Here is a 72,089-nt window from a genome sequence, read left to right as displayed (position 1 = left end):
TTGGATGTATATATCTTCCTTTAATTTGTCATTGTATAAAAGCTTTATGCAGGGTGCTATTCCAAGAGACATACTTAGGAGAATTGTTGGATCCTTTGTTTGAACATAGGGTTTGGAATTATACGGATGTCATCATGATCGAGTTTTATGATACATATTTTAATGGGAAATGATAGATACAGCGAGCGAACAACTGTATCAAGAAAATTTTAAGATAGTGTATTTGCTAACACATTTCCTTAATTACATACCATTACCTTCCTTGATTTCCGGCAAATAACAAATTTAATTGGCTGAGACATAAACTTTCTTGATAAATAAATTCTATTTTAATATTGGTTTTAAAATTTTGATCGGTCGTCGATGTCCCAAATGCATGAATGCGGGAGTCTGACGCAACTTAGTTTCCAATGGAAAGAGAGAGAAAACTAACATTTTTTTATGATAGAAAAAGAGTGTTATATAGTTGTAGGTTCTTGATTATGTGTAATGAATGGTTATTTAAGCCATGTCATATTATGTGTAATAACTGCTTAAAAAATAATACTTGTAACTAATGAACTTTGTTACTTGGGCCAAGCAGATCACCATAAGCTGAAGAAACTGTGTTTCATGGCTCCTCCCAAAAAGCAAAGGAACTGATCATATTCATACAGAGAGGTCCTTTTCCTTGTTTAGATCAAGCAATGATCCTTTTCATTTTTATTTTTATTTTTATTTTTTTTGCATGGATATTATATGATGTTTAAGGCATTTTACATTAAACATTTGCTTGGTACATGTTTCCTTCTTTACTATAAGTGTTGTTTATTGGAATCAAATTTTATTTTGATTTGGATATATTTACGTTGCTTTCTGATTCATTTTGTACACAAGTTGATGGCTCTTGCATTGCATTGTGCCAAACTAAAGTTGGTGCGAGTCGAATTTATGCAAGGTCTCGAGTTCAAAGGGAAGCAAAAATACATTGAAATAATTCCCTTGTGAAACCATTTTAAGTCCAAATGAGTTTTCAGTTACGTCAATCATATTGCTACACAAATCCAACCTTGTAGTTAATGAAGTCTCAATATTTACAATTCCAAGTGTTCAAGTAGCACTGAACTTTTCTATTTATAAGGTATGTTCAGTAAGCACACAAAAGTCGGTTAATTTAGTAAGTCTTAACCGTTGAGTTCACTTATTAGAATGGACTCCACTAATTTATCATTGTGTCAATCTCTTTCATAAATGGACAACAAATAAAGAAGATATTAAAAAAAAAACTTAAATTATTTTTCATGTTTGAATTAGAAGATATTTGAGAAGTTCATGTAGTGATCTTTGAAGGATAAATTGGCATGCCATATCACACTTTATATATGGAAATTGATTATCTATTAAGGCAATACATTTAGTGTGACTTTCTCCCATTCTTTGCGCATCTTTCTCTAATAAAATACACTAAAGTATGAAGAAGTGGAGAACGGTGGTTCAAACACACTTCCAATGCATCAAACATTTCTTAATTATCAACTTAAATGTACTTAAGAGAGTGTGATTTTGTAATTTCATACATATAGAAACGAGTATTTGAAATTATAATTATGTTTTATTGCACACCATATAGTTATGTTTTATTGCACACCATAAATCGGTGAGAAGATGGAATTCACAAGGTTTTCTACCATGTACTTTCTCTCTAGGATAGTCTTGTATGGTCAGGAAATCAAATCTACACTGCTTATACACATAAAGATACACTTTTCTTCCAGACATTAAATTAATTTTTTAAAATTATTATAAAAAAAAAGCCGTAATGTGTATGTGTTAAACACTATAAATTTGGTCTTTCGACCATATAAAAATGGGTTAAATATGTTTTTACTCCCAATAAACATATCAAATTTTTGTTTTAGTCCCTTTAAATTTTTTCTTCAACTTTTAGTCCATATATAATTTTCAATTACTACTTTTGATCCCTATTTTTAATTTATTTTTTGTATCTTTTAATGAAATTTGTGCAGAAGTGTGTAACATTTTCTAAAAAATTCAATTTTTTAACAAAACACAAATTAAATATGGATTTTTAACCGTAAAAAAAATACAAAAATTCATATAAAATTCTTGTTTTGTTAAAAAATTCTATTTTTTTTTGAGAGATTTTTATAATATTATGATGAATTTTCTGAAAATTTTATTTTAAAATATGAATTCTACATACGAGTTTACTTTAAATGAGGATCAAATGTAAAAATGAAAATTTTTTAGGGACTAAAAGTTGAAGAAATTTTTTAGAGGGACTAAAACGAAAAGTTGACATATTTATAGGGACAAAAAACATATTTAACCATATAAAAATAACTCCTTTACTTCATATCTAAATATAAAAATAAATTATTCAAAAACAAAATATACAATTAAGTTGAAGCCAGTAACTTAACTCCTCTCCTTATTTACTCTATAAACACCACACCTCTCCACATCATCTCCACAACCCAAAATCACACTGCACTCGACAACATCCTTCATGGCGACGATTCCGGTAACTTCACAACCCAAAATCACACCGCACTCCACAACATATCCTTCATGGCGACGATTCTCAATAACTTTTAGATCCACGCGAAAAATACATCAGAACCGACAAAGAGCGTAACGACCATCTGACGAAGCTTATGAAGATCTGTTTAATCAACCTGTTTCTCGTTGGGACGGTAATTAAACGCAGGAATGAGAGTGAGTCTCACACCTACTTTGAAAATCAAGATGTCCAACACTCTACTTCTTCTTAGTTCTTGGGTTCTTTACAGATTTGTTACAACTTAATCTTTACATTCATTTGCAACTATGGAGGTCCGAGAGGGGTTATAGGAATCAAAACCTTAACTATATGTGGGTTATTTTTAAGTTTCCAAACAAGAATAGTGGATGGTTTCCAATGTTTACAATGACACATTCTGTTGATGAAGAAGATGATACTCACACATACGCAACTGACGAGACGAGGCATCTTCAACATCTTGAAATAAACGATCTCACTGGTCAACTGTTAGTGGGTTTGTAATGATTCTTTGTTCATCAATTTGTCATGATTCTTTAGCTTTACTATGGAATATGTCAATTGCCGAAATTATTTATTTTACGGTATTCATTGAATTCATCTATTCATCATTGAATTTTACTATGGGATTTTACAGTATTAGTTGAATTCATTTATTCATCATTCAAATGTTGATAAATATTAAATTGAATTAATTTAGGTCCACTCAAATTATTTAAAATCAATTTGATGATTTTTTTTATATAAATTTTGATCATATAATCTGTAGAAGATTTAACTTGGTATATAGAAGATCAATACATCAATACATAAAGGGCAGAAATTCATCACAAACTATTGCAAAGCCTACCTCAGCACTGATTCCTTCCTTTGCTAGTGTCTCGGCAGCCTAAACAAAGTAAAAAAAAAAAAAAAGTTATTGCAAATGTGTGTTTGCTTGGTAGGACAGGAACATTGTTATCAAAATCGCAACTTAAATCCTAAAATCTTGGTTTTTGCAATTTTGTGTAGTTTCAACGACTCAAATTCATAGCAAAGTCTTAATAAGAGGCAAAATCCTATCAAAATCGTGAAATCCATTCAAAATCGCAGGATTTTGTTCATTTTTTTTATAAGGGTCAATTTTTGATCCGGTTCATAAATTGACCCGATTTGAATCCATGACCGGTTCAATAAATACCCAAAAGGCCAAAATTTTTTATTCTTTCACTTCCCCCACACTTCCTCAATAGTTACACGAGATTGTTCATTTTTCATCTAGTTCAAAAAGAGCTAAACTTAACCAGATTGCCTCCTTCCTTCAATCCATCATCCGTTTGCTTCAATCCATTATCGTCTGCATTTAGGATTTGCCTTTAAGTATTTTGTCTAGGTTATTTAGCATCATTATGACTACTAAAGAATATTTGCATCTAGGCTTTGAGTCATTTATGTATATGTATTTTGTGGACTTTGAACTTTAGTCATTTATGACTATATGCAATTTATAACATATATTTAGCATTATTTTTGTTTTGATAGAATCCTCGATTTTGATTGCAATTTTACGAGTCCCGACTTTGCTATCCTATATCGATTCTACTAAAGACCTTGAGTAATCCTTCGATTTTGATTACGATTTTACGAGTTCCAATTTTTCTAATCCCTTTCGACTTGAAGTAAAGTCCCGATTTTGATAACCTTGGACACAAAGAGGTTAGAGATTCTGACTTTACTTCAAATATATAAAACACAACGATCCAAAAAATTATAGTCCTCTTTTCTTCTTTTATTGTTTATTTAACATTTAAATGCAAGACAAACCAATATCCATCTTACATACTACTAGGTAAATGATAATAGTTTTGAACAAACAACAAATATCTAGAATACAAAACGATTTTAGGGTAAACAACCCTTTAGAGCAAAGCCAACCATTTTTGAGAAGGCTGTAATAGTCGCATCTTTCCCTTCTTTCTCAATCTGTTAAGCGAAAAGCATGAACTTGATGATAAGAATACTAAATTTCATAATGCGTGACACTAAAAAATACAAGAAAGGGGGGATCTCAAACACTACAGATAATAAAGTACCTTTGCTTTTCCGATGGGAAGGCAAAAACTGGAATCAAGAACTTCAGCAGAAACAAGGAATGACTCGCCATATCTACAGCACAGAAGTCATCAAACAAAATATCGTTTAAAACTAGAAATAATGTTAGAAATCTTCAAGCTTCAACAACTCATTTAGAATTACTAATTAAGCAGCACAACTTACAACAACTCATTTTCAAGGAAAACTACAGGATCAGGGTCCCTTATAGCAGCTTTAAGTAAACCACGAGCATCTTCTGAGAATTTATTGCATCTTGTCTGAATTAATCATCATTTGGAAACTCAGTAAAACAGAATTCCTAAGATGCCATCTAATAATCTTTGAGGGAAACCAACTTTTCACGACAAAACTTTATTCATCAAGAGCATGGCTTGCAAATTCCAAACAGAAAACCAAACACGTGGAAATCATGCGGTGCGAAAAGATGTAAAATTAAAATACTTAATTGCACACTGAATTTAAGAAAGAAAGGATGTAATCGAGATAAACGCTAACCTGCATGGAGAAGTTAAATGTCATAAACTCCAGAACAGGCTTTAGACCATAGTAAGCAGCACCAACTCCAATCCTAGTAAACCCAGCCTGCATTATATTTTGAACAAATTACACCATGCAAACAGCTGCAATATAAATCCTTTTTTTTTTATCAGGAATTATCAGTGAAACTTTTTTCATACAATGTCCACTCGTTGGTTGTAACTTCTAAGATGGAAATAAACCAACCACTCATGGTACCGAAAAATGTAACTAAAAAAGGAATATTAAAGTATCAATTTCAAACCGTTACTAGAGTTCAGAAGCAGGAAAAATTCTTTTCATGCTCAATAAGCATTTTTTTACAAAACAGAAGTTCGCATGAGGAAAACAACCCACCATGACACCTGACGCCATTGCATCTCATTACATTACAAAAATTTGAATTTGTTCATTTTATTAGATGGATGCACTGATGGTAGGAACAATAAAATTTGTACCAATCCACAAGCACTGGTATATAAACCTCAAATCAATGACAAGATTAATGTTTATAAAATGTAAACATGAAAGGAGGGGCAGCGAGGCCTTGTTTAAACCTCGCAAATAAGTGGCTGCAAAAGTAAAAATAATCGAGTAAGCGTAACGCAGTCAAAGCCACACGCGCGTATAACGTTTTTCCAAGAGCGTGTGCAACACACGAGCCAAACACATGGAGAACAAAACTGAACAATTTTCGCATCTTCGAACGTTCCGCATGAAGCATTAAATGCCAACTATTGCCACTAACTCAAAGTCGGGCGCCATCACTAGTGGACGGAATCAAAGCTTCCCAACGAAATACTTCAAGGGGCCACGACTAAACGTGTACAATAATATGCTTCCCTAAGGCTACACACTCAAAGGAGCACGCCAACCTGCGTGCGTCGTGCGACACTGGACCACACCTCCTTGCCGGGATCATGCTACATGTGTCCTTTCCCACTCCTAAATCACACGCCGCATAACCCGCAGACGGTTATGCCACGAGCGTGCCTATATAAAGGTGAACTTGCTTCACTCCCAATATACACAACACTCTTCACAACACTTCTTAGACTTTCTCTCTCAGTTCCATTACTGACTTGAGCGTCAGAGTACTAACGTGCTTGCAGGCACCTTTCGTTTCACCAAAGAGGACGCGTCGCCACCACACCGGAAGCCGTTACCCATCAGCAGAGCATTCTCTACAACCGCTGCGACTCAATTGTTTCCACCGTACATATCATTTTCCTTTTGATAATAGTTTGCACATGGAAGAAGGAATTGTTTCTATCTCCAAATTTGACTCAATTCTCTCTGGATTTTGATACCAAAGCATTTCTTCCTAGAAGAGGATATGATTGTATTCCCAATGCAATTCTTTTTCGAGCATAACATGAGCAAGAGACTTTTGCAATTCAATCCAAAGTAGGGACTATTACATTCTCTCCAATTTTAAAAGTAATTGAAAGACTAACTTGATGAACTTAATTAAAATAGTTCATAGATAACAAGCATTTCCCGAACACAACACAAGACTTACAGGTCCACACTCATATTCATTTTAAAAAATGAATTAATTGACAATAATGGTGTTAGCCAATATTTGTGAAAAGGGTATCATTTAATACTGTCAAGGGTTTGACCTAAAAAGATGACTTTATAAAAATCTATCGAAGATATATTTGCGGCGAGAATCGAAGACACTAATTCCTGTTCGATGGATAGAGAAGTCATCGAAGCATTATCATCTTTGTGGATAAGGTCAAGAAGATAGTAACGGCTATATTCGATATTCAAATCGAATGACTATGATTAGGTAGTTATAAGTCTATTTGTATAAATAGTAGTTTTTCTTAGGGAAAACGGGTCACAATTCAATCATACTCAAAATTTACACTCAATATTGTCCGTATGAAAGCGACAAACGAGTCACAAGTTGCAAAGTATGAACATGTGTACCAAATTTCGTTAAGTCTTTACAATTCCAATACATTTCTTTAAACATCTTTGCAATTTACTTAAGCATTTATAAGTATTTTCCTTTACTGTCATTTTCACTTAAATTCGATTGGATTCAACTGGGTTGGATTCGATTACTTGTTTTTATCAAAGTTCTTTAAGAACAAGTATCACGTTCGAAACGTATAATAAAAAGCACAATATGCTCTTAAGATTTACTGGTTGATCTTGCAAGTAAACATCTTTGAAACTAGCGATTGTTTACCAAATTTTAGTGTAAACAAATGGCACATTTCGATGCCGTGTTAGACACTACACATGTCTTACATAAGGTTGGTAAAATCAAGATTTTGCTTCAGGTCGAAAGAGAAGAGAAAAATCGACAATCGTAAAATCGCAATCAAAATCGAAGGATTTTACTCAATTATTTTTTAGAATCGATATAAGAAATCCTAAAATCGCAATCAAAATCGACGAATTTTGCATATTTTAGGATTCTACTATGGATTTGAGTCGTTGAAGGTGGAAAAAATCGCAAAAATAGCAATTTTAACCCCCTGATAACATATTTCACTTGATGGCTTGACGCTTTTTCCTTCTTCACCTTAATTTTTTATAATATTTATTGAATTAATCATTTTATTCAATAAATAAATAATGATGATTTTATCCAATTACTCATATTAACTATTGATGTATTTTTAACTCACATGGATTGTTCTGCAATGTAAAGTTCGAATAATGTAGTGTGTTGATATCAAGGTTTACTTACGGATTTTTTTTATGTCAATTTTGATGGTTACTTTATATTATAGCTTTAAATGAGGTCTCTACATATGGATGGTCGGAATGATATCTCGTATTATCCAATCTTTTAGTTGGATATTGGGTTTTAAAAAAATATTATTGATGTATTTTCATTATCATAAATGTAAAGTGTAAAAAAGTGTACATATATAATTCTAAATAGAGAATATAATTATAAAATAAATTGTTAAAGTTGTATAGGAAATTAAGTACTTTTTTTTAAAAAATTATTGGAAATTAAAAGTAATAATCATGGTGGGTGCTTCTCACATGCTCCTTCCTATTTTTTTTTAATTTATAAAATACCACATGTGGATTTCAAAAAAAAAACATTTATTCAAAAAATACATAGCTGTCAATTCTTTAAGTTATGTAGTGTGTCACGTAGGATTGACCAGATTAAAATTGAGATTTTGCAAAAGGGGCTAAACATAGATGGGGTCTTTGGCCATTTTTTTAATAGGGGGTGAAAATCGCTACTTTCGCAAATTTAGGGGGTCAAAAGTGTATTCGAGCCAATTATTTTTCATGTGTGAATTAGAAGATATTTGAGAAGTTCATGAAGTGATCTTTGAAAAATAAATTGGCATGCCATATTACACTTTATATATGGAAATGGATTATCTACTATTAAGGCAATGAATTTAATGTGACTTTCTCCCATTTTTTGCGCATCTCTCTCTCATAAAATACACTAAAGTATGAAGAAGTGGAAAACGGTGGTTCAAACATGCTTCCAATGCATCAAACATTTTCAAACTACCAACTTAGATGTACTTACAAGAGTGTGACTTTGTAATTTCTTACATATCGAAATAAGTATTTGAAATTATAGTTATGTTTTATCGCACACCATAAATCGGTGAGAGGATGGAATTCTCAAGGTTTTCTACCATGTACTTTCTCTCTAGGATATTCTTGTATGGTTGCCAAATCAAATCTATAGTGCTTATACGCACACAAAGATACACTTTTCTTCAAAACATTAAATCAATTTTTAATATTATTAAAAAAATGCCTTAATGTGTATGTGCTTAAACACTATAAATTTGGTCTTTTGACCATATAAAAATGGGTTAAATATGTTTTTGGTCTCTATAAATATACCAACTTTTCTTTTTAGTACCTCTAAAAATTTTCTTCAACTTTTAGTCCCTATAAAATTTTCAATCACTACTTTTGATCCCTATTTTTAACTTAATTGCTGTATTTTTTTAATGAAATTGTGCAGAAATGTGTAAAATATTCCAAAAAGAAATACAATTTTTTAACAAAACACATATTAAATATGAAATTTTAACCGGAAAATATACAAAAATTCATATTTTGTTAAAAAAATTTAATTTTGTTTGGAGAGATTCTTATAATATTATGAATTTTTCTAAAAAATTTATTAAAAAATATGAATTCTACATATGAGTTTACTTTAAATGAGGAACCAAAAGTAAAGATGGAAATTTTTTGAGGGACTAAAAGTTGAAGAAATTTTTTAGAGGGACTAAAATAAAAAATTAACATATTTATAGGGATCAAAAACATATTTAAACCCATAAAAATATGTCCTTACTTCATATCTAAATATGTCCCATTAAAATTTAGAATTAAAGTGTAACTAGCAAGTTAGTTACTCCTCTTTTTATTTACTCTATAAAAACCACACCTCTCCACATCACAACCCAAAATCACACCTCTCCGCAACCCAAATTCACACTACACTCCACAACATTCTTCAACCATTCCCTAAAAAAAAATTCTTCAATCATGGCGGTGATTCCAGTGACTTCAGTTCCACGCGAAGAACGTATCATAACCGGTTTTAAACAGTGTGACGACCATCTAACAAAGCTTATGAAAATTTGTTTAATCAACATGTTTCTCGTTGGGAAAGAAATCAAATGCAAGAATGAAAGTGAGTCTGAGAAAAAGAGGACTAAAATTCCACGTGAAGAACGTATCAGAAGCAGTGATAAACTACGTGACGATCATCTAGTGAGGCTTATGAAGATTTGTATAATATTATAATAAATTTTCTGAAATATGAATTCTACATACGAGTTTACTTTAAATGAGGACCAAAAGTAAAGATGAAAATTTTTTAGGGACTAAAAGTTGAATAAATTTTTTAGAGTGACTAAAACGAAAAGTTGACATATTTATAGGGACCAAAAATATATTTAACTCTATAAAAATAACTCCTTACTTCATATCTAAATATACAATTAAATTATTCAAAAACAAAATATACAATTAAATTGAAGCTAGCAACTTAACTTCTCTCCTTATTTACTCTATAAACACCACACCTCTCAACATCAGCTCCACAACCCAAAATCACACTGCACTCCACAACATCCTTCATGGCGACGATTCCAGTAACTTCACAATCCAAAATCACACTGCACGCCACAACATATCCTTCATGGTGACGATTCCCAGTAACTTTAGATCCACGAGAAGAATACATCAGAACCGACAAAGAGCGTAACGACCATCTACTTTGAAAATCAAGATGTCCAACTTTACTTCTTCTTGTTCTTGGGTTCTTTACAGATTTGTTACAACTTAATCTTTACATTCATTTACAACTATGGAGGTCCGAGAGGGGTTATAGGAATCAAAACCTTAACTATATGTGGGTTATTTTATTTAAGTTTCCAAACAAGAATAGTGGATGGTTTCCAATGTTTCCAATGGCACATTCCGTTTATGAAAAAGATATACTCACACATGACGAGACGAGGTGTCTTCAGCATCTTGAAAGAAACAGTCTCATTGGCCAATTGTTAGTGGGTTTGTAATGATTCTTTGTTCATCAATTTGTCATGATTCTTTAGCTTTACTATGGAATTTGCCAATCGCTGAATTTATTTATTTTACGGAATTCATTGAATTGATTTATTCATCATTCAATTTTACTATGTGATTTTACGGTATTAGTTGAATTCATTTATTTATCATTCAAATGTTTTTTTTTTAGGGAACATCATTCAAATGTTGATAAATATTAAATTGAATTAATTTAGGTCCACTCAAATTATTTAAAATAAATTTGATGATTTTTTTAATATAAATTTTGATCATATAATCTGTAGAAGATTTAACTTGGTATATAGAAGATCAATACATCAATACATGAAGGGCAGAAATTCATCACAAACTATTGCAAAGACTACGTCAGAACTGATTCCTTCCTTTGTTTTTGAAAATAACCCCTACTCACTATTGTGATGATTTGCATACGTGACAAATTATAACTGAACCAATTTTTTAGTTTTTGGTCCCTGCAAAATATTTTGTTTTTAAAAAAGGGACTATTTTCAAAAATAAAAATTTTGCAGGGACCAAAAACAAATTTTTTTACAGGGACTAAAACCAAAACGAAACATATTTGCAGGGACTAAAACCATATTTTAGCCATAACTTCTATGGTCATCTTCTTCCCTCTTCATCTTCACCTTCACCAATTAAACTTCCAACTTCACCTTCACCTTCTTCTGCTTTTCAACCCAAACTCGATCGTTTCTTCCAAACCCCACACAAACCATTCAAGCATAACAACAAGACCAAACAGAAGAACCAAACAAACGCATTAAGCTATCACAAACACAGCAAAACAAAACCTCTTTCTTCTTCAAAACAAGTTCCAAAAAACAACAACCTCGAACACATGAACCATTGCTCGAACGACTCCGACCCAGAACACTCGACAAGGTTGTCAGACAAGATCATCTCTTATCATCAAACTCAATTCTTCGTTAATCAATTCAACGCAAACGTCTACCTTCAATCCTCTAGTGGGGTCCACCGGGTACAAGTAAAACCACCATTGCAAAAGCCATTGTTAATTCATCTAGCTAGGAAAGTTAGAGTTAAAACAAATCAAACTACTGTTTTGTTTGTTGATGAAGTTCATAGGTTTAATAAATCTCAATAAGATTTATTTTTACCTGTTATTGAAGATGGTAGTATTGTTTTTTATGGTAATACTGTTTTGTTTGTTGATGAAGTTCATTGGTTTTGGTTCTTGTAATGCGTGTGTTGCTTGGAATGTAATGGAGATTGTTGATGTGAGTTATTACTAGATCATCCACCCGTGCTACCGCACGGGTCATGTATATTTAACAGCGTTATTTTAAGAGATTAATAATTCACAGATAATGTAAGACAACGCGATATAAACTTAATATTGTTAAAGGTACGATAAATGGACCTCATAAGGATCAATAATGCATAAAATGAGAAGTGGCTTTCTTAAAAGGGAATGACATGTAACTGATTTTATTTTTTTTTGAATCAGCAAATATTATTCTCGACAGGCTTGTGTAAGACACACTAACCCGCGGTAAAACCAAGAAAAACGAATACAAACTCGGCACCGTATATATACGGATCACCTTAACAACAACAAAAAAAAAAAACACCAAAGACCTTTAAATAACCAAAAAGAGGTGCCCCCTAAAGAACTACATCTTTCCACACAAAAAAATGAGGCTAAGGTATACATTAAATAGGACACCAGTGAGCTAAAAAAACATCATCTAGACCTATAAAACACAACACAAACGCATACCCCTGCCTCATGATTCACGAAAAGAAAAACAAAGGACAAAGGCTAGACATAAAACAAAAGTGCAGCACCCAAAAGCACAAACAACACTACGGTTCCTAATGACAGTAACCATAAACCTGCTACCTAAAAACCAGCAACCTCACGCAGCCAACCTTGAGGCACCAAAACAAACCTGCTGCCCCTCGAGGGCACACCGCAAAGGACAGAAACCACTTCGAAAAAGTCCACCAAAACTACCACTATTTTCTCAACAGACAATCGTTCGGGTTCCAACACCATTCGTAGTACAAACAATGGTAGATGCACTATATGCACACAAAGCAGACATAGAAACTGCAGCAGCGAAAACTCTTGCCCAAACCACAACAATGCAATGAAAGGCGTAGAAATAGTCATGAAAATCTTTGTCGATGCAATATTCCTCTACTAACCACCAAGAGGCTTACATATGAAAGATGAATAGAACAACATAAAGCAAAGGAAATTTTTAAAATGGGAATTCAAAATAGAACGATAGAGATGTAACCACAAACCTATTCATTATTGTATATCTTAGAATAGCAATATGAAAGTTGAAGTCACAATAAAATCTTTGTTGTATCATATAGTGTAGATGGATTCCAATCAAAGCTTCAAATCAACCACCAATGTGAAATGGGAAAATTACATTCTCAAGAACAATGAAACAAAACAACAATTAGAATTTCAATCAAATATTTTAAAATAACCAAATCAAATTCCAGCAAGCTTTGAAAACTAATTGTCATATTTAAATTCTGAACAGTCAAATTTTTATTATGTAATGATTTTTTCAAAAACTCAAAAGGCATAAATAGTAATAAAAAGAAATTGATTCCTACCATTACACCAAAGAGATAACATATCAGGTTGGTGTTGCATTCAAATATTGAAACAACCTCAAAACAGACTTGAATGAATCTCATTCACCCATACAATTTTTTAAAAAAGCCCTAGCAATCAAATGCCCCTAATTTGCTTGAACCACTTTCTTAATCAACTGGTTGTGTATGTTGTGTTGTAGTAGCTTGATTACAAAAAAAAGATTAAATATAAAATAAGAACTAAGAGTTATTACCTCTTTCAAAAAAAAAATTAAAAATAAACAAAACTCACCGCGATAAACAAAGCTCCAACAGACCCAAAAGCTTCCTTCATAACACCAAAGTACGTGTGGTTACACCGGCATGCGTAAAACGCATGAGAAAATCAACAGAAACTTCAGCGAGCACATCGATGATAAGAATCAAGGCGAAAGAAGGAAGCACGCCGAGAACTTTGAGAATCGCCGGAATTTAAATGATTCCGGAGCCGATTATGCTGGGGGCGACATTGAATACGGCGTCGATCAGAGACGGTTGCAGCGGAGACAAAACGACCAAAATTGATGCCGCCATGGATGATGGTGGTGATACGGAGGGTGATGGTTGTGATACGGGGGTAGGGGAAGAAGGTGAGGAAAGGAAGATGAAGAAGGAGAAGAAGAGGGAAGCATGGGGCTCTGTAGAGTTTGCATTGGTATTGAACAATAAATAAATAATGGAGAGGTGAGATAGTAACATCAGTTGTGTTGTTTCTCTGTATGCGCGTGTATCAATTTTCAAAGAGTGATTTGATCAACGGCTGATGTGCTAACCTCCCCTAATTATAATGATCTAACGGTCTGGATAGATTGGAGCCAAAAAAGTAGATTTAGGGTTTGGAAATTAGGGTAAGCATGTTTGCTAGGATTAGATATAAATGATTTTTTGTTTTAGGTATGAAGTTGGAAGATGAAGAGGAAAGGAGATGATTATAGAATTTATCATAAGTTATTAGTTCATGGTATGTCATGTGTGCTTTTTAAATTCAACCATTGATCTTCACCAAAAAAATAATAATTCAACCATTGATCATTAATCTTAACTGACACCTGGAAATGAGTTAGTAAACGGCGTAATATTTATGGGACCAAATTGAAACACTTTATAGTTAAGGAACCAAAGTAAAAACCAAAAATAAATTAAGAGACCAGATGATGTATTAAGCCTAAAAACTATCAAAAGCTTATTTTTCTCTGTTTAGTTCAGTTTATGCATCATTCCATTACCGATTAAAAGGGAATAAGGTCATATGAAAATGTTAATGGAGTCAATTACAACTTAAAGTCATTAAACACAATATTCATACACTTATAAGTGATAATGAATCAAAGTAATTTCGGGCCTTCAACTATCAAGAGGAGAAGAAAGCTCAAATTTTTAAAAGGAAAGAGCAAAACCCATGTTAATTTTTGTTTTGAAGAAAAAAATAAAAAATTAATTATCTATAACTATTAATAAAGGCAAAATACTAATTTGGTGTAGCCTATTTTTCTTCCTAATTTACCTCTGGTTATTTGTAAATATTCCATAAAAAATAAACCGTTGGAAGTAAAATTTTATTTTTTTAAGGAAGCTGATTATCATATTTGAAAATCAAAATGTAACTTCTTTCCTTTACAACCTTTTTGTCATTGACCTTTATTCCATTACAACCTTTCTTTACAATTTTCTCTTCTACCATATTTTCCGCGCACTACCATTTCTTTTCATTGATATTTTTAATCTTCCCATTAATTTTAAGTGGGTTTGTTTTTTACAGCAAAAAAGTGAAGAAAAATGGAAAGTTGCACCGACCCAGCATTGAAAAAAAGGGAAAGAGAGAGAGTTGGGGAAGGTGTTGTTGAAGAAGACAGGGTTTGGTTATGCTTAAAATTGATTATACCATACCATGATCACATAAAAAAGATGTTTTACCATTTATTATATTTGTTGTTCACATCTTTTTTATAATTAGTCGCACGGATTTTTGTGTTTGTCACTTTTATGTTCCCACACTACCACAACTAACGTACTTGCAAGAAATGCTTGCTTCCCTTTTGTTTCTTATTTCATGGTTTGTTTCTTTATATTCAATATGACTTTATTTTTATTTTTGTTGCATGTTCATGCCTGATTTTTATAGTCAAAACTAATTACTATCTATAATCTATAACATATTAGAAAAGTTTTGTTTAGAAAATTCCCTCAGCAATTATTATCGATTAACAACACACAATCTTCATCCTTCTGTGTAACTGTAACTAAACAAGCGGTTTCTAAAATTGTGATCTCATTGGCTTTCCCCACTCACAATTAAACTCATTGCCAAAAACGCTTCATCCTCTCCCACTGTATAGACAGCTGAAATGTATACAGTTATAGTAACTAGCAAAGTGCATGTGTGCGTGTGTGTGAGAGAGAGAATACTTGGATACTTGGATTTACATCTTAAATTGGACAAGGTTAAGAACATATGACCACGTGCCCGTCTATGAAGAGGAAGAGAAACATGTGTTACTGTCACTCCCATATTTAAATTGAAATACAAATTATAATTGTTCATGAAGAGGAAGAGAAACATGCGTTACTATAATGTTCACGTAAGAACATATGATACGGAGAAGTCCACTCCCATATTTAAATTTTCATCTACACTTTTTCATATAAATTTCTCATAATCTCACCTTTTCTGCCTGGGATGTCTACAGTTTCTAATTTTCCAAATTGCATCTTATAAACATGGAATGAGGGTTTGCCTAATTGTGTTTTGACTTTTGTAGTTTTTGAGGGTACAAAAACTGAATTATATTTCTTTTGTTCATATTAATTTCATACTAATTTTTACTCGATCCACAACACACATGCAGGAAATGGGCAATAGCACAACACATCCTATTCTTCAACATGAACTATGATGATGACATCATATTTACACATATCACATGAGAAAGATTCCTAGGTTTTATGTAATTTTGCTTGGTTTAATTGTTTTTATGTTCTTGGTAATAAGCGCAAGAGCAATATTGATTCATTGATGAATTCAAAGATACATCTAAATTTGGTTTTTCCGGTTCATCTTTTTTTTTTTTTTTAAATTTACATGTGTAGATGTCACAGTGTTGTTTCTAATGTATGTGTTTGTGCTTATAGCGAATATCCTATCACCATCTCATATATGTGGATGACTTTTAGGTTGAATTTCTCTCATATCATTGTCATCTACTATTTTTATCTCTCTAATAGTGACAATTTTTTTTCGTGTTTCCGCATGAAGCAGTCCACAAGTTCATGGAAGGGGATGAGTGGAGGTGCTGCCATCATCCAAGATAGACATAGAGGTTTCCTTATTGATTTCAATATATGCTAAAAGAACTGAAATGCACCAACTACCAAGGGTTTTTTGTTCAGTTTTTCATTGTACTTTTTATTTAATCTTCTTATTTTATTCTAACTAATATTTCAAAAACAAAATAATTGAGAGCGGTATATAAACATGAGAGTTATTAGGGTATCTTGAGGAATAGTTTGAAATAGTGAGATAACAAAAATAGGAAGAAATCAGGAATATCAACGGAGCATAACAACAATGTCTTTTAACAGGAAAATTGAGATTGAGGTACGTGGTGAAGGCAACACTGTGAAAGTCGCATAGAGTCGGTGTCGAACGTTGTTCTTTCACCTTCAAGATAGAGAAATGAAAAAAGGGGAAGGGTGGTGGTATCCTTGGCTGCCAGCGAAAAGGAGCAATGTGGTTGATTCAAAGACCAAGAAAGCATCATTAATTGTTAGTAAAATGGGTTATCAATTTGTTTATTCAATTTTTTTTCTCAATTCTATTTTTATATGCTTATTCCTCCTTTTGATTTTCTATTATAAGTTTTTACTCATTCATCAAAAAGAAATCATCTCATACCAATATCCTCAGCACCACGTCTAAATGGAGTTTCATATTCTTCAAATATATTGTTTGTATACTTCTATTTTTTGTTTCTATTTCATGTTTTTTTTTCTTACCATTTTTTCTTTGATTTTGTGTTTCATCTATGAGCTGGCTCAAAATTAAAGATGTAACCTATAGATTGGAACTAAAGATTAAATATATTTCACTAAGAAAGGATATATAATGTAAGGTGACCAACACGGTGCCGACAAAAGGACTGCCAGACTCACAATGGCTTTGCTGAGGGTGCAACCCCCTATTCTCACTCTTTTTTTTGTCTTTCTCACACATTTTTTAGTTTTCTTCTATTTGAAAAATTCCAATTTTTTATTTCCTTCTACATTTAGTAATTTTATCTTTTGTTATTTTATTTATTTTTTGCTTATAAATGGTATCATGATGATATTCTCATATTGGGTCAAGGCAGCAAATGGATGTCACCAAGGAACAAGGAAAAGGGATCGAAACTGGAAGATAGAGGTGCATAATCTATTAGCTGACTCACATAATTATATTTTTTTTGAATATTTACGCATAATTGTTTCTATCAAGTTAAGTGACTGATGCTGATTTAAATAAATTTTTCTTTCTGATTTTGTTGTTCATTTTGAATTAAAGGCCAGGTGATTAAGTTGATTTAACGATATAAGTTGAGAAAACTACTTCTTCAAATTCAATTACATGGAAGTAATTAGTATCTTGCAAAGTTTATACGGTTGGACATGTTATCATACATATAAAACTATATTATTACTGTTACACTTCAAGCGATGATCATAAAATTTTATCTACGTTTACTTACAAAATATATGCTTTTTACCGTCTTGCACAACAATATAATAAAAAATTTCAAACTAATCATAGAACTGAATAACCAAATTATTCCTTGACAAACTTAATTAGAATCAAATGATTTTATATAAAAAAAATGCCTCTAAATATTTCACTGAATAATTGATGAATCGAGAAAATGCTTGGTTGTTCGTGTAGCTAAGAAACCGAACAACGATATGAGAGATAGATCAATAGAACATTTGTTTTGTCGTGTCATGTGTGTGTGCGTTTGTGTGTGTCTGAGAGAGAGAGAGATAGAGAGAGAGAGAGAGAGAGGGAGGGAGAGAGAATGGAATCCTAGGATAGGAAAGGAGGGTACATGAATGAAATATTACTTAAGGTTTTCCTCTCTATGTTACATTGACTTTTTCAATCAAATATATCGCAAAGTATGAAAAGGTGATATGCCTAATGTGTAAACATTCTTTCACTCTTTTTAAAATGTCTTCGTCCTTTACAAGACTTATCAAAGTTTTGTTTTTATTTCTTCAATTGGTTTGGCTTAGATGTTCTAAATTTTATATTTTGTCATAGACTCAAATGACTTGAGAAATAATATAGAGCACATGTGTAATGATTTCTATAAATTGTTTTAACGATGGGAAAGATTTAATGTCTTCATCAAACATCCTCCATAGATAGATGTGTATGCATCTTAAAACTAAGTATATATTAAGTAACTTCATCTCAGAGAAGTGCATGAATTACATATCTTACATTTTTTATCAAACTTGATCCTTCTTTATTGATCAAGCTTGATCATTCTTGTAATTCTAATAATTTTCTCCAGGATATACCAAGAAACAATAAACCAACATCGATGTTCAAAAATATACTGTTTATGAGTTACATGCGTTAACGCAGTAGAAAGAGCGGACAGACGGGCACGGGACGCTAGTGCAAGATAATATCATTATATCGATTTATTATATCTTATTAAGGGTAGCTTTGTCTTTTCAAAATATCTAGTATTTATACCTTATTGTAGCCCTTTTTACTTTTGCCCGTATGAATGAAACCCTAGCCGTCTCTCTTGTTATTTACGACGAAACTCTATGATGTTAACATGATATCAAAGAGTAAGGTTGATTATATCTAATTGTTATGGTTCGGTTACTAAAATCTAGATTGAAAATTGAGTTGTGATCGGGTTGGATTTTGATTGTGTATTCTATGCCGATCGGTTTGGCGTTTTGATCAATTGCTTTTGGAGAGTACGACATTTTTCAATCTTTGTGGGTAGTGAAAGAAATGCGTGCGTTTTGGAAGATACTGTTTTCGATGGTTTGCAATTTGTGAAGGTAATAATTGTCTCTTGAATTCTTATTTGGTTTTGATTATTCTTATTGGCTGGTTAACAAACCCTAGTCAACTTTGGAATGCAAATAGCGTGTTTTTATTCAATTGTTTTGGTTGTCTCATAGTTTGTTTGAAATGCTTGGTGAAAAAGATGATTATTTTTATTGAAGTTATGTAATGAAATTTTTTTGAAAGGAAAAGTATGTGGAACTTCCGTTAAGACCACAGATAAAATGGATGAAGCAATAACTCAGTCAATGATAGAAAGAGTCCCAAGAGTCACAACGGCAGCTGATTTCAGGTATGCAGATAGAACAACAACTCTTGGTAGAATTGCTGTTTTGTAATGACCAACACTTGCATTTTTTTTTTCTTTTCCAATCATTCACCACATTCAATCAATCATTCATATGTCATAGAAAAATCAATTCATTCAATCATTTTCAAAATCAATTATAGCTAAAAATAGGCACAATCAAATCAATTCTTCCAAAATCATTCAAATGTCATATAATAATATGCAATATGCAAATGTCACGGCAATGTCATTAATTTACGGTATTAACAATAATGTCACGTATAAACTATAATTTGCAATCAATAAAATTCTAAAAAACAAGTGAACATAATACTACCCTCCTCCTTCTCCTTCGGGCAATTTGAAGCTTGATGGCGGGGTGCATCTCATCCTGCATTGTCCTCGGTAGACCGTGGTGGTACTTGTGTGATTCGCCATCACGCAACCACTCCTCCATTATGCAGTAGACGTTCTGTATGACCTGGAGTGTGTTGGGACGGACTTTTCCGTGGTCCTTCGCAATAGTTATCTCCTCCTTAGATAGCCTAGAAGGTGGTACCTCAATAACCTCCACATGTGGGATCATCAGAGAATGACACGGGAGAACCATTAAGTGTACCCCGCTTTAGTCCGTCAGGAGTTCTAAAACCAGTATGAGGTCTCTGTGGAGAGTTCCAACTGCCAGCCTTAATCTTCCTCCCGTGTGACGGTGTGAGACAGGCTTTAAAAAATGCGACGTCTAAGTCTGAAATACAGAAAAATAAAACAAAAAATAAACCGTTAAAAATATAAACATTTGAATAATTAAAAAATATAACATTTGAACTGGTAAAAATATAATAATTGAACATTTTAATAATTAAAAAATAATAATAAACTTACTTCAACGTCGCTCTAAAGCTCGCAAGCGATATGTCTACCGAATACGACATGCCAATAGAGGTCATTGTCTCCTTACCAAGTCTCTTCCTGTTTGGTCTGTCAGATATATCCACATAACATTAAACAATGAAAAAAAATCTATCAATCAAAAATTCATTGAGACATTTCATCAAACAAACGCTTGGAGTTCTACATAAACATTATCGGGTCATTGTGTTATTTCAATCTCTAAACTACCACATTTACACTCTAACTTAATCTAATCAACATTTACAGTACATCTTCTAAGTAATTTGATCATTAACTACCAAAAACACTTACAATTTCATTAACCATAAAAAAGTAACATTTCACAATTTTAAACAAAAAAAATCTAACATTTAAAATTAAAAATACCATTGCAGAAAGATCATGAACACATATTGGTTGGTCACACTTGTAAAAGAAGTAATAAATTATTTTTATATAATGATGTAAAGTTAGTGGGATCTATTTAAATACTTTTTATTGGAGTCATTGAATACTTAATATATACTTTTATTAAAAAATTATGGCTTAAATGCAATTTTACCCCCCCCCCCCCCCCCTATTTTGATTGAATCTGAATTTTACCCCCCCTATTTTAAAACTTGGAATTTTACCCCCTCTATTTTGATTGAATCAGAATTTTGCCCCCCTTATTTTGAAACTCGGAATTTTACCCCCTCTATTTTACGTTTTTCAGAATTTTACCCCCTATTTTAAAATAAAGAATCAAAAAATACTAGAAAAATAAATAAACGATTTGAAAATATTAATTTGGTAAAAAAAATAAGGAAAACAAGAAAACACAAAAAAAAAAAAAAAAATAGAATTTTTTTGTAATTACAAGAAAAAATTCAATTAAGAATACATGAAAAAACTAGTTTGCACCTCTAAATATTTTCTATTTTCATGTATTTTCATACTAATTTTTTATTTTATTTTTAGTGATCATACTAGTTTAATGCATTTTTTTCTAGTATTTTTTATTCATTTTTTTAAGTATTTTTTTGGTTTTATTTTTATTTTTTCATTAATAAACATATAATACAAATAATTAATTACGTGGATATAATAGGGGGAGGGGGTAAAATCCTGAAAAACATAAAATAGGGGGGGTAAAATTCCGAGTTTTAAAATAGGGGAGGCAAAATCCAGAATCAATAAAAATAGGGGGGGTAAAATTTTGAGTTTTTAAATAGGGGGGTAAAATTCAGATTCAATCAAAATAGGGGGGGTAAAATTGCATTTAAGCCAAAAATTATAAATAATTGATGTGTACTGGTCCATTTAAAAAGTCCCTCTTTATTAGTGAACTACCATTACCATTGTGAATGGTCTTGGTAATTGAATCTCCAATGGCTATGTAAGTTTTATTCCTAAGCTTGGTTTAATTTTCACCGAAAATGAAAAAATAAATCCATATCCTTGGTAATTGAATCTCCAACGGCTATGTAAGTTTTTTTTTTTTTTGAGAGACCAACGGCTATGTAAGTTAATTATCCCTAGGCTTGGTTTTCACCAAAACTGAAAAAATAAATCTTCTTCATTAGAAATTAAATCTCCAACGGCTATAATTCATAGAAAGTCAAATTTATATAAATTTATCAATCCGTTATAAATACCAAATTATTCGACCGTTGAGACCTGAAGTAGTCAATATAAAGAGAAATCTTCTTCATTCTCAATCTCTTCTCATCAGCTTCAATCTTATCTCTCTACACAAAAATAATTTTTTTTTTTTAAGGCTACACAAAAATATTATGATTATACGTTCAATTTAGTTATATGATTGATCAAAAGGCCTTAAGACCCATCGTTGCAGACCAAGTCATAGCCTCATAGGTATGTTAATGTAATTGCTTTATTCTTTTCATCTAATATTTTCTTGCCTTCAAATTTTGTTCAAAGAACTATATCTCTCACTTTACAGAATGGAAACATTTTCACAACTGGAATCTCAGATACATTTAATTTAAATCATAGCATAAGTTTTTATTTTGACTTTTGGGTTTTATCTGCAACTTTTTCAGGATCCATAATATTCTTGGTACTGTGGCAATAACTGAATAAGTGATTCCACCCTTGAGATTTATAAATGCATCCAAGACTGATGATTTCACAATAGAACACAAGGTATGTCTTTTTTGAATCATGTTATTAGTATTATATGCTATCGTACTGTCTTTTTGGATGGAAGTTTTTTTTTTTTTCGTGCACCATTAAAAAAAAATGCAAATTTACCTTACTGGAAAAAAAATACCAAATTTTTCCTACTTGTCGACAGCCCCCTGCTACATGAAAAAATACCTATTTTGGGTTGCATGGTGCATCCTGAAACAATGGCAAGTATAGTGTGAAAATTATGAATAAAAGTGAAATATTTATAGATAAGGAAATGGTTAAATATGTTTTTCGTCTCTATAAAATTGAGAACTTTTAAGTTTAATTATTATTTAATTTTAATAGGTTTTTTAATTCCTACAAAAAAGAATTACTTCTAATTTTAGTCGTTATTACAACAAAGTTCGTTTAATTATCCTTAAACTCTTAAATTTTTGAACGATATTTTTGAGACAAGTATAGAACACTATGAAAGGTCAATTTATTAAAATTTAGAATTTTTTAACATGAAACGAATGAAATATGTATTTTTTTTAAACGACAAAAGTTAAAGATAAAATTAACAAAATCTGGACGTAGAAATTAAATTTTGCGACAATTTTTTGCAGATGAACTTTTAGTAATGTTCTAAACACGTCTGTGAAAAATTGTTCAAAAACTCAAAAATTTAAGCATAAATGAAACAAATTTGAATTGAGGAGGGACTGATACTAAATGCAGAATTTTTTTTTAGACACTTAAAGAACTATTAAAATTAAGTAAGGATTAAACTTAAAAAATTCCAATTTTATAAGAACGAAAAATATATTTAACCCATAAGGAAATAATGTTACTTCCGAGATTTTAAAAGTGTTATTGAATATAACTTTAACTTGCAACAAGTTTTTTTGTCAAAAAAAAAAAAACTTGCAACAAGTTATAGCATAGTTAGAATTCTGTGGCATAGTTATAAATGAATAAGAAAAGCTAGAAAATATTCTCAACTTTCCATGCATTATAGGTATTGTTGCAACAAGCAGTGAAGCTAGAAATTTTTTCTTGAGGTGGCCACATATATAGTAAAATAAAATATTTTTTAAAATTAATAGTAAATTTTACCAATAAATGAAAAAAAAATCACAACAACTATTTCTTATATAAAATGTACTTTATAAACTACAATTAAAGCAACAAGAATGAATTATAATTTATTAATTACTTATTTTTTAGCTATCCAAAAAAAAAAACTTATTCAAAGGGTTAAATTTTTTTCTTACAATAATAAAAGGTTAATAAAACATCGTTTTCTTTCTTTTTTTTTTTCCAATTTAATCATAAATTAATAATACACAAAAAAAAAAAATTGAGTGGGTTGCGCCTATATGAAATTTGTTTGACTAATTGTAATAGTTTTTTGTTGTTCTCATATTTTCTTTGTTAAATTAAAGAATATAATTATTCTTTTTTTTGGGTGTTAATCCTCTGATATTTAGAACTTTGCTACTTCTAAAGTATATACACTTCAATGTTGTTAGGTTATTTTAACAATTTACCATGATACTTGACATAAAATACATCCCTTTCTCCCCAACTTAAACACAACAAAACTCTAATTGAATGTTCCCCTATCCTAAGGCAAGGGACAAAGTACAATAAAGTTAAGGGTTCAACAAAGTGAAATTATCAAAGTCCTAAAGTGAGTCACACATGAACTAGATTTTGAGCAATTTTGGGCAATTTCAATGAGCATTGTGCTTATGAATATTGACGGTTGATGTTTGAGAACTTGATTCATTTGACTTAAATTGGGGTAAAAAATACTCACTCTTCTCACGGGTAGGCTTTATGTGATCAAGTGTTTCAACTCAATTTCAAAAATGTCTTGATCCTTTCCATGCTTTCATACAATTCAAAACAATTATTAGATTTAACATTACAAAAACAAGTTAGACAATGAGTATTGGTCTCCGGCATATAATATCATAATTTGAAGCTACCTCACATTAAGGCTAAGTACTAAGTGGTTCAAGAACAATCATGTTTATAAGAAGAATTAGATGAGATACATTTTGTGCAAAATACTAATTTCAAATTCTAGTAAAGACCTAGAAAAACGGGAAATCAATACCTTGGATATTCGTTTTCTCTCAATTCATATCATTATCACACACCTGAGTTCAGAATTGCTCACTATTTGGCTCTTTCGAGCACTTCAACTTTGATGTTCATGAGCACTTTTCGTTTTAAGAGACATAAGGGATAAACTTTTTAGCAAGTGTACTAAAAATATATCAAAGTAATAAAATTAATGCTTAAATATGTATTTGATCCCTGCAAATAGGGGTCGCTTAAAATTTGGTCCTTGCATTCACTAATCCTTGCAAACAAACCCTGCAATTATTAATCATTTAAAAATTGGTCCTTCTACCCAGTTAATTACAGCCAGGTCATCTGTTTACTGACGTGGCGCTGTTTAATCGGTCTCCACTTGACAAGTCAGCCATCTGGGCATGGGAATGGACGAAAATGCCCCTATTCCGGTGAGGCCAACGTAAAATGACGAAACTACCCTCTAATCCTTCATTTTGTTGGTTGCTACGAATTGAGATTTCTAGGTGACGAAATTAGGGTTTCAATAGGGGATTACGGTTTCAAAACACGATTGAACTTGCTATCTCATACGAATCGAAAGAAATGAAGTTTTGTGACTCGTTTTCAATGGCGAATCCAATGGAGATCACAAAACTTCATTTCTTTCGATCCGTATGAGATAGCAAGTTTTTTTGACACATAAAATATGCTACTTTTGAGCACTTATCAATACATACACTCATTTATAAATATTTTTTCATCAAAATCTTGAAGGACTTGGACAAGTTTTTTTGTAAACTTCACAGATATGAAAGGAACACCAAGAAATACAACTTCAAAAATCTTAATTAAACTTTAGCTTTTGTTAAGAACTTCTTCCTTGGTTTCGTTCTTACTTTTGAACTGATTGCAATATCTTTACAATTTTCAAATAAAGTTATGTTCCTCTACAATGTTTACAATTCACTTTGATAGGCCCTTCGGAAAAATCCTACATTTTTGCATAAACATACAATGCATTATTTTGCATTCATAGTTTCTAGTTCGTGTCTCACACCGGTCTTTCCAATAAAAGGTCAATCCATCAGTCGACTTGCATCTACAACACTCGAGCAAATAAGAGAAAGAGAATGGATCATCTTGAACAAGAGAACCATAATCTTCGTCAAGAGGTGACAACCCTCCGGGCCGAAATGGAGATATTGTGGAACTTAGTATCTTTGATGACGGTTGCACAGAGTCACCTCTTGTCAGCACTCAAGCTCAGACGGTTGCTTCCACTACACCTATTTCAACAGTGTTCGCCAACACTCCTCAACATGCTATGCTGGAGGGTTATCTCTGGAGCACACCTTTAAGTTCTGGTGAAGTATTCCGTCCCGTTGTCTCTGAGGTTCAAGCTCCGTTTGTGCAACAGACGACGCCTATCCCTCAAACTGGCCTTCCATTCCCACAAGCTGCTATGACTTACTCATCACCTTTGACCCAGAATGATAAAGAATCCTTCAAAACATATTTCAAAGCATATGCCCAATGGTGGAGAGATTTCACTGCACAAATTCGTCCACATCTGGAAGAGAAAGAGTGGACCAAGATTTTCCTGAAGACTCTGGATCAGTTCTATTATGATAATATGGTTGCTAGTGCACCCAACAACTTCGCAGAGATGGTGACCATGAGTATGCATCTTGAAGAAGGGGTTCGTGAAGGACGTTTGGTCAAAGAAAATGTTCCCACCGATCGTTCCGAGGATGAAGACCAGGAAGTTAATATGGTGAAAAGGCATCCTTAACAACCCCAATTTCAACAATATCAACAAAAGTATTAACAACAGCCTCGACAACAGGCTCCAAGAATACAAATTGATTCGATTCCTATGAAGGCACCTCTTTCGGTGCCAGCTAGATTGTCAGCGTGGTACATGCCCGACCTCTTTTGTGTCTTCCATCAAGGGAAATCAGGTCACGATATTGAGCACTATTTTGCTTTTAAGAAAATAATTCTGAAGTTGATTCGAAAAAACCTCATGCCTTTCGAAGATTTTGAATATGAATATGGAAGTTACAGCTAGAATGTTTAGCTTCAATTGGTGGATTTTAGCCGTCAAAAGACCTCTGTCAGACATGACCAACTTGGGCCATCTCGGTTGTCAAAAGACCTCCGATCTGAAACATCTCTAAATCAAAGACTCGGAACGGTGGAGTTCAAAGTTGTTAGGAAGAATATAGGTTATTGTGTTCAACGTTCCTTTATAGTAACCATTTTTCAAACTTTTTAAAATCCGTGGAGCCACTCCATTGGCCACTCCATTTAATTTAATTTGAATTTTTGCCCATTTATTTGAAATTCTCTTTTATTCTATTTGCAAAATTTTATTCTATTTTTGATGTTAACACTTAAAGCAAAAAGCACTAAACAAGTTCACTTTCATCTCGGGTGGGACGAAATGATTTTTTTTTAAAAGCATAAAACAACAAACAAACATAAAATTTGAACCAAAGAGTTGTAGAAAGAAACATCAGCAACGACCCAATTGCAGCTAAACATTCCATGTGTCACACCACTAGGCACCATGATCTCGTAGCGGGTTAACTTGCATATTCATATTCAAAATCTTCGAGAGGCAGGAGGTTTTCTGGTATCAAATTCTGAACTATTTTCTTCAAAGAAAAACAGTGCTCAATATCGTGACATGATGCCCCTTGATGGAAGGCACAAAAGAGGTTGGGCCTGTACCGAGCTGACAATCTTGCTGGCACCGGAAGAGGTGCCTTGGTGTGGACCAAATTCCTTTCAAGCAATATTGGAAACAAATCTGCATACTTCATAGGAATCAGATCAATCTGTGTTCAGCCTGTTGTTGATATTGTTGAAATTGGGGTTGATAACCTGGATTTTGAACAACATTGGCGTCATGCATAACAACGACAACAGGGTGATAAGCCGGATACTGTTGTTGAGGTTGACTTTTCAGCATACTCACTTCATGGTCTTTGGTCTCGAAACCATCAATGAGAACACTTTCTTTAACAAAACTTCCTTCACGGACCCCTTCTTCAAGACGCATAACCACACCATCTCTGCAAAGTTGTTGGGTGCACTAGCAACCATATTCTCATAATTGAACTGATTCAGAGTCTTCAGGAAAATCTTGGTCTACTCTTTCTCGTCCAGAGGTGGACGAATTTGTGCAGCGAAATCTCTCCACCGTTGGGCATATGCTTTGACGGATTCTTTATCATTCTGAGTCATGGCCTGCAGTTCGTCTCTATCTGGGGCCAAGTACGAGTTGTAGTTGTATTGCTGGACGAAAGCCTCGCTCAAATCATTGAAATATCAGACTTGTCTAAACCCATATACCCCAATAATGCGGTACCAGTCAAGCTGTCTTGGAAATAGTGGATGAAGAGCTCATCATTATCAGCTTGATAAGACATCTTTCTTACGTACATCACCAGATGAATCTTAGGGAAAGTGTTCCCTTTGTATTTCTCAAAATCAGGGACTTTGAATTTGGGTGGTATCACAACATTGGAAACCAAGCAAAGATCGTAAGCATTTATTCCAAACAGTTCTTTCCTATGGAGAGCTTTCATCTCTCGTTGTATCTCATTATATTTTTCTTGCAAGTTATCAACTCTAACATATGATTTCACACTTTCGGCATGGAAGATAGGTCCATGGTTTTGCTGAGTTGTGGGAATGGAAGACCAGTTTGAGGGATTGGCGTCGTCTGCTTCACAAAAGGAGCTTGAACCTCAGAGACATCGGACATAATACTTCACCAAAACTTAAAGGTGTGTTCCGGAGATAATTCACAAGCATAACATGATAAGGAGTACTAGCGAACACTGTTGAAATCGGGGTAGTGGAAGCAACCTTCTAAGCTTGAGTGCTGACAATAGGAAGAGATAATGGCTGACTTTATGCAACCGTCGGCAAAGATAGTAAGTTCCTTTTTCTTTTAGAACTTTTTCATATCTTTTTGAAAAGCAAAAACAACATGTATATTTTCTTTGAACTTCTGAGTAAGAGAAGCATAGATCAACATCCGAGAACGTTTAAAGTCTGCAAGATAAACATGATCATCTGATGTGGGAAGACCTCGGTCAAAAAAAAAAAAAAAAAGGAAAAAAGAGAAGCTCGCTAAGTCGAAAACCTGAAAAGGCGGCTTAGGCAAAAATGAGCGTCCCGGTGGACTGAAAACCTGAAAGGGCGGTCGAGAAATAATATATTCTCGGTGGGCTGAAAACCCGAATAGGTGGTCCAGGAAAAAATTAGGGGAATACACAAAAAAATACATATTCCCGGAGGACTGAAAACCCAAAAGAGATTCAAAAAATAAAGAGAAAGACAAAATAAACAAACAAAGACATAGCATGTATCGGTAGCTGACAATTTTATTTCCTAATTGGTTTAATTAAGCTATCTTGGTACCGATAGGAGATACCAATCAGTTTGCTCCCCAGTGAAACTCTTTTATCCTCGATAGAGTTACATCCCTTTCTTTAAACGAACTCGATTATCCTTTTATTTTGTTCTATTAGGTCATCTTTTCCGTCTTTGCATTCATACTTATATCACAAATATTCATAGCATGTTATTCATAACATTACTTTCTTAAGCATTTTAAATTGGTCAAAAATGGCGTACTTGGTATTTAAAAGTTTCATCTTTTTAAATCCTTGTGACGGAGAAACTTAAATAGGGGCATCTGTCATACCCCATTTTCTGACCGTTTAAAAGAAAATTTCTCGTGTTTCAAAGGCGAAGAGTTTCGTCGTTTCAGACAAAATTTCGGCAGAGAGGTTACTTTGAAGCACCTCATTTTGGTTCCGAAGGGACAGTTCTAAGTTTTTTATTTTATTTTTTATGCTTTAATACAATTCAAACCAATTATCAGATATAACATAACAAAAACAAGTTAGACAATGATTATCGGTCTCCTGCATATAGTATAACAAATTGAAGCTATATCACGTTTAGGCTAAGTACTAAGTGGTTTAAGAGTAAACATGTTTATGAGAAGAACTGGATGAGATAAATTTTGTGCAAAGTACTAGTTTCAAATTTTTAGTGAGTACCTAGAAAAACATGAAACCAATACCTTGACTTTGCGCTTTCTCACAATTCATATCATCATCACACACCTGAGTTTGCTCAATATTTTGGCTCTTTCGAGCACTTCTACTTTGATGTTCATTAGCCATTTTCTTTTTAGGACACAAAAGCAAGATTTAACAAAAAAATTCTTCCAAAGCATATTAGTTAAAAACAAACAACAAGCTAAGTTATTTAAACCAAAGTAAACATAATTGATAGTACTGAAAGAAAATTATTGAGCACTTCAAACCGTGCTCAAAAGTAAAGAAATTGAAATTTGTTCCAACATAGAAATAAAGACATAAAGTAAACACACTAAGCAAAAGCATAAAGCATCACAAAAAACACAAAGAACTATGATCAATGGTCAGCATCATCATCCATCACATCATCAACACTGGTTGTCCTCTCTTCATCATCATTAGTGCCACCGTATGTACCACCCCCTCCAGAGTAAATTGTTCTGTCCCTAGGCCACATGCAAGACTGCAGAAATTGGTCAGGAGTTAGCGAAACCAAGAGAGCATCATAGATATGATGGTAGATTCTCTGGTTACTGCGGAAAATTGCAGCATGTTGATCCATCATGAGGTAGTCCCTCTGCTCGTCCCTCTGCTCCTGCTGATGTATCCAAGCAGAAAAGTCAAAAGGCCCTGGCTGCTGAGGAAGCTCCTGCTTTGGTGCACCCTCAAGAGGTATCTTTAGCTCTGGGTTAGGTGATGTAAGATTTTTACATGTCATAAGATCGTTTCCGCAGGGAGTTGTGTATTTCATAAGCATTTTCACAATATTTGTCACATTAAGTGCTTGGGTATAAATTGTTTGTTTGTGTAAAACTATTTTCCTATTCGACATAAAAGTAAAAGGAGAAGAGATAGGGATATTTCGCTTGCGGTCAGAGACATCTACCAAGCGTAACAGCTGCAATCTCTCGATCGATTAACGGATTCTAGCTTTTTAAACGATATTATCACAATCACTCGACAAATCATTAGTGTCCAAATGATATCGTTATTTCTATGGGATCATTTAAACATCGATTTTCTAAACATTTATACGATCACAAAGTCGATTGGATCGTTTAATCGACGATTTCCTAACCGATTAAATGACCCAAAAGCATTAAGTTCTAGAGTGATAACTTAAAATAGAGTGATAACTTAAGATAGATTGTTATTCTATTTCTAGATTCAAAAGTATGTGTCCATATCATTTCAAATCTCAATAAAGCAATAAAAGCAAGAATATTGAATAAATAGCTAGAACCATATATTAAATGATCAAAAGATTACATAATAGCTTGTTTAAATACCTCAAAACCACAATAGTAGATATAGCTACATATGTCTATGATAGCTTTTCAAAGGATGAAGAAGAATTGAAGATTCAATGACAAGATCCATGATGTCTTAACAAATCTTGGCTTGAATCTACTCCTAACTACATTGCTTTGTGTTTCTCTCTCTAAAAACCAGAAAAATGTAAAAAAAAAATAGTAATGGACAAGAAAATACCTCCCTTTCTCCCCAACTTAAGCACAACAAAACTCTAATTGAATGTTCTCCTACTCTAAGGCAAGGGACAAAGTACAAAAAGGTTAAGGGTTCAACAAACTAAAAATATCAAAGTTCTAAAGTGAGTCGAACATTAACTGGATTTTCATCAATTTTGGGCAATTTCAATGAGCATTGTGCTGATGAATATTGATAGTTCATGTTTGAGGACTTGATTCATTTGGCTCGGGTTGGGGTATCAAATACCCACTCTTCTCACGGGTAGGCTTTATATGGTCAAGTGTCTTACTCAATTTCAAAAAGTGCCTTAATCCTTTCCATGCTTTCGTACAATTCAAAACAATTATCGGATTTAACGTAACAAAAACAAGTTAGACATTGATTATTGGTCTCCAGCATATAGTATCAACAATTGAAGCTACTTCACATTTAGGCTAAGTACTACGTGGTTCAAGAGTAAACATGTTTATGAGACGAACTAAATGAGATAAATTTTGTGCAAAGTTCTAGTTTTAAAAATTTTAGTGAATGCCTAGAAAAACAGAAATCCAATACCTTGGCGTTGCGCTTTCTCACAATTCATCATTATCACTCACCTGATTATGCTCAATCTTTGACTCTTACGAGCACTTTAAACATTGGTGTTCATGAGCAATTTTCTTTTGAGAGACACAAGCAAGATTAGACAAAAATTATCCAAAGCACAATAGTTAAAAACAACAACAAGCTAAGTTATTAACCAAGGTAAATAAAACTAAAAGTACTGAAACAAAGTACCAAAATGACAATGAAAATTGTTCCAACATAAAAATAAAGAAAAGGTAAAAATGTCAAAGAGAAAGCAATAAGCATCACTAAAAACTCAAGAACTGTGCTCACTACCTCCTGCGCCATCATGCTCCATCACATCACCATCCACTCTGACTATCATATCATCATCTTCCGTTGCACCATAGTGCTCACTCCCTCCATAGAAAGTTGGTCTGTCCCCAGGCCACATGCAAGACGCCATGTATGACTGAGGTGTCAACATCTGGTATGCGGGGTCTAGGCGAGCATCATAAAGAGACTGATAGCCTTGGTGACTCCTGAAAAGCGCAGCGTTCTGGTCCATTATGAAATGATCCTGCTGCTCATGTTTCTGATATCTCTACTACTGCTGAGCAAAATAAGTAGAAAATGAAGAGAAATCAAATGATCATGGCTCTAGGTGTTGAGGTGGCTCCTGCTGAGGCATATCTGACTCTAGTATCTCGAGCTCTTGGTGCGGGATACTTGAGGTTGGGTCTGAAAGTCCCTCAGCCACTGTCTTTGCAAGACCCTTAAGAAATTTGTCATCCATAGATCCCACAAGGGTCTCACTAAAGGGTCCAACAATCTGCACACTTTGGCTTTGAACCAATCCCATAATGAACCCAAGAAAAGACAGCTTGGTGGCCTTATGTGTCAGACCACTCAAAGCCACATGCTTTAGCTCTCTGAAAATGATCCTAGCAACATTAACCTCCCCTCCTTTACAAATATGCCAAATAAGGTGGGTGACAGCCTTTGGGGTGGTGCTGACATGACTCTTGGGCCACACATTGTGCACCAAGAATTTGAAAAATGAAAGCCGGTTCAAAAGTCATGTCACCATATCTAGCCGTGGTTGTATCGTCCGATCTTCCTTTGTTATACCTCTTTCCAGGAAACAAGATGTCATTCACTATCTCATCATGGTCCCACTCCTTCTCCTCTTTTCGGCCGTACTCACATAAAGTATGGATTGTGGGGTCCTCGGGTGGTGGTAAAGTGAGAGGGTTGCCAAGGTAGGCATTGATGGTATCTCGGTCAAAAAGAATGGTATGTCACATAACATAGGTCGTGTACGAGAACTGGGCGTCCATGTCCATTTTATCACACTTGGGCATGGCATTTGCATAAAATTCCTTCACGATGTCTGGGTCGATTAGTGTGGGTGGACTTAAGAGCTTGTCCCACTTCCTATCGGTTAACATCTTGAGGAGGTCAGCATAAGGTCCTAAATGGTTAATTCTGAACACCTTGTCATGCCAAGTTCCCTTGGTTAACTTTATGATGACACGGTCTTGCCTCACCGTACCATCCGCAAACCAACGGTCAAGCCGAAGTGTCCAATCGAGATATTAAAAGAATTCTAGAGAAGACTGTGTCATCATTACGGAAAGATTGTCATTGAAGCTTGATGAAGCGTTGTGGGCCTATAGGACCGCCTTCAAAGCACCTACAGGCTTCACACCAGTCCAATTGCTGTATGGGAAGGTGTGCCACTAGCCGGTTGAATTGGAGCACAAAGCGTTTTGAGCGCTAAAGTTTTTGAACTTCGACTAAGAGCAAGCGGAAGAGAGGTGGAAACTTCAAATGCACGAGTTAGAGGAGATGAGGAGTCAAGCTTATTAATCCTCCAAGTTGTACAAAGAAAAATTGAAGCAATATCATTATAAGCGGATCATCAAGAGAAACTTCGAGCCGGGACAAATGGTACTTTTATTCAATTCAAGGTTGAGGTTGTTTCCGGGCAAGTTGAAATCGAAGTGCTTCGGTCCTTTCGTGATAAAAGAGGTTAAGCCTTATGGAGCGGTGGTGTTGGAAGATCCAACGACAAAAGTCAACTGGACCGTAAATGGGCAGAGATTGAAGCACTACTTTGGTGGTGAAGTTGATTGACACGACCTATGTGAAAGGACATACCATTCTTTTTGACTGAGATACCATCAATGCCTACCTTGGCAGCCCTCTCACTTTACCATTAAAGTAGTGCTTCAACCTCTGCCCATTTACTGTCCAGTTGGCTTTTGTCGTTGGATCTTCCAACACCACCGCGCCATAAGGCTTAACCTCTTTTATCACGAAAGGACCGGACCACTTCGATTTCAACTTGCCCGGAAACAACCTCAACCTTGAATTGAATAAAAGTACCATTTGTCCCAGCTCGAAGTTTCTCTTGATGATTCGTTTATCATGATATTGTTTCAATTTTTCTTTGTACAACTTGGAGGATTCATAAGCTTGATTCCTTATCTTCTCTAACTCGTGCATTCGAAGTTTCCCCCTCTCTCCCGCTTGCTCTTGGTCGAAGTTAAAAAACTTTAGCGCTCAAAATGCTTTGTGCTCCAATTCAACCGGCAAGTGGCACACCTTCCTATACAACAATTGAAATGGTGTGAAGCCTATAGGTGCTTTGAAGGCATAGGCCCACAATGCTTCATCAAGCTTCAATGACAATCTTTCTGTAATGATGACACGGTCTTCTCTAGAATTCTTTTAATATCTCGATTGGACACTTCGGATTGACCGTTGGTTTGCGGATGGTACGGTGAGGCAAGACCATGTCATTATAAAGTTAACCAAGGGAACTTGGCATGACAAGGTGTTCAGAATTAACCCTTTAGGACCTTATGCTGACCTCCTCAAGATGTTAACCGATAGGAAGTGGGACGAGCTCTTAAGTCCACCCACACTAATCGACCCGGACATCGTGAAGGAATTTAATGCAAATGTCGTGCCCGAGTGTGATAAAATGGACATGGATGCCCAGTTCTCGTACACGACCTATGTGAGGGGACAAACCATTCTTTTTGACCGGGATACCATTAATGCCTACCTTGGCAACCTCTCACTTTACCACCACCCGAGGACCCCACAATTCCTACTTTATGTGAGTACGATCGAAAAGATGAAGAGAAGGAGTGGGACCACGATGAGATTGTGAGGGACATCTTGTTTCCTGGAAAGCGGTATAACAAAGGAAGATTGGACGATACAACCATGGCTAGATTTGGTGACATGACTTTTGAAGCCGCTTTCATCTTCAAATTCTTGGTGCACAATGTGTGGCCCAAGAGTCATGTCAGCACCACCCCAAAGGCTGTCACCCCCCTTATTTGGCATATTTGTAAAGGAGGGGAGGTTGATGTTGCTAGGATCATTTTCAGAGAGCTAAAGCATGCGGCTTTGAGTGGTCTGACACATAAGGCCACCAAGCTGTCTTTTCTTGGGTTCATTATGGGATTGGTCCAAAGCCAAGGTGTGCAGATGACAAATTTGTTAAGGGTCTTGCAAAGACAGTGGCTGAGAGACTTTTAGATCCATCCTCTAGTATCCTGCACCAAGAGCCCGAGATACTAGAGTCAAATATGCCTCAGCAGGAGCCACCTCAGCACCTAGAGCCTAGATCATTTGATTTCTCTTCATTTTCTACTTATTTTGCTCAGCAGGAACAGAGATATCAGAGACAGGAGCAGCAGGATCATTTCATAATGGACCAGAACGCTGCGCTTTTCAGGAGTCACCAAGGCTATCAGTCTCTTTATAATGCTCGCCTAGACCCCGCATACCAGATGTTGACACCTCAGTCATATGTGGCGTCTTGCATGTGGCTTGGGGACAGGCCAACTTTCTATGGAGGGACTGAGCACTATGGTGCAACGGAAGATGATGATAGGACAGTCAATGTGGATGGTGATGTGATGGAGCAGGATGGCGCAGACCAGTGATCACAGTTCTTGAGTTTTTAGTGATGTTTATTGCTTTTACTTTGACATTTTTACTTTGTCTTTATTTTTATGTTGGAACAATTTTCATTGTCATTTTGGTACTTTGTTTCGGTACTTTTAGTTTTATTTACCTTGTTTAATAACTTAGCTTGTTGTTGTTTTTAACTGTCGTGCTTTGGATAATTTTTGTATAATCTTGCTTGTGTCTCTCAAAAGAAAATTGCTCATGAACACCAATGTTTAAAGTGCTCGTAAGAGTCAAAGATTGAGCATAATCAGGATTGAGCATAATCAAGTGAGTGATAATGATGAATTGTGAGAAAGCGCAAGGCCAAGGTATTGGTTTTCTGTGTTTCTAGGCATTCACCAAAATTTTTAAAACTAGTACTTTGCACAAAATTTATCTCTTTTAGTTCTTCTCATAAACATGTTTACTCTTGTACCACTTACGTAGTACTTACTGATGTAGTATTTTTGCATCAAACAATAGTAAGTATTTGTATCGTCTCCTCAGAGACTAGTGCGATATCGCGGACCGTTCAACACCAAATATCATTCTAAGTTAAAAGATAATTTGTTTGTTTGTTTTAGTAACTAAATTGCAAAAGATAAAGTTGAGATTAATAGGGCGTGAAACTTGTTAGGATTAGAGTTCCTTAATCAAGCGTCACACATAACCTAATGACCATACATGGATTCTAGATTTTCTTTGAGATTATCACGTATCCCTCGACAACACTATTCGTGTCCAAACAATATTGTGAAATCAATTGTATCATTCAATTGTCGATGTCTCAAACTATTGAATGATTCAAGAGTCGATCTTATCGTTCAATCGATGATTTCTCAATCTATTGAATGATAAGAAAGCTTTAGGTTTGGATACACAAGGTGATTATCAAAACATCGATTCCATGTCTAGAACCTATGTTTTGATAGATGATTATTCTAAACCTAGATTCAAAAGTATTTCTCAATCACAATTATATCAAAGATAAACATTAAAGTGCAAGAATAACATCAATATCAAATCAAATGCTAGAACCATATATTTATAGATCAAAAGATTACATGTTAAGCTAAGATCAAGTACCTCTAATCCCAACAAAGGAGATTTAGCTACTCATTGCCATGGAAGCCTTGCAAGAATGAATTGAAGAAGCAAGATTCATTACAACTTATGATTTCTCAACAAAAGATGAAGAATCCACTTTCTATCACTCTCACTTTATGAAGAACAAGCCCTATCTCTCTCTCTAGAAATATTATAACATGAAAAGTATGAAAAACTAAGATTAAAAACTGAAATGGTTGAGTGGTCTATTTATAGTATTCTGATTCTGCATGAACTCACCTCGTGAGCTCCTTCATTCGCCATGGCGAGTTGAGGTTCCTTCACCATTGGGTTTGTACTTTTCTCCATTTTCTTCTTTGGTTGATGTCTTGAGTTCAAATCGTGCGCAAATGGGTGAAGTAAGATAGATAAAGCGTAAAAGGGCAATAATCACTTATCTCTCGGCTTTTCCCTCAATAACTAAAAAAACAAATAACAAAAGTGCCTAAAATATATCATGAATTTAACACTTCCTAGCACTTATCAAACTCTCCCCAACTTAATTCTTTGTTTGTCCTCAAACAAAAGATTGAAAATCAAACAAGTTAATATGACAAGACACAAGTACAAAAGGTTTGAAAACATTTTCAGATGAATGATTCAAAGTGAATGCGCGGGTAAGTCTGAGTTTCCAATCAATCTAGGATTCTACCACAAATATGAAATGAGTCCTACGCACAAAGTTCATGTCAAATAGTTTAAGTCAATAAAACATTCATTCACGAACCACACCTAACACACTTTTTTTGTAAGTAGATAAACAATTGAAATCAAACGAGTGAGGGTTATGAACACACATCCGGCAATCAAGTTAACGTCCACATCAAGTTATATGTCCATCCAATTATCATTTCAAAAGGCATAAAAACATGGATCACAAGGTCTTTGAGGGTTGTAACTTGGCTAAGCTACAAAAGAATTGACATTTGTGGGACAATTGAATTCAAATGGCCAAGCATAAGGGAACATTCCTTCTATTTACATTCAAAAGACAAGTTTACTAAAATTCCCTAAACAAACCCTTGGTGTTTAAACATGATACTCCTTGATCTTGACAACTTATTCTATTTTTGGATTTTTCTTTCTTTTTCTTTTTCTTCTTTTCTTATTTTTATCATGTACACATTTTTCTTTTTCTTTTTGCATATACAAACAATGTTGTCTTGATCAAAATTTCTGATTACACCAATTTACTTGACAAATGATGAACATCTACCTTTTCTCCCCAACTTGAATAAAAACATACCCTATTTAATTGTTCCCTTAATCTATGGCAAAAGGGACAATAACAATGAAGGTTTTGGGTTCAACAATTAATGAACTGGATTTTGGAAAATTTAAGGCGAATTCATCAAGCATTGTGCTTATGAATTGACAATTCATCATCGAGGACCTTGCTTCATTTGGCTTAAGTGGGTTAACAAATACTCGCTCTTCTCACAAGGTAGGCTATTTGAGGTGAAGTATGTTTCTCTCATTAAACAAAATATGCCTTGATCATTTCCATGTCTTCACACAATTTAAAACAAATATTAGATTTAACATAAAATGACCGAGTTAAAACAATGAATGCCGATCTCCTTGCATATAGTACAAATATTTGAGGTTTCCTCACTTTTTGGCTAGTACTAAGTGGTTCACAAACAAACACATTATCTCGGAGAACTAGATGAACAGAAATTTGTGCAAAGTACTCGTTTCCTATTCAAGTAAAAACCTAAAAAAACCGAAAACTTTGTACCTTGGCTATGCGCTTTGTCACACTATCTATCATTACCGTTCATTTGAGATTCTGCTCAAGCTTTGGCTATCTTTCAAGCACTTTGAGATCTGAAGCTTTGAGCATTTTCTTTTCAAGCAAGAGTGATATCACTCATTAAGGGTGAGCTTTCAAGTTTATTCTCTTCCTCCTCAACTTTGCATGTCATCATCTGATCCATTTTGAGTTGAAGTAGCACTTGGAACTCTGTCTGGATCATCTCGGTCACTGCCTTCTTCATTTCCATCACCATTATCATCTTCAGCTACCTCATCATTACCTGCATAAAAACCACCCCCTCCATAAGGACCTGGCATGTCCTCAGGCCAATTCACATAAGCCTGGAAAGCTGGAGGTGTCATGTATTGCCCCATAACCTCCGGAGGGTACCCTGCTTGTTGCTGCATCAGATACTGGGATTGCTGGAAGTAGGTGTTTGCTTGGTTAGTGGCGGCCAGCATGTTCCAAGTGTGCATATTGCTTTGATGTTGACACTGGGCATAGCTTGCAAAGTCGAAGGCAGCGTGGATGGGGTCTGAAATGGTTCGGGCCCTGGGTGTGGGTGCGGTGCCTGAGAAGATGAGGCTTGTTTGCCTTTACCCTTATCCTTTTTTGTTTCACCCAAAATGTAGCGGGTGATGAAAGCATCATTGATTGGGTTTCTGATCTTCTCATGGACGCTAGTGGGTAGTCGCATGCCGGTATACTTGATGAGACCTATGATTAAACCGGGAAAAGAGAGACGAGCCTCTCTTTCACCTCTTCCTTGTAGTGTGATCATTCTGAGTTCCCATGCAATGGTCCGGGCAATATCTAGCTTGATGCCCTTGAGGATGTAGTAAATTAAAGGGCACACCTCGACAACACAGTCAGAAAGATGACTATTGGGCATGACATTATAGAGAATGAATTTTTGTATGATTTTGGTCTCATTTGTCATGATTTTGTACTGGGCCCGGTATTCTCTCCCGGCCTCGCTGATGTCATAGTTATAGCCTTCCAACAAGAGAAATCGTTTGATTTCTTCATGGAGAACCGAGAGGATAAAGTGGCCACGGTTTTGCTTATCATGAAAGTCATCAATGTCATCTGGGTGGTCTAACTCAAAAGGGTTGCCAAGGTAGGTGTTGATTGCCTCACGATCAAACCGGATAGTGCGACCCCTAACAAAAGTTTCAAAGGAAGTTTCAAAGGTGAATGGGTCAGTGTGTGGGTTTTCAGGGAGGGCATTGGCATTAAACTCACGCACCAACTCAGCATTAATATCGGTTAGGGGTTTGAGGAGTCGTTCCCACCCTTGATTGAGTAAAAGTTTGACGATTTCTTTAAAGGGTCCCTCAGGGTTTAGGTTAAACACTCGCTCGCACCACATGGATTGGTCAAGCAGTTCTATGTATCTGTCTTGATGGTATCGAGACCTAAATCTCTCCCTCTCAAACACTTGGTTTCGGGATGGGGGTCGAGGTGCGGATGGTTCGCCTTTCTTTCATTTTCCGGTATTTGTAGGTTTCTTTGGTGCCATCCCTGCAAAACAACCAGAAAGTCCATACACAAGACAAAATAAACAATTAAATGACGGTATGGAACAATAAAAAGCAATTTGGAGTGTCAGAGACTGGTTGCTAAAACAAAGTTGCAGGTTCTGTAACAACTCGCCTCGGGAGCAGTTTAACTCGCCATGGCGAGTTGCTATTAAATTTATGGGTTTCATAAGATCCTTCGCCTTGGCGAATGATGAGGCTCGCCTCGCGAGATGCCCAGAAATCTGCAAAATTCGACCCTTTTTCATAAGCCGTTCTCCCTGAAAACTCACACACTGACCCATTCACCTTTGAAACTTTTGTTAGGGGTCGCACTATCTGGTTTGACCGTGAGGCAATCAACACCTACCTTGGCAACCCTTTTGAGTTAGACCACCCAGATGACATTGATGACTTTCATGATAAGCAAAAACCTAGCCACTTTATCCTCCCGGTTCACCATGAAGAAATCAAACGATTTCTCTTGTTGGAAGGCTATAAATATGACATCAGTGAGGCCGGGAGAGAATACCGGGCCCAATACAAATTCAATACAAATGAGGCCAAAATCATACAAAAATTTATTCTTTACAATGTCATGCCCAATAGTCATCTTTCTGACTGTGTTGTCGAGGTGTGCCCTTTAATTTACTACATCCTCAAAGACATCAAGGTAGATATTGCCCGTACCATTGCTTGGGAACTCCGAATGGTCACACTGCAAGGAAGAGGTGAGAGAGAGGCCCGTCTCTCTTTTCCTGGTTTAATCATGGGTCTTATCAAAGATACCGGCATGCGCCTACCCACTAGTGTCCATGAGAATATCAGGAACCCAATCAATGATGCTTTCATCACCCGATACATTTTGGGTGAAACAAAAAAGGATAAGGGTAAAGGAAAACAAGCCTCATCTTCTCAGGCACCGCACCCACACCCAGGGCCCGAACCATTTCAGACCCCATCCACGGCTGCCTTCGACTTTGCAAGCTATGCCCAGTGGCAACATCAAAGCAATATGCACACTTGTAACATGTTGGCCGCCACTAATCGAGCAAACACCTACTTTCAGCAATCCCAGTATCTGATGCAGCAATAAGCAGGGTATCCTCCGGAGGTTATAGGGCAGTTCATGACACCTCCAGCTTTCCAGGCTTATGTGAATTGGCCTGAGGACATGCCAGGTCCTTATGGATGGGGTGGTTTTTATGCAGGTAATGATGAGGTAGCTGAAGATGATAATGGTGATGGAAATGAAGAAGGCAGTGACCGAGATGATCCCGACAGAGTTCCAAGTGCTACTTCAACTCAAAATGGATCAGATGATGACATGCAAAGTTGAGGAGGAAGAGAATAGACTTGAAAGCTCACCCTTAATGAGTGATATCTTTTAAGCTTTCAGTCAATTCTTTCCTTCTCCTTCATCTTTTAATTGCTTTCTTTTCAATTACTCTTGAACAATATTTGTTTCTGTTGTTATAGTTTCATTTCGCACAATGACATACTTTGTTTAATTATCAATTTGTTTAATTATTATGGTATTTTCGTATTCGTATCCGTATTGTTTAATGTTGTATTGTGTTGTTTAAAATAATATGTTTCGTATTTTTTTTGTGTTATTAAGTACTTCATGTAGTTTCATTTTGAAAATTATGGAAGTTTTGTTTTTGTATCACTCTTGCTTGAAAAGAAAATGCTCAAAGCTTCAGATCTCAAAGTGCTTGAAAGATAGCCAAAGCTTGAGCAGAATCTCAGATGAACGGTAATGATAGATAGTGTGACAAAGCGCATAGCCAAGGTACAAAGTTTTCGGTTTTTCTAGGTTTTTACTTGAATAGGAAACGAGTACTTTGAACAAATTTCAGTTCATCTAGTTCTCCGCGATAATGTGTTTGTTTGTGAACCACTTAGTACTAGCCAAAAAGTGAGGAAACCTCAAATATTTGTACTATATGCAAGGAGACCGACATTCATTGTTTTAACTCGATCATTTTATGTTAAATCTAATATTTGTTTTAAATTGTGTAGACATGGAAAGGATCAAGGCATATTTTGTTTATTGAGAGAAACATACTTGACCACAAATAGCCTACCTTGTGAGAAGAGCGAGTATTTGTTAACCCACTTGAGCCAAATGAAGCAAGGTCCTCAATTATGAACTGTCAATTCATAAGCACAATGCTTGATGAATTCGCCTTAAATTTTCCAAAAAACCAGTTCATTTTTGTTGCACTATCGGACCTTGATATGTTTTAATTGTTGAACCCTAAACCTTCATTGTTATTTGTCCCTTTTGCCACAGATTAAGCGAACATTCAAATAGGGTATGTTTTTATTCAAGTTGGGGAGAAAAGGTTGATGTTCATCATTTGTCAAGTAAATTGGTGTAATCAGAAATTTTGATCAAGACAGCATTGTTTGTATATGCAAAAAGAAAAAGAAAAATGTGTACATGATAAAAATAAGAAAAGAAGAAAAAGAAAGAAAAATCCAAAAATAGAATAAGTTGTCAAGATCAAGGAGTATCATGTTTAAACACCAAGGGTTTGTTTAGGGAATTTTAGTAAACTTGTCTTTTGAATTTAAATAGAAGGAATGTTCCCTTATGCTTAGCCATTTGAATTCAATTGCCCCACAAATGTCAATTCTTTTGTAGCCCAGCCAAGTTACAACCCTCAAAGACCTTTTGATCCATGTTTTTATGTCTTTTGAAATGATAATTGGATGGACATATAACTTGATGTGGACGTTAACTTGATTGCTGGATGTGTGTTCATAACCCTCACTCATTTGATTTCAATTGTTTATCTACTTACAAAAAAAGTGTGTTAGGTGTGGTTCGTGAATGAATGTTTTATTGACTTGAACTATTTGACATGAACTTTGTGCGTAGGACTCATTTCATACAAACAACAAATTATCGTTTAACTTATAATGATATTTGGTGTCGAACGGTCTGCGATATCGCACTAGTCCTTGAGGAGACGATACAAATACTTACAATTGTTTGATGCAAAAATACTACATCACTTACCGTAAATGTGAGGTAGCTTCCATTGTTGATACTATATGCTGGAGACCAATAATCATTGTCTAACTTGTTTTTGTTACGTTAAATCCGATAATTGTTTTGAATTGTACAAAAGCATGGAAAGGATCAAGGCACTGTTTGAAATTGAGTAAGACACTTGACCACATAAGGCCTACCCGTGAGAAGAGTGGGTATTTGATACCCCAATCAGAGCCAAATGAATCAAGTCCTCAAACATGAGCTGTCAATATTCATGAGCACCAAGTTTTTTATATTTCATGTCTTTAATTTTTAATACATTGTCTACTGTGATAATGACTAATAGAATTTCTAGTCTTGGGATTGTTGGAATAGTTTAATGACTGAATTCTATTCAAACCAAGTTTAGAACTTTATTTTATTTAAATTCTTTTTCTAATATAATCTGATTGTTTTTAAGTCTTATATCAAATATCAAACGAAGTACCGAAAGGTGAAGTTTGATTTTAGAACAAATGAGATTAGACAAGATAAACAAAACGTGAGAATAGTTTTGTGAGTCTTGATGGATCTCAATAATAATTGATCATGAGAATATGCTTGTCTTAAAAAGCTGAATTTAATATGGAATAAAGAAATAGATAGGGAATGTTTAAGATTTGGTATTATGATGAAACCAATGATCCGATGACGCTGTTTAATCTTAATTTTAAAACCAAGCAATTATAAAACCAACCAACGCAATATTTTTCTACTAATCAAAACTAAAATAAGATTGGTAATCATATAAACTTTATGGATTGATAACTTTTTACTATTCAATAAAACCGTATACTTCAAGATTCATATCACCTAGACACCTCCTCATCTCCTCCTCCCAATATAAGTTAGGAATTGGTATTTGCGTTTGCGACAAAAACATATATGTTGTGCTTACAAAGACCCTTTAGTTTTCCACGCTATAACATGTGGATGTTGGGGAAGCATTACAACTATATCATGCTAGTTGGATAACATAGATTTTACTCTCGATTCAAAGAATGTGGCGGACTATTTTCATTAACGCAACAAAGACATTACATAATTTGCAAGCATTTTGTATGATTGTGAACATAATTGTAATTTATTGTTTTAAGACTATTATGTCGAAGACAAACCAAAAAGGTCTCTCAAGTCTTAACAAATGTAGTCAAATGAATAGTTTAACTCTCTTCCATTTATAATAGTTAGAAAACTCAACTCCTTTTTTTCTCTTTCCAACATTCATTGTCATTTTCTCTTTCTTCCACCTAATAATTCAACACTTATTCAACTTTTACCCTCTTCAATAGATTTTCATACAACACTTTACCCCACCACTTTTTATTTCATATTCTTATTTAATTTTATATTTTTGTTTTTATGAATACATAAAATTACAATTATCAATTATAATTAAATTAAAATAATAAATAATTAACAATTTATTTTTTAGTTTTTTGTAAAAACAAAACTGATTTAAATAATTTATTTTTATTTTCTTAACTTAAAATGCAATACAATAAACTAAGCACGCGACACACAAATAACTTAAGATGCAAGACAACAAACTAAGCACACAACACACAAGTAACTTAATTAGTATGATACAAATCATCTTCAATCACGAAACATTCCAAACTTTGCCCATATGTCTTTCACTAGATCTGCTTGCAATTCATGATCAACATTTGAATTTCCCAATATTTTGTACATATAATTAAAACGGTTTCGACATTCAACTTCATCGCGCGGAGGATCGAATGATAAATGCTCATTACACACTCAACAATTCTACCTCAATATGTTTCGCCTTTCTAGTTTCTCCCGACAACACTGCTTGTTCCTTATTTAATCCACCCACTAATTAGCATCAAATTTTATTCAGTGTTCTATGTTGGTTGCTGGTTTTTCTTGCGATTAGGAGTTGAACCCACTGGATTTGGGGTGACTTCATTAGCATGTATCATACCACCAAGGGTTATTTGTGTTGAAAATTCGGGAAATTCAGGTGCACCAACCTCGAAAAATTTCCATTCCCCATTGGCATATAACCATTAAACGAGGGTGTTTGAGATGGATATCCCATCATAGGTATGTTTTGGAACAAAGGGTGACTTGTTGAAATTTGGTGCAAAACCAAAATTAGGTATGTTTTGAGGACGTTGGTTGGAAAATTGATTTCGATTTTGATAATTGTTGGGATTTTGGTAACTAAATGGATAATTAGAAGAATTCTGAGTGTTGAAATGATTATTATTGGGATCCATTTCACTAAAAAGAAGATTAACACTTCAAAAGAAAAACTAATAGAAAAATAATAATATTAAGATAGTGGAAAATTTTGGTTTTTTTTTTTGTGCCAAATTCAAATGAACCAAGTCTCTATTTATAGAAAAAAAAATCATGAATTTTGGCAAAAAAAAATCATTTGCAATGAAATAATTCAGTTCAAATAATTAAAATGAGATAAATCCAGCAAGCCAATCAGCAAGTGCCACGTGACAGCTCTTATCCACCACCACATTCTCTCTCCGCGTCCGGAGAAAGACCGGTCGCATCTGTCTGGCGCATGTAGTGCACTCTCCCTACAAACCACTTCTTTTGCGCCATATCATCTTCAGCTTGGCCCACCGTTGTCCCTTTCAACATGTTGAAAGCTTTAATCATCTCTCTTCCACCTCACTTGCATTCAACTTTCAACACAACATTGCAATGGTTTCAACTGTTGAAAAGCTGCTTCAACACCATCATTGTAAGTGGTCTTATGTTTATTGTACTGATATATATTTGCAAATTGATATCTAATAAAATACTATTACATGTTCCATCAGGAAAAAAAACATTGATTGCTAAAAACTACGCACAACAGAAGATGGTCTGACATGTGTTTATAAGTGGAGGCAATCGTCACAGCACAATCTAATTTTGTGGGGTTGTGTTAGGTGTAACGCTCCTATTTCTATTAAAACAATTAAACATGCGAATAATACATTTATTCAAGAAATAGAGGCTACGCCACATTCAAAATTCAAAAACCAATAGACATGTATATAAACCTCAATAGTTGCAGCAGAATATAAACCAGAGTAGTCCGAATATGTACATGTCTTGACGCAATAAATTACATCACATATATGCATCTCAAAAATCCCAAACAAACGGGTAATCTCCAACAAAACAGAATCCAAAAATAACCTAATCTAGACCGACACAACAAGCCTAGATCAGAGCCGACTCAACACCCGGAGAAAGCCCCCGATATCACCAAGCACTACTCCTGCACAACATCTACCCATCCATACAGACAGGTAGGCGGTTAAAACCACTAGGGGTAAGTATTACATTATCATAATCCAAATAGCAGTTAACATGAATATTTCAATTAAGATCATGCATTTAATCAATAAAAAAACACATTTCAATACTTACGTCGCACTCCAATATCTCACATCAATAACCACCAATCACATGTGTCATGGACAAATATCAATACACAATTATGCATACGTAATCACCAATCACGTTTCTAAATAAGACTCATGTCATGATATGCACTTATTGACACATAAATGCATGTGGTACCAAATCTCCAAAAGGTCGTCACCTTTGATGATAAAACACATCGTATGTAAGGGTTCACACCCACCTTACATAATCTCCGAAGTAAAAGAGTTCAACTCTTTTACAACTACAATCTCAACAAGACTATGATGCATGGACATGTAATAAGACTCGATAATGCGACAACAATTCAATTTTCTCCACAATATATAGGACAACACCCAATTATATTGTTCATCTCCACATCATTTGCATTATCAAGAAAACATGCTCATTCATAATTAAATCATAATATTCATCATTACACATCAACATTATTATCAATAATCAACAATGTCATTCAACATCAACTATCACATATAGTTTCACCAATTCAACATTCCTTACATTCTAGTAAGATAGCATACACATCTCATGATAAACATCATATCCAATATCAAGTTTGGAAAAGTTCCACGGCTCATAGAAAAAGTTATGATAAGTTTTCACAAAAATCCACATGACCCATGTTTAGTAATTTGATCATAACTAAAATTCTAAAATTCATTTGGACGTCAAACCAAAGCCATTAGAAAGATAACTTAATTACCTAAAACTTTCATGTTTACACCAAAATCCAATTCAAAGCGGAAAGGGGTGAAAAATAGTGAAATATGAAGGATCTGATTCACAAAAATTGTGTCACGTTTTTTTTTTTGAAATCGTGACACGTTTTTATGTCCAGAACCATTGAACGTTCTGCCAACAAATCGTGGCACGATTTTGACAATATCAAGTCCAAAAATCAGCTTTTCCAAAAGGTGCGTTTTTCACCATTTCGCCTACATACTCCTAACACTTGACTCTAAAATAATCTACAGAAATTCCACGTTTCAACCATCCCAAAAGTCATTTTCCAAAACCTCACATAAACACTTATTGGCGAAAACGCTTAAGCATCGACATTTCACACGAAAAACCCGTTTTCTCTCAAACGACTCAACTAACACAACCACAATATGAAAACAGAAATTCTCCTAGGTTCAATTCATCCAACAATAACAAAATTTCAATCAACAACCATATATATCAAAAGTTCATTTTGGTCCTTCACATGAACACTTAACTCAACTTCATCAATTTCACAAAACCACCAACAATAATCCATTTCTCAACAAAAAATTATGAATCATGCAAACCCAAGTCATGTATCATCATCAACAATATGACTAAACATCAACAACAACCATTGATCATAATTCATCAACAACCATACATAATTCACCAATTGAGCATAATTTACAAACTACCCATTTTATCATGAACTTGCAATTTCATCATGAACAATTCATTTAACATCAAATTAACATATTCAAACATATCTCTACCACATAAGCACGAATTTCAAAGATTGGGTTCATGATAATCACTTATTCTCATAATCAATTATGCATAGAACAAGAGAAAAAGAATTAACTAAATGATTATGATAAAAACTAACCTCCTTACCTTAATTATCTCCAACTATTAACTCTAGCTTCACTTTTGCTTCTATGATTCTTCAAACCCTTGAATTCTTCGAGTTCCTCTTCTCTCTAACCCTTGTTCTTCTCTTCTCTCACTTTCTCTCTCTACCTCTCTAGAAAATATCTTATGAAATGAATGAAGTGATATTTTCCTAAGACAACTCCTTAGGTATGACCCTTAATGGGCTTAACCTAGTTTCTAGTGGGCTTAATCCATTTCTATTCAAACCAAAATATTTCTACACTTCAAACGATATTTAACTAATAACGGTAAAATGTCACTAACGGTCACTAAACGGTAAAATCTCAATTTACTCTAGTAACTTAATGAAATAACTATTCTCACTAATCACTAAAAGTAATTCCCACCAAAAATTATAATTTTATCCGTTCTCACAAAATGACCAAAATACCCTTAAGTTTAAAAGACTAAAATACCCTTCTAACACGGAAACCCATGAAAATGCACCCAATGATGATTAATCACACACAAACACATATAAACAAATAATAAAAGTAATTAAAATAAATCTAGCTAAAAATCGGGCTGTTACATTAGGACCAACCACGATTTCTAAGATCCATTGAATCACCTGTTATCAGGTTTCCGCTATCAGCCACCTACCATTTATGTCAACGAACCATGCCCAATAGTGTTGGTCATGAAGAGGTGTGTTAAAGAGTCACACATCAAACAACATGTAGCCTTAACATGTGTTTATAAGTGGGGGCAATCACCTCGCCGATTTTGTGAGGTCATACCCACCCGTTATTTATGTCCACAAACTAAGTCCAATAATATTGATAATGAGGGATGTGTTAAAGAATCTCACTTCAGATAAAATATAACATGAACATATATTAGACTTCATCACGATTTCTAAGTTATCCTATGAGTTGTATTTACAAATTAAATTAAAGATATATTTAGCCTCGTTATAAAACAAGAAAATACATGTCATAAAGGCGTAGTAACCAAGCAAGCAAAGTCAACAACAACAACAACTCAAAAAATCAGCGCAAAGAGACAGCAATGGGATCATTTCTCTCTTCCTTAGTCGGCGGCGACTCCGCCACCGCCTCACAGTCATCAGAATCATCGGAGAACTCTTCCGTCAAGACTTTCCACTCATCTGCTCGCTGGCAACTTCACTTCAACGAACTCAAAGATTCTCCTCGTCTTGTAAACCTCTTTAGATCTCAATTTTCCCATTTTTTTTCTGATATTTTTTTTTTTAATCTGAATTGTTTTGATTTTTGTCTTTTGTGAAGGTGGTGATTGATTTCTCTGCTACATGGTGTGGACCTTGTAAAATGATGGAACCGATTCTTCAAGCTATGGCTAATGAATTCACTGATGTTGAATTCATCAAAATTGATGTTGATGAATTATCGGTAATATTTTTATTCCCAATTTGATGAACTATTCTGTTTTTTATTTCTGTGAATTTTTTAGCACCGACAATTCGGATAGAAGGTTTATCACACATGTAAGCATGCATCGAACACAACACTGACACATGTAGGTTTATCACACATGTCAGCATGCATCGAACATCGAACACAATACTGACACATGTGATCGCATTCATTATATTATTTGTTAAAATGGATGGAAACTAGTACATTTCTTTAGTTGGTTCTTAAGTAAAAAATACATTTTAACCGGCTATAATAAAATTTGAGTAGTTTAATTCAGAACCATACAAAAAAGCATTTAAGGAAATGCACCTAAGCTTTTTCCTTTTAAAACTTACTATTATCATGTCGATGTGTCCATTTTGGATCGTCAAGTAAGTAAAATATGGTCAAAAATTGATTCACTTGGAGTCAATGTGTCATTATTTGCATCAATGCTTTGTAGCATATTTACGTGTTTGTATTGTATCATAGCACAATACAAACACATGATTACATTCAATTATGTCAATTTTACAAATTATTATCGGTGTCGATGTGTCAATATAGGTGTTATTGCTTCTTCGCATATTTATAATGTTTTAATTTATGTGTGTGCTTTTTTTTGGGGGAATTATAGGATGTGGCGCAGGAGTTTAAGGTGCAGGCTATGCCAACGTTTCTGTTGTTGAAGAATGGGAAAGAGGTTGACAAGGTTGTTGGAGCAAAGAAGGATGAACTTAAAAACAAGGTTCAAAAGCACAAAGCTTAGTTATATTGATCTATCTTTTATTTTATTTTTCAATGATAAAGAAAAACTGGGTATAATCTTATCATGATGATGATGGTGATTATAAAGTTGTAAAATTTGAACTTGCTGGGTTGATTCACCAATATGATGTTGTTCATTTGATAATTTAGCAAAATTGATGTATTGAGTAAAAAACAGAAACAAAATTGATGTATTTTGCATGTTTAATCATATGATGGTACTGTGAATGTGATGTGGAATTGTCAATTGCAACTGTTTTGGAGTGTTTAGGCTGAAACCCTCTATCCTGTTTTGGAGTCTTCTTTGTCACTTGTTTGGGGGAAATTTCTCCATATAACTGAACTTTCTACATGTTTTAACCGATTCAAATTCATAATATGAATACCCACAAATATAAAATAGGGTGCGCTTCTTGCTTTTTTCGAATTTCGAATTATAGAATTCAAACGACCCCTAAAATAGTGAGAAATAGTTCGGATTATATAATTTGAACTGGATAAGCACAAATTCTGAATATGTTTGTAGCATTGATAGCCAGTTTAAGGACCATATTAATATTTTAACTCATCATTTTGTTTTAGGTCATTATTGGTTGTTCTCAATTCAAAATCTGATTTTCTGGCTACTTCATATGGGACTCCACCCTTAAAATTCAAAATCAATTGTTTAGGGCCATTTTTCTTTTTCTTTTTTTAATTTTTCATATTATATTCCTAGAAAAATCCAAAATAATTTGCATCAACTTTATTTGATTTTTACAATTTTTCGGTGGTATTTATATATTGTTTTGATTATATTTGACATGTTTTATCATTTTTTTTTACTTTGTTTCTTGTTTTTACTCTGTATTGGCTTAAATGCTGAAAGTACCAAACGAGAAAAATTGAAATGTGAGAAGTAAGTTTAACCACACGTCCTTGACCGAAGAAAAAAAAAAGGTTTAACCACACGTCTATAATACCACATATGATTTTGAGTACATAATCGGTCTGCATAAAAACCGTAATTTTCCCAAACTTTTCCATGTACATTAAGAATATGAAGAGCATTTTACAAGTTTACTATTTCCCATTAGAATGGGAGGCATGCTTATGAAAAGGCCAAAGATTTACTAGACGCTCGAGTACGCTTTTTGAGAAATAGCCGGAGAATCCTGCTGGTGTTGCTGGTGGAGGGAAGTCTTCTGCAGGCATAGCAAATGGACAAAACATCATCTCCATTTTTTCTAACGTGAGACATGAACCAATTTCTTGTAGCCTTTCAGGACCCATAATAGGAAGTGTGTGTTCCTGATGCAACGAAGCAGCTTCACTGTCATTCTTCTGCCAACCATAACAAACAGAAATAAGTTAATGAAAAGAAATTCAATACATAATCTGCATACTGATACATTCTTCACATGAAAAGTTGTCAAGAGAATGAAGTTATGTCAAGAGGATGAACTAAAATCCATTGCATATTGATATGTCCTATGAGCAGCATGTTTTCAGAAAAACAATGAAGAAATATCGTATAGCTTCAAAACATCTGGTGTAGAGCCCTTTGTTACAAATTATACAAAAGGGATTTTGATATTCAATTATTGTTTTTATCGAAAATAGAAGCTATTTTGTACTTGTTTACCATGATGAAAATCACTTTAATCAATAAACAGTGATTTTCAAGAGAATCTACTCAAAACATCTCATTTGAAGCAATTTAATTTTTATTTATTTTATTTTCAAATTCTTATTTTCTAAAAAATATGTTACAAACAGATGAAATCTCATAAAAGTAATTTATTTTTAAATTGGTGATATTTTTAACAACAGAAGTTGCAACATAAGTATCCTTCAAACCTAGGAAGGATAATTAAATGACTTTCACTCTTATTATACACACCATTGTAATGGCAAATGAATAGAGTTCAAATACACCATTATAGATCTCTTATTAGGCAACCCTAATAAACTGTATATCATAGTTAAGTATTTTTAGATTTACCTCCAGTGGTGATAAATCAGCCCCACGACTGAAGGTCAGCTCAATGCGGAACCTTTTCGGATCTTCTAAAGCCACCTAAAATTTGAAAGTCAAGTCATTTTTTCTCTAAAAAGAGCGTACTAGCATAAACTACAATATTCAATAAAAAAAAGCATACATTACAATAACACCTGACAATTCATTATGCCTTTGAAAACATTATAATCACTCACACTTAAAAGATTATTGCTTTGAATTGGGAAAAAAAATTAAAGTCATGTTTGGTTTAATAAGCACTTTCTGGCACTGGTTCAGTATTGCATCACAAATTAACGACAGGAATCAGAAGCAGAAGCAGAAGCATCAAAGTCACGGCAAACACGTCGAACAATCCTAATATGAAGCATGAATTTATCTGTATTTCTTTCCCGATAAAAAAAATAATAGGTCTGCACAAATCGTGATCTAAATAAATCTCATTCTACAAATCTTGCTCGCATAATTGTAGAATTATCTTTCTCCTCAAATTCTTTCTTTTTCATCCCCTTTCTTATGTGTTGGGTTTGGCCTGCCTACTACAAAACTGACTTGTAAGGTGGAAGACTAGAAGCATTTTTTTATGCCATATCACATTTAAAGGGTTTTAGATAAAGAGAGAAAATAAAGAACAAATACTGAGTCAGGAATATGGTTCCATACACTAACCTGTTATGAATTATACATACTATGATACGAATTGAAGTGGCTGTGGGTTCTCCTAATGACTAATAGCATCATTCCTATACCCCTTGTCGTCAGCACAGTTCGCCTAAACTGAACACTAAATTTCACGTAAAGAACTTGATTGTCTAACCTTTGGGGAAAAAATCATCAAGCTATCAATCCCAGCCAAAAGGTCTAAAATAACCAGCAAAAACACACCCCACCACACTAAGTCCTCACTAAGGCTTGAGATATATTCTGCCTTTTTGCCAACTAAACTTATTCAATCAAAAGCATAAACGGAATTAAAAGAACTAATATAGTGTTGAGCATTAAGGAATCACAACATAAAATTTACTAATGCCAACTAATGGTTAAATGTTGAATATTGCAGTAACTAATTAGATATGTTGATTGGACAAAATTGTAAAAAATACACTACCTCTGTGTTTTCAAACATCCTCAGCACAATGTAACTCATGTAGTCAAGCTCTTTTGTTTTGAATAGGCGCTCTAGAGCATTGTAGCAAACAAGACTATCTTCTTCTTGAAGAGATTCATCCATATTACAATAACGAAGAACATTCATGAGTGAATGAATATGTGATTCCTAACAACAAAAATAGTAAGTTAAGGAAATGCAAACCTTTTCTGCCAAAAATAAGAAAATTATTTATATCTCTACAATAGGGCCCAGCAAAGAATAAAAATTTTGGGAAAAACAGAAGAGATATATTCATGTAAAACATAGAAAATTATTTATATCTCTACAATAGGGCCCAGCAAAGAATAAAAATTTTGGGAAAAACAGAAGAGATATATTCATGTAAAACATTTTAGTTTGGGAAAAAAAACCACAAAACGTGTATTTGTGGTTATGTAATGAGAATCATTTCGTGATTATTGAATTAGCCAAATAGGAAATAGTTTTGCCAACAATTTACTAGGGAGAGAGGGGTTTACAAGTAAATTTCTTTCGAGGGTTTATAACTTAGAGCAACACAGCACTCACCGATGTGAAGTATAAGCGTGTTCGCACGTGGCGGTCAGGTGTCTTTACATTTGCATACCTGGCAGAGAATAACAATATTAGAATACAACATAATGTTCTACCAAAAAAAGAATACAACATAATGGACGGCATAAAATGAAGACAGGATATTTACTTTGGATCCAAACGATATTTGGTCTCTTTATCATCATCATCATCTTGGTCCATTGATATATCGTTCAAAGTGATGGATTTTCTTAGTTCACCATTCTTATTTAGATGTTTTGGTTTGGCATCTGTATTTTCCTTTTCAGTTTTTGGGAATGATGAATCGTGGTCTTGGTTGCTCTTTAACTCCGCAACACTAATGGCTTCCTCACGGGTATTCCTCAGATCAATCAAAAGTTTTCCCAATAATCGACGTGCGATCTGGATTGAGAAGGCACAAACAATTAAAACAAAGCATCAAATCAGAGTACAAGTGTGTTCATCAAACAATATCAACTGAAAGAAACTTAAAAATATAGTTAAAAATTTGAACTTACATAATATACAGGTATTAAGTGCTTGTTTCTTACTTATGCTATGTCATGTTTGGTGTCGGGAATCACAATTTCATTCCTTGCTTTATTAAACTGGATGTGTATTCCCGTGATGATTAGCAAATAAAAAGCTTCATTCTACAGAATGAAGAATAATGATTGTTCCCTCATACAGAGGTAAGAATGATGATATACTTTTATTAGATGGAATGGGTATTCCTATGTTTGTTTAATAAGTGTTAGTGCTTAGTCTTATGTATCAAACCATGACCACAATTCAAAGGTTTTACTTTTTATATTGTCTCCTTTCATAGCTATGAACCTAGGAAGAAGTGGTCATGTCATCTAGTAATTTTCATTTTCATTATTCTTACTATTAACCAACCATTTATAAATGGAAGACTGAACGTGAAATTATGCACAGACACAGAAAGGAAACTGTTAAAAGATTTGTAACATCGAAGGCAATTTGCAATACTCCTTACAGCAGGAAGTTACCTTTGAGCCAATCTTCAGCTTCTGACTGGGATTAATTCCGTATTCATTTGGTATTACACCATCAGCAAGTGCCTGCGATATGGAGGCGGTGCAACAAAGAAAGTGGACAAATAGAACTCATCAGTAAAGGTTATGTAATATATAGACAAATATCATGCTTTTCTGTTTTATTTCAAAATACTAAAAGGCAAACACTATTCATAATTTTATAAGAAATGTTTGTCTTGAACTGGTTCAATCAATTCTAGCTGAGCATGGATTTCCTAACGTAACATACCTGAGCAACTTTAAAAAGTTCGTCCAATCCTTCTAGATTAAGATGTGCATTGTGCAAGAGATCATACCTGTAACGTGCAAGTAAATGTGAAATTCTCATAAGAAAGGAATAAGAGAAGCTGACAATTTATTTTTTAAATTTGTAAAACGGAAGACTGAGTTAGGCATATCTGATATAGACATATAAATAAGATTTAGTTTCAAGTGTTTGGCAGATGATAACACCATAGGCAGGCAAATTTTCTACTGATCAACTGTAAGGGACTACTAAATCTTAATGCCCAGTCACAACTGAAATACTACATATTGGCTTGAGGCTCAAATAAAGCTGGAGAGAGGGCCAATGTAAAAAGAATAGACCTGGAGCAGAAAAAAATATACAGGAAAGTAGGATAAAAATTTTAAGAGACCAAGAGAGAGAGAGAGAGAGTATGAGAACAGGGGCTATAACTCAATATTTAATCATCATCATTTAATTAAAGCTGAGATGTTGTAAGTGGAAAAACCCTATTTTAACAGAAATGAAATCCACAAAAATTGGCCTGGTAGAACAGTCCAGTTGTTAACTTGCTCTTGGTTTTTTCATTCATTTACGTTTTACTATATGCTTTCAAATACTTTTGCAAGATCTGTCAAACGAGCTGAACTCTTGGTTCTCTAATATAAACAATATCCTAAAAGGGTCAGGGGAAAGAGAAAGATAAAATTATTTTTTAACAATGTTATAGCCATAAAGAAACAAAAGACTTAGCATCACATTACATCCCCTTGAAATCTGAAAACAGGTTCCCAGAAGCTGACATTCATTCAAACCTAAAAAAGAAATAACTTACTTGCATGAATCATAGACGTCGGGAATTTGGGTGATGTCAAAGCGCCTGTGCAAGTAACACACCAAGTGTCATCCACCACATTACACACACACAGCAACAAGAAAAACAAAGGCATAATGGCTATTACATGCATGACATAGGAATAGTATTCAGAAAGTTTTGTTAATAAATTGTCACTGGAAAAAGCTAACATGAAATAGAAACTAGAAATAATCGAAAGCATTGTAATTAATGGAATGAAAGTTAGAATGGCTTGGTGAAAAGATACTACAAGGTGAAAACTAAAGCATGCTCTATTGCAATGGCTTGACAAGAAGTAATTTAGATGAGGTAATATAATATTACATATTTGCGGAAAAATACACATCAAGCAATAAACATGAAGTGTCCATATGCAAATCCTAAGGGTTTCACATAAGTTTTGACTTCACAGTATCTAGTTTTAAAAAAAAAATCCCAACGTGACTGCTTTCCGTCAAGTATTTAAGTTAAGTTACTTCACATAATGTAACTAACTCCTTGGCCCTTTCTATTGTACTAATGGTACTTGAAGTAGCCTTTTGTCTCCTAATATCCAAAACAGAATAAAACCAAACAAGATCAAATCAACAATATTGGTAAATACTTACTCCTTCCGTTCATTATACAGGTCTCTTTCAAGCTTTTTCCACCGGGCATACATTAAGAGAAACCCTTCACTTCCACAAGGTAAGCCAGAAGCTATACGATCAACATCAATATTTGTCTTCCCAAGTGCTCTTGCTTGGTCATAAGGAGGAATAACATCATATAAGCTAGTTTCTGTCAGTTTCTCATTTTCATCCTTGGCAAGAATTCTTACTTGTTCAGTAACCTTCTTAATCAAACTTACCTATTCATAAGATACACAGGGGAAGTTGGATTTAAAAGAAAAATATTTAGTTGCATATTTACAAAAATGGTTTCATATTACATTATTTTAATAGTAAAGGCGTAGAAGTAAGAATTAGAAGGAAATAAATTTATCATGAATACAATATCCTGTGTGGATTAATAAACTCAGACAGCAGAAAAAAAACAGGTTTCCCGCAAGCAGAAGATGACATGATCTGAATAAATGATAAAAGATCACTGTGATCATGGAAAAGGAAAAGTAAACCCACCTTGCCAACATGAAATCTACTGAAATTTGGTTAAATCAACTTTTTTATAACAAATTTGTGACCTTCAAATATGTTTCAATATAAGACCAATTTATAAAAAACAATTGTCATAATAAGATTTCAAATTATATTATATTTGCCATAGGAGTTCCATTCTTTTTAAAAAAGAATGTTCACCTGTCTATTCACAAACCCTACAACTGGTGGCATGTTCATTCCCCCTTTTGTTCTAAATTGAACAGATTCTATGCATATCGAAGCCTCTTAACCTCTAATTTTATCAGTTTGCATGCTTAGAAGGCTTTAATATGCACTATTGTGTGTTTAAAACATAATGAATCAATTTTTTACTATTTTTCTATTGCTTTGCAGATACGAAGGGTTCCATGTAATGTGAGTGTCAGATGGATGAAAAACAATCCGGCACTAATCCCACATTTTTTTTTGACGAGACAAGTAACAGCACTCCACCAATGGATTTCATCATTGCAATTGTAGTTTATTGACATGCCACTTTATCAGCATTATGGGAACGGATATCTTATTTTGCAAAAATATATACCAATAAGTTCTTGCCCATTATTTGAAGTTACATTATTCAACAGCTTTCCACCTTTGTTCTATGAAGTGGCTATTTTGTGATAGGACGGGATTACTAAACTCCTTTAAAGTTAAGTTTTCTTGTTTATAAAATGTTGCTAGGATCACAAAGTAAATTAAAAATAGCATTTCAAGAACGAAAATTATTAATGTTAAGATAGGATCACAAAGTAGATAACAAAATAGCATTTCAAGAACAAAAATTATTAATGTTAGATATGACGTAACCAATAGAATATTTGATTGAGATGTTATCTCAACAATAGGAATTAAGACTTTCACGTTCTCATCATTCTTGTTAAATCGACACAACACAAAAGCTAAAATGAAGTTAAATACTCGAATCTCCATAAAGAATCAGACATCGGTCAACATATACCAAGTATATATCGACTTTCATAAGAGAGCCAGATTAATTACTTCAATTCAAAAAAGAGCATTTTATCCTCCCCTCTGAATCATGAAGAAAGAGGTCACATACATGATGCATATCAATATTTACGAAACATTACCAATTTGGGAAGCAATTCTGATGCATTGGGTGGCAATCCAGCTCCATCAACCATCCAAGAAAATTCTGGCGATTCATCACTATGAACAGTCTTTGAACTAGAAGTAATGATTTCATTCAGCCGAGCCTGCAGAATATTTGAGCATAAACCACTTTCAATTTACCATCACAATTGAAACTACATTATCAAAACATCACAAACCTTGGCTTCTTTCATTTCAATACTGGCATTGTCAAGCCCATCCAACATAGAGGAGTCCTTGCTAACCAGGGAAACCTGAGATCAAATTTCAGTTAAATTAAATCCAAAACAGAAAACAAGGTCAAATATATTATTCAAGGAAAAAAAGAAAAAAAAACAAACCAGAATTGGAGTTAGCTGCCCTTCAAGATCAAGAAGACCTTTGGCGAATGCGGCCGCGGACATCTGTCAACATATACAAAGGCATTGTCAGGAAGACCTTACAGATGACGCTGACAGATTGTGCCAATTGCAAGTAGAAACAAAATCTAGGTATCAAACAAATAAACTGCAAATAAACAACTTAGGCCTTATTTTGATAGTGGGAATGGGATGGTTAGAGAAATGTAGCCCATACCTGCACACGACCCTCATCAGAGCTGTAAATCTTAAGATCATGACGATATGTACTATGGAGGCGAAGCAGGCCTGTACCTTCTCCTGCAATTTTACAGAATTTGATTTCTCTTCTTTATACATATTTACAGTCCACTACCATGTCAGCATTATAATGAAAGAAGGATCATGCCTGAAACAATTATGGTAACTAAACCAAACAAGCCCTGATGCCGCAGTTATCCCAATATAGGTATATACGTGGGGGTATTCTTAGTGTTCAACTGGCATGCATTCTATTTCAGTAATTAACTTATTGTCCAAAACTGATTGAAAACAGTAAAACTATTTTGGTTTAAATAAGATTTTGGTCCCTGCAAATTAAAAAATTGTTGCTTTCAGTTCCTAACGTAATGCCATCTTGGGCCACATATGATGTCAGGGACTAAACCAAAAAAAAAACTAACACAAGGACTAAACCCAAAAAAAAGAAACTTACAGGGACTAAAACCAAAAAACACTATAATTACAGGGACGAAAGTCGTATATAAACCAACTACTTCAAATGCATGAAAATAATATTTTCACAATGCAAATAAATATTTTAAACTGCTAAAAATTGGCGTTGAACTCGGTAAAGATGCACAAAACATGCTTAAAAGCAATTAAACACTTGAACATGTTAACAAGCGGATTGTGCTTTTCAGGTAAGGGTGGACCGAAATTAATTATCTTAAGTATCGCCGGTTATGAACCAACTCATACAGTAGTTTTACATCATTGGTTTGAGAAATCTGATTCCTTTCCCACACATCATAATATGTTTTATAAGGACAAAAATGCACCATTTGTTTAGTTCAATTGAATGCCGTGGAAATGAGAGATGTGTTAGGAATGAAGACGACAACGTACAGCACATCTAACATCAACTCTACTAAAAGGTATAACAATTAAGTGAAGATCCACCCATGGTTATATATCTTTGAAAGTATGCATTCACGTATCCAGCATGCAGACTTGAAAGAAGGGTCTCAAATAATCAAATATTAAATTAGAAAATGTGAGATCACATGACGAAAATATGTTGTAATATGATGCAATGCTGTTTTAGTTAAAAATACAACCATTGCAGTAAAGTTTAGACGTACGGCTAAATGAAATTTTACTTGAGTTACCTGGATACATATTATTCCGAAAATATCTTCCAAGTTCTTCGGCCTGCAAAGTAAAAAACATAATCAACACAACTGAAAGAAAGTTATAAATAAGAACATAAATTTATCTTCAGCAATAATAGCAACAATACAATCAAACTCAAGCTGAGCAGAAATATTCTTTATTGTTACTAAACTTTACCTGCTTTCTGCCAGCATGTGTAAGAACACCACCATACTTGAGAACCATCAATGCTTCAACAGGTCGTTCTTCTTCACCTTCACCATTGCTTTTGGCCACTTTGATCCACTTTAGTGGCTTTAGTTGCACTTTTCTATATATGCCAGAGAAATGTCCTCCCTGATATTCAGAAGGGGAAAAAACCTATGAAATATCTCCAAAAAATTTATGATAAAAAACTACGAGGAAAAAAAACAAGAATAATGGCTATGAATAATTATTTGTTATTTGAAAGTACAGGCAGGAGCATTATCTTCCTCTTTCGGAATCAATCTGCCCAGCATGTCACGGCCAACAGGTTTTCCTAAAATTTTTGTTTACCAGACCAACTTTTCCTTTATCGAGATAAATGCACAGCAGAAACAAAACAAAAAAACCAATCCTTTTTATCACTAAATGGGATTGCTACATGGAACAAACAGTGCCATAGTGTAAATCAAGTATCAAAAAGGTCAATATTAAAACCAGTTAATTAGTACTAAATAAACTAATGAATAAAATAAAATAGTCAAGAGAATTAAAAACCTCTTCGAGAACAGCTTTAACTTGACGGAGCTTTTCACCATGCTCGCCTTCAGCCTCACTATCACTTTCTCGATCAGGTCTAAATAATACATACAGCTATAGTTAATTAAAAACTCTTTGCAAACCAAAATGGCAATGCATACAAGAACATCAAATCTAACTACGTGAACATTTCATAATCCTTTATATATATGGAAGGAAGCAGATAACTCAAAGAATCTGCAAATATTTCTGCATCTGTTTTTTCTTTTCATCATTTTCCTGTCCTGTTATAAGTGCTGTAAATTCATGCCTGCTACCCATTCAATATCGGTAAGAAAAAAAAAATGCAACTCAATGCAATGAAATTTAACTCTAATTTGGAAACTCCTTGTGAGGTCTTTCTTTTCTGTCTCCATTTATGGGAGAACATATATATTCTTCGCTGTAGATGCATTTCTCTTCTCTAATAAACTATTCTTTTTTCATGGGAAATGTAATTTCTGATTATTATTTTTTGTGTGAAGTATCCTCCCCTAAAGCCAGACCAGTAATAATCTTGTGAAATTAAGAGTGGATTCTATGTCAAGTTAATGCATAATTATTTTGAAGTTTATGAAGGGTCAATCACCTAGTACGTGGAACCAGCATGCGTGTGGCATCTAATAGATCTTGCAGTTGAACAGCACTTTTAAGTTTTGTCTGCAAACAAAAGCTCATTAGATCATGCAGAAAATGTAAAATAATATAGTAGCTCAAATAAAATTTTACCTCTGCTCTAGGTCGGCCTCCATTGTATTTTAACATTAGGTTCAGAAGCTTTTCCTCAGTAACTTTTAGCTTCACCTTTTGTTTGGGAGTTCTATCACCACTGCCAAAACACAAGAGTAAATAGGAAAGAACATAGCACTTAACAAATCAATGATAAGAAGGGAATAGAACATACTGACGAATAACAGCAATTACACAGCGTAGTTCCTCCGATTGTCCAAAAGTTCCAATAATACCACTACCCTGACGCGTAAGTCCCTCAGTGGGTTGGACCGGTTCATTTACTTTCCATGGTAAAATTGGCGGAATTGCTGAAGAAAGATGGGGTGCTTTTGCATCTAAGAACATCTTCCGCAGCACACAGGCAGCATCGTCATAATACCTTCAGAAGCATCAAGCAGAAAAAGAGATTTTCAGAAAAAGAAGCAAGTATTACGTGACAATTAGAATATAAATAATTCGTATATCCAAAAAAAATATGAATAAATAATGCATGTCAAATGTCTAGTAAAGTTGTCATAATGTCTCTTTCTTACTTTACATTCTGCAGTATGATAAAATGTATAAAACTCACAAGTATTACAATTTAAGTATTTTAAGTCCATCGTATAAAATAATAGGGAAATTGGGGGGGAGGGGGAAGGGGGGAGGGGATGATGGGATAATCCAATCAAGGTAGATACATAAAATGCAGCAAATTAGTACCAATTGTACTTACAGATATTCTTTTATTAAATTACCAACTTATATCCACAAAAATAACAAACACAAGGCAATCCGGAAAGCTCCAATTCACATTGACATTTCATAATATATCAGAAGGAGAAAATCTTAGCTAATTCTTTATTCATAAAAAGATAATGCACAATTTAGGAACAAGTCTGTCTAACTGCAAGAAATGTTAAATTTAACAAATTAGGGTGAGGTAATATAGTTCATAAAAATCAACACCCAATGCATACTGGTTTTCATGGAACATTTTTAATTTTTCAAATAGCATGCCATTCAGTCTTGTTGTCTTTTCCAACATATGTTATGGATAGGAATTAAGAATCAAATTAAATCCCCAACTCATGGGAAAAGAGTTTTAATTTTAAACGAAATGTGCTAATCAGCAGAAGCAAACTGAATAACTATTTGTGTAAGTGGAATCATGTTTCTAGTTTAAAATAAGTACTTCAAACAAATTAATTATAGAATGTTACTTGTGTGAATTTTTCACGAAGCTCCATCCATTCACATCACAAACATAGGAGCGTCCCTCACATCTCAAGAGATCAAACCCACAAACCTGCGAGAAACGATAATGGTCTAAGAAGAACAGACCTTGTTGTCATTTCACCAAAAAACACAACCATTTTTCAACCTCAATTAATTTTTTGAACAAGATTTCAATCTCATTTATTTTAGTGTTATGACATGCATATGAAGTTGCATGTGTGCAAATTGCAATGACAGATACGCATCCCAAGGAAGTTGAAGGAAATAGGGCATTTTAATGCCTTAAGATAAGAGCTTCAAAAAGTTAATGGCTTACACTAGAAAGGAATTAACATTACAAAAAGAAAATGGAACAGTATTTAGGACATGTTTGATTGTGTTTAGTTTTAGTTTATAAAAACCATTTTCTAAAATAGTTCTTTAAATTACCAGTTTGGGTTTTTTAGTTTTAAAAACAATAACAAATTTATAGAACAGTTTTACAAAACAACCTAATCAAACTAATTTTCATATTTTAATTTTTTTAAAACTAAAAACAGTTTTTGAAAAGAGAATTCAAGCAGTCCCTTACTGTTGTGTAGTATTAATTTTATTTTCGCCAAGTAGATTAGCTTCTCAAAATCATTTAAATATATTAAGAGCAGTAACAGTGGAAAGGAAAGTGAGAGAAAAATTGAGCGAAAAATTTAGAATGTGAGTGTTGAGTTCCTTATTTCATTGTATCATTCAAGTACATTGCTACGTTTATATTGAATAGGAAAATAACATAAATTCTAGAATAATGCAACTCCATAATCTTCTATGGATAGTTAACTGCCAACATATTTGATTAAGCTGAGCCAGCAAATCTAACTAACATCCTATTCCTAATTGGTTAGGCTGAGTGGCAGGCACAATAACACTATCTAACTGCCCATATGTGAATCAATACTCACAACACAAACACACACACACTCACATTTGTAAACAAAAGAGAAAGCTAAGATGTTCAATTAATAAAACCTTAAGCTGTTTGCTGCATACTGCCAGTTTCAAGTATAACTAGTAATATTTTGAAGGCTTAAACGCACTTTTGGCCCCCTAACAAAAAAAAAATGCAATTTTGACCCCCTAAACGTTGCAAAGTTGCTGAGAAGCCGCCACGTGTCCCAAAAAAGGGGCCATAATCGAAAAGAGCATATTTCCCTAAACATGGAGTCACTTTTGCCATTTTTTTTAATAGGGGGCCAAAATTGTTACGATGGCAAACATAGGGGGCCAAAAGTGCGTTTAAGCCTATTTTGAACATTCTTAATTCTTGCTATTTTACGACCTCCAAGTTAGCAAGTTGGATGGCTTAGGATTTTGGTTTTTTACAATTATCAAAAGGAATAAAAAGCAAGCCTTTCCTATGCCAGAAAAGATGCTTCAAAGGTGTCAATGGTGCCAAAGGCATGCACCACACTGAAGGGGCCGTTCCTACACCATCTTTTGGTACCTTCCCTTAGCACCTTATTGTTGACTATACTGCCTCTCACTTATTGTAACAGTTGGTTTACAACCACATAATCCCAGGACTTTGAAATGAGAATAAAAAACATTAAAAATCCCGCTACTTTTTTGGAAAAAAAAAAGGGCTGCAGCATTTTCACCAAAAAAAAAACGGAACAATGATAAAGCAAAATCATTTTATAAAAATAATATGAAAAGTTCAATGAATAGAATTTTGTTGAGATGGCTAATTGTCAGTATAGGGATTATAAAGCATATTTTTGAAAACCCAATGAATAGAACTTCGTTGAGATGGCTAATTGTCAGCAAAAGGATATAAAGCATATTTTTAAGAACTTCAACAAATGTCAATTAGAAGTGAAATAAGCTAAGAAATGAAAAAAGAATTGAGGCAATCACAGCACAGATCCATCGGTGACATTAGAAACAGAACTACAACTCTTAGAATTTTGGTTGGGCCTAACTCAACCTTATATAAGGTGAGGACTGCCCCCATTGTAAACTTATGTTCGGGCCTTATCTCATCCTATGTGGGACTCCTAATAACGACCATGGCAAAATTCGATAGCATTTGCGCAATAACAAACATCAATATTTGAATGTCTAACAACTCTAATGCTATTTTCTTTTTGAAAGGAACTCTTAACGCTATTATTCAGTGCATGCTACAAAAGTTTAATGCAAATGAACCAGTTTAATGCATATCAACCTAAATCTACAGACCAAGACAAGACAACCAACCAGTTACGTGATTGTTTCAAAAAATAATCACACAGAACAAAAAAATGTCACTTTATCTTATAAGTGTTCAACTATCACATTAACATAACATACCGATTGCCTGAATGCAATGCAAACCTCTCTTGCCATTTGTTTTTCAGCAGGAGTAAGTAACACTGGATACCTAACCTGCAAAACGTACAATAATCAGTAATTCCAGCCTGCTTTAGAATGGTGTCCATTCCTTCCCTAATTCATACAATAGCTATAACTATGATAACTATTAGGTGTTCACATGATTGTAGAAACATTTATTAAAGCCTAAAGATATGGAAAATTTAGGCAACCAAAGAAATAGGTTGCTACAGATTAGACATAAGGTTGTGGTACAAATGTACAATGAGAAACATGCAAGAAGGCAGGTTAGCAGGAGCGACATGCGAGAGAAAACAGAGAGATGATTTTGAAGAGAAGTAATCCAAGAATAGCGACTCTATACAGGGGGCTACTTGAAAGGAATCCCAAACCTTCATGTCTTGGAAATGGCAACTTAAAATAGAAAAGGTAGATCGATATTTAAAAGGAATCCTAAAGGTTGAATAACAACAAGAACCAAGGATTTTTCCCTATAGGTGGGGTCTGCCAAATTCAACTTGTATAGTGACTCAAATTCCACTTGCAAATTCTGTACTAAATGTACAAGCCTCGTGGTAGTAATCCATTACGCAATAGCAAGGACAAAACATAGATCATAAGAACTGAAACGAGTATATCAGGAAAGAGACTAAACTGTTTAGCATATTACTTACTTCCTTCCCATCAGGATTTCTCATAACAACACCATCAACTACAGGCGATTTCCTTGCCTCAGCATGAGCATATTCAGGGCCTACTGTATACACCTACAATCATTGGTTGAACTTTTCTAAAACAACTTGTGATGTCAAAAATTTTGGACAAACATGATACATGTCAGAAAACCCAAAGATATAATCATCAACACGCAGAAAAAAATCTCAAACTGCCAAACCTTAACATCTGTTCCTCCGGTTGGCATGAACTCCTCATAAATATAAGAACCTTCGCGCCTCACCCTTCTCACCTCTGGATGGAACTCACTAGACCTGTTGCCAACCTAAGATCATACAGTACCCAAAATAAACCAGATTGCTTAAAACTCTAAAAGAAAGGATAACATCAACTTAGACAGAAACTTAATGTAAATTTTGTTATACAAAAATGATAGTATCATGGATGTGATTCTTGGAAAATAAGATAATATCCTGATGTTATTCTAGAATATTTTGGTTTATCCCTTAGGATCAGTTTTGAATCTTACTGCATCTTATACTACTTTATAGGATTACCCCATATCTGACGTTTTCCTATCCATAATATTTGAAGTTCTTATCAAATTGTCTCTGCCTTTTTATCTGACGTTCTTACTATCCATTTATTACATAGGAAAGGGATGTCAAAATTGTTAGATATTACCCGTGCCAAATTATATCCACCAAATTGGGGAAGTGACATGTCACTGGAAAATTTACCTTCCTAAATAGTTCCTTCATGCCTCCACCAGCTGAACTGGGATAGTATATCATTATACTATGGTTATCACCTTCAAAAAACAAAATAAGGGTTACCCCATATTCAAGAAATTATCTTTGCAACTGGTTATACCTAATATATTTAATGGAAATCTAAAGATTCGAATGGAATTCTTGTGCTAAAACAACCAATATAATGTCCATTTCATAAATCAATTGCTTTTAATGCATATTATTAGATCACACCAAACTTTATTGCCATTGCTGACTGAATCAATCAAAGGGACGGGGTAAATAGTTCTAATCAGAAAGAAGAGAAAGAAAAAAAAAACTCACCATCAATAGGCTTCTCCACAAATGGCTTCCAGAAACGCATACCGTGAACCTCAACGAAATCTTCTTCCTCAATGAAGTAATCCAGCTGTTGGTATGGTACTTCTCTATTTACAAGGGCGTATCTTGGAACATGGATTCCAAACATTTCAAGACGCTTGAAACAAAAAATTGAACATTATTAAAACATATTATGTGTCAGAAAAGAAATAGCATAAAGCATTTTGGCTGTAATTGGCCATACATCACCAACCAACCAAACATACATATATATGATTCACAACACAAGCAGAATAGGTCTAGTGTATTGTTAATGCCAATTCCTCAAAAAGCAAAATGTGCAAGCCCATGATAGTGTGATGCCAAGTTAAAGTCAAATGCTCCCAAATGCCTAAGCTATATAAGGCAAAGATCCAAGATTGGCTTTATACCTCTAACAAATATTTAATTACATCAGCTTTTTAATTTAAAACTCTCAGTTGTATGAGTAAATATAGAAACAAACAAGCCATCTCCTAGTATACGGTTGCAGGAAAAAAAATGAAAGACTTAAAACAAATGAAAGATACAATGTTTATTCGTTAAACTGAAGTCCAAGATTAACTTAATGCAGCCGACACAGTGAAATCTCATGAAAACTGAAGAAACGGCAGTATCTAATTAAAAGAAAGGGATGATCTGATCCCTCCTACCTCATAGACTTTCCTTCGGTCATGAAGAAGGTGTTGTGGCTCCAGTTCATTTACTAGAAAAGGTCTGGATCACAGTGAACATGTTTCAGATTGATAATCATTCTCATCCAAAAATTGAAAGGAAGATGCAATGGAAAAAATTAACAAAACAGCATAGATCATAAAAAGAAAATATGTTTATGCATGTTGGAAATCAAGTAAACATCACCAGTGTTTGCAAGGAAGAGTTAAATATGCGCAAAATTTCAATATACATAATAGGTCTATGTCCCCTACTACGATACATAAAAATTACAAGGCCTGCCTACAACTACAAGAGATTAAAACCCTGATCCAAAAACATCCAACGCTCGCCGTGAAAGACTATGTGTCTAAGAATGAACAAACAACAAAGTTTATGACATATAACTCATTTTCCTCCCCCTTAATGCCTTGCTTCAAACCTAACCATTACTCCCGTACTTTTAACCCCCTTTGCCACATGGGTAAGATTGTTACAGCCCAAATCCCCATTATGTCCCTTACATTATGTTCCCATTCCTCCTAACATGCTTCAATAACTGCAAGTGGCTTAACACTCTAACAGGAACACTTAACAAGATTTATTTTAGGAGGCGGAGGATGAGAAACCATGCTGGAGAAAGGGGATGGGAAGAACAAAAAGAACATCCGGCCAAAATAGAAAATGCGGCAAAAGAAGTCCAATCACATACTCAGACTATGACCAAAGCACAAGCCAGAAGCCAAAAACAAAACCTTGTGTCTTAAAATATGAGTCCAAATAGACACCATCAAAAATAGGGATATTCTCTTCGGTCAAATACAGCAGCGGACAGTATAAACTAAATACTTCAATCAAATAATATCCTTTTTATTCTTGCCACATCTATTAAAAAAGGGGATATTCCCCTCAATCAAATAAAGAAGAGAACAACATAAACTGCATACTTCCAAGAGCCCAAAACTGTGAGAACATATCATGAGAAACGGCTCCAAGTTGAACAGAGTATGGACCTTTTCATCAACACATTGTACCAAACTCCTTTTATATACCAAGTAATCTTGATAAAAAAATTGTTACAGATATTGCTTCTAGAACTAGAAGTTGGTTATCAAGAAGCTAGAAAACAAGAATCCTCATATTCATTAGAATTTTCCCATCCTAGCTGTAAATGGCTATGACCCCAACAGTAATCCCAGAACATCTTATAGTTGCATAATCCAACACTTTGACAAGAATAGATGGTAGATAAGGTTTATAAATTTATGACATACAAATAAGTTAAAGTTTTTAGGTAAACAAGCTTACTTTCTCAAAGCAGCATATGCTTCCGCCTTTTCGAGGGGATATCCAGAGGAATGGAAAGCAATCAAACAATCAACTATTGGCCAGCTGAAAGAAAATGTTATTTGAACTTAGTATGCAAACAGGGTGACTCTAAACACCAAAAAGATGACAGAAACAAATATTTCAACTATAAAATACATGTCTTAAATGAAAAAATGATTCAGGCAACGTATTTGAAAATAAAATAAAAAACCGGTTTGATCCCTTGTTCTGATGCATTATTAGAAAAGAAGACAAGGAAGAAAATTGTTCCCCAAGAAAGCATATTTTCTTTATCTTCAATCCCTCCAAAAGTGGACAGATAGCAAAATTAAAGTCAAGTATTCAATTAAGTTATATGAACTTCCAAATTTATCTACACTGATGAAAATGAATTAACAAAAAATAACATAATATGGTAAGCTCTACAAATATAATACTTTTGCAATGTCATTTCCTTTTCTTTCCCTTCCAGTGTCCCCCAGTTATAGATATGTGAATTTCTCAACTTCCCATAAGTAAATATGTTGAACAAAGTAATTATTATCAGCATTGTTACCATTCTCTTATTTTCCATCTATCCTGTTAAGGATCTTTCTGATCAGTTAAAAATAGCTACTAATAATGGGATGATAAAAAACCAGCACAGAAGAAATAAATCCTTCGACTTGGAATTTTAACTTCTCACATGACATATAGATATTTCCTTTGCTTAAAGCAACCAATCCTTAGTGCCACCGAGTATGTAAATATGTCCTGAAAGACATGAGAATAACCAATATCTATCTATTGAAAGAGCTTGAGTACAGTCTATTATTTCAATCAATTTCTCAATGAAGAGAACAAAAAATTAACCATTACAAAACACTAAGAAGATTGTTGAAAGTTGGAACAGATATGGCTTTAAAAAGAGAAGTACAAAAAGACCAATATAGTTCTTCAAAATGCAGAGTCCAAACAAGTTCCAACTAATGATATCAACTATACCTCTCTATTGGTTCTTCAAGTATGACCTTGTCCCCGAAATGTGTAACCTGTATACAATATGAAGTTCAGATGAGACTAATGCAAAATGCAAAACCATAACAACTACATGAGAGAGTGAGAAATTAGCATCAAGTACATTTCAATGCATCACAGAAAAAAATGTTGCAAGTAGATTCATCAACAAAAACCTGTTTGGATTGGATTATTTAAACTTATCTACAAGCCACCGGAGGAGAGAGTCAAAATTTTACAAGGGTGTAACATATAAAGAAAAATAAAAAATATTTATGAATCTTGACTTGACAAATTTCGTTTTTGACAAAGTTCACCGCATAGTTACTATAGAGAATCAAATTGTCAAAATAAGATGAATAAATTCATCTATCGGTGATGATTTTTTGTCTTTCCTATTTCTATTAATTTTTTAGAAAAAAATACTTACTTGGGGTAGCTAAATCTACATTATTAGAGTAGCTAAATACTTAAGAACACTAACCAATAAAAATATTTAAAAATAAATAAGCGGGGCAGCCAAGGCCACCCCAAAGAAACAATACAATATACTCCTGCTACTAACGTAAGCAATTGTGAGACTATTTCAGAGCACTTATAAAAACAGCTTATGACATGTTCATAAGTTGTTTCCAGTTTGTTTTGGTAAACTCTACATGATAGCTTACGAAAAACAACTTATAACTTATAAAAATAGTTTGTTTACGTACCTCAAATTCACCAAATGCTTGTAACCTCTGAAGAATCTGCTCCATAGGAGCTGAAGAAACCTGCAAATGAAAAACAGAGCAACAGAATCATATACATTCATAACAACGCCTCTATGTTTTCAACTTAAAACTAAACCAGAAACCAAAGAATATAAAATCTGGATCCAACACTAAAAACCTAAGAAGCGCTGACACAGACACTCACGGACACCACAACATTGACACCGGACACATCAGTAATAATTTGAAGAATAAAAAAAATGAATTAGTTGAACTTAATCACATGTGTTGTTGCATACTGACACATGTGAGATACCGAACACATCTTTGATCAGATGTGTTAGTGCTTCAAAGCTAAAAAAGCTACGAAGCACTAAAGCTGGTCACGACACTGACACCAGTGGACGACAGTAATTATTTGAGAAAATGAATCAATTAATGTAATCACATATGTCAGTATATTCGTGTCAGTTTCAAATTAGATGTGTGTAGATGACACGACACACCTTTGATCAGAGGTGTCAGTGCTACAGAGTTAGTTAAAAACCATAACGAAGAAGAAAATAAAATGAAAAAGAGAGATTGAACCTCGAAGCCACATTTCACCTTCTTTTCCATCACACAGACTCCAATCTTCACTTTCGTCGGCGCAGCAACTTCTTCCTCCGCCGTCGCCATATTCCGATGAAAAAAACGGTTATTCGAGAAATGCGAAATGAGAAATCGTGAGAACGTGGAAAATGGAAGAAGAGTGAAAAGAGAAAAAGTGGAGAAAGTATGAGTGATGAGTCGGTTAAAGTATTTATAGTGTGGAAAGAGAAATGAAAAGAGAGTACGGAGTTAAGAAAGTATAGTCACGAGTTTATGACTCACGAGAGTCACGCAAAAAAGATAGAGAAACCAGTAGTAGTTAGCCAAATTCATATCTATAGTGTTTGGTTTATAATCACTTTTTCGAATATAAATCTTCTTCTAAAAATAATTATTAATGAAACATAAACATCCACTTCTAAAAATAATTATTAAACATTTTTGTTTTATTTAATATATGTTTGTATTGCGTTGTGTTTGTCGAATTCACGGTGCATCACCATACTTTTGTAAAAGTTTGTGTAAAATCACGATGTAGTTTAACAAAATCATGGTGACTAACTTC

General features: G+C 34.1%; 2 protein-coding genes and 1 long non-coding RNA gene across 5 annotated transcripts; 1 reads left to right on the top strand and 2 right to left on the bottom strand.

Moving 5' to 3' along the window:
- Positions 1-13,309: 13,309 nt before the first annotated feature.
- Positions 13,310-14,029, bottom strand: LOC120576827 (uncharacterized). The gene is made up of 2 exons (XR_005642901.1): positions 13,605-14,029; positions 13,310-13,515 (listed from the first exon to the last, which is right to left on the bottom strand). It is a non-coding gene; the product is annotated as an uncharacterized lncRNA (long non-coding RNA).
- Positions 14,030-49,373: 35,344 nt separating this feature from the next.
- On the top strand, positions 49,374-50,832 carry LOC11411777 (thioredoxin H2). The gene is made up of 3 exons (XM_003621041.4): positions 49,374-49,599; positions 49,689-49,811; positions 50,455-50,832. The coding sequence occupies exons 1-3, from the start codon at positions 49,450-49,452 to the stop codon at positions 50,584-50,586; spliced, it is 405 nt and encodes a 134-aa protein (XP_003621089.1). The 5' UTR covers positions 49,374-49,449; the 3' UTR covers positions 50,587-50,832.
- A 637-nt stretch (positions 50,833-51,469) lies between these two features.
- Positions 51,470-71,828, bottom strand: LOC11405383 (inositol hexakisphosphate and diphosphoinositol-pentakisphosphate kinase VIP2). 3 transcript variants are annotated; one of them, XM_003621040.4, is made up of 30 exons: positions 71,522-71,828; positions 70,934-70,993; positions 70,212-70,258; positions 69,207-69,290; positions 67,898-67,961; positions 67,209-67,362; positions 66,873-66,943; positions 66,353-66,457; positions 66,132-66,224; positions 65,437-65,511; positions 63,096-63,181; positions 62,066-62,272; positions 61,891-61,990; positions 61,751-61,821; positions 61,141-61,219; positions 60,577-60,735; positions 60,396-60,438; positions 59,243-59,325; positions 59,008-59,070; positions 58,846-58,920; positions 58,645-58,770; positions 57,020-57,261; positions 56,391-56,435; positions 55,559-55,625; positions 55,282-55,353; positions 54,417-54,670; positions 54,263-54,320; positions 53,693-53,860; positions 52,570-52,644; positions 51,470-51,908 (listed from the first exon to the last, which is right to left on the bottom strand). In XM_003621040.4, the coding sequence occupies exons 1-30, from the start codon at positions 71,609-71,611 to the stop codon at positions 51,648-51,650; spliced, it is 3,177 nt and encodes a 1,058-aa protein (XP_003621088.2). In that variant the 5' UTR covers positions 71,612-71,828; the 3' UTR covers positions 51,470-51,647. The 3 variants fall into 3 exon arrangements, with proteins under 3 accessions (XP_003621088.2, XP_013447522.1, XP_024627363.1); XM_013592068.3 differs by having other exon boundaries at positions 71,540-71,828; XM_024771595.2 differs by lacking the exon at positions 71,522-71,828 and adding an exon at positions 69,913-69,980.
- Between the last annotated feature and the right edge of the window lie 261 nt (positions 71,829-72,089).

This window comes from Medicago truncatula, chromosome 7 (genome assembly GCF_003473485.1).
Source record: "Medicago truncatula cultivar Jemalong A17 chromosome 7, MtrunA17r5.0-ANR, whole genome shotgun sequence".
NCBI classification, from domain to species: Eukaryota; Viridiplantae; Streptophyta; class Magnoliopsida; order Fabales; family Fabaceae; genus Medicago; species Medicago truncatula.
This window is presented reverse-complemented; position numbering and strand designations above follow the sequence as displayed.

Bases quoted from the DNA above. Each gene is read 5' to 3' on its own strand.
- LOC11411777 (XM_003621041.4), top strand. From the start codon at position 49,450: ATGGGATCATTTCTCTCTTCCTTAGTCGGCGGCGACTCCGCCACCGCC. The intron at 49,600-49,688 runs GTAAACCTCTTT...TCTTTTGTGAAG, and splicing joins TCAAAGATTCTCCTCGTCTT to GTGGTGATTGATTTCTCTGC. The intron at 49,812-50,454 runs GTAATATTTTTA...GGGGAATTATAG, and splicing joins TTGATGTTGATGAATTATCG to GATGTGGCGCAGGAGTTTAA.
- LOC11405383 (XM_003621040.4), bottom strand. From the start codon at position 71,611: ATGGCGACGGCGGAGGAAGAAGTTGCTGCGCCGACGAAAGTGAAGATT. The intron at 58,921-59,007 runs GTTTGTTTTTTT...ATTTGATCTCAG, and splicing joins GGCAGCTAACTCCAATTCTG to GTTTCCCTGGTTAGCAAGGA. The intron at 54,321-54,416 runs GTAAATATCCTG...ATTCTCTGCCAG, and splicing joins AAATATCGTTTGGATCCAAA to GTATGCAAATGTAAAGACAC.